This window comes from Pinus tabuliformis, chromosome 4_1 (genome assembly GCF_031772625.1).
Source record: "Pinus tabuliformis cultivar Carrire ecotype Pingquan chromosome 4_1, CPIR1, whole genome shotgun sequence".
Lineage (NCBI taxonomy): Eukaryota > Viridiplantae > Streptophyta > Pinopsida > Pinales > Pinaceae > Pinus > Pinus tabuliformis.
Window position 1 is genome coordinate 572,395,642 of NC_142303.1, and position 72,089 is coordinate 572,467,730.

Below are 72,089 nucleotides of genomic sequence, written 5' to 3' on the forward strand. Positions count from 1 at the left end.
TAATTTATATATATATATATATGTCAACTTCATATATATATATATATAAATATAAATTAAGCTTATATATATTTTATTTAGTATTTAAAAATACAATTTCAAAAAAAATAACACAGTGTATTTTACTCCATAAAAATATTTGCAGATGAAAAAATTTGATCTCCCAATTCATATTAAATTCTATACTAATAATAAAATGATGAGTGACCATGAGAATTATATAAAACTTAGGATTATGATGGAAACTGTTATAAATTTATCATGAAATGGTGCAGGTACTTGGATATTCTACTTTCATAACAGTATAAGAATGTCCCTCACTGTAAGGTCCATAACCATCACGATTTACATGATGGTACAGAACTTAGGATTGAGATGGAAACTGTTATAAAATTATCATGAAATGGTGCAGGTACTGGGATACTCTTCTTTCACAACATTGTAAGAATATCCCTCACTGTAAGGTCCATAACCATCGCGATTTACATGATGGTACAGAACTGTGGGGGCTACAGCTGGAGCTGGAGCTGGCTCGGCAGCTTTTTTCTCCTGCTTTTTCTTTTCAGCGTCCTTTTTTTCGTCCTCTTGTTTTTTCTTCTCGGCATCTTTCTCATCCTTGGCAGGACCCTCGCTCTTTTTCTCTTCCTTCTCCTCTTCTTTGGCAGGACCCACGCTCACTAACTCTGTCCTGAACCCTATTTTCCTTAGTTTTGTTGTGAGCCACACGGGATCTGCTTCTCCCACCACGGTTATCTTTCCCTCTTTCATGTCCACAGAAATGGAGTCCGCTGAAACAGAACATGGCGGTATTAGTAAGCTTAATCCATATACCTAATATTTAGTAAATGGTGTTAAAATATTGTGGAGGAAGCAGGGATTGAAGATTCCTGCCTCCAACTCCTGCAACTGCCTTCATGGCTCTTCTCTTGCTTCTCTCATCCTCCATGGTTGATTTCAGCACTATTTTCTGCACATCCAAATTATGGTTAGTCATCAATAATACAAAATATTTCAAATCATTAACCCTACAACAAAATTTCTCATCATTTCATTTACCTATGCTGCACTTTATGGTTCTCTTGACATTCTTTCTCTGATGCTTTTGTTCTTGGTGATGTATTCTCTTGACATTTTTTTTCATGTTTTTGTGTTTTGGTGATGTATTCTCTTTTGAATTTGAAATGTAGACAATAAAACATGACTATTTTTGAATTTTAAATAAAGACAATCAAATATGATTATTTGAGAATTCTAAATAAAGACAATCAAACATGACTACTGTGATAAATCTTTTTCCTTCATGCTTTTGTGTCTTGCTGATGTATTTTCTTTTGAATTTGAAACGTAGACAAGCAAACAGGGCTATTTTTGAATTTGAAAATATAGACAATTAAACCTGACTACTGTGGTGATAAATGGAGTTTATAAAATTGAAAGAAAGAGTTAAAAAAATACTTATAATATACCTTCATTTTGATAACTGTAAGATAGTAACAATTTATATGATTATCGCCAAAAATAATACCACTGCAAATCGATTCCAAATACCAAATTTCTAGAAAGCCCAGGAGACCGGAAAAAACTCTGCATAAAACTCTGCAGATAAAACTCAGAGAACTTGAACGATCATTGAACGATATTTTTCTGTATTCCAAAATTCTTTTGATGAGAATACAATGGGTTCCACGAGCGAAATAAATAGGCAAAATATGGCCCGCGAGTTTGTGTTAGTGCAGATTCCATCAAATCCAGCGCAAAATGCAAATTCAGTTCCAGGAAAAGTCCGGGATTTGAGTGCGTGTCGTTGTACTGGCCATCGACAATGTTATCGCAGGCCTGAAACGAAAGATGCCCTTATTGGCGGACCCATGATTTCACTACTCTTACTGTAGTCCATATGAAAGACTCGTGCGCCATGCCGATACAGTGACGCCGATCAACTTGCTTCAGCGAATGGAGTATTAGTGTACTTGGATTGCTTTATAGCAAAATATGGCGTGGGGATATGCGTGGCCTCTGGATATTTGGATTTTCTGCATCCACGCCGATGACTCTGTCAAATGAAGATTGTCGGTTGTCTTTAGCGTTTAAGACATGCTGCCGCACTGACCATTGCTGGGACAATGGGAATAGTAAGAATTTTTGCGTTGTAACCACAACGCAGGTCTTCTAACGTCATGGTGAAAATAAAAAGTAAGCCAATCTTGTACTGAACAGAATCTTTTTCTGACAAAACATTTACAACTCAGGCCTTCAAACATTTTAGTGGAAACGGACTAAGCCAATTTTGTACTGAACATGATCCTGTACTCTGAAAAAACTGGAAAGATTTTCCTTTAATTTTAAGCCATTCTTTTAACAAACCGAATCTTGGGGCTCGTAAATTTATTTTCTTTGAATTGTAGAAGTGTGTAACATTACAATTGGGATCTACAAAAGAAGTTAGTGTAGATTCCCCGAATTTTGAAAGTGTAGATATAGTCTCCAGAATTCGACATCAGACATCTAATTACAGAATTAGATATCAGACATCTAATTACTTCGTTCAGGTTGATTAAATGTGAATTTGAATCTTGTTATAAATTTTGGATGAGGTTGTCTATTACTTTAGTCAATATATAAATTAGTAAAATCATATTAATAAATGTGGTTGATATAGGCCGAAAACCAACAGAATAATATGAATCCATGGATTAATAAACCAAAGAGATTGACACTATAAATCTAAGGAAATAATAAATGCAAGGGATTAGTACTATAAATACAAAGGATGAATAAACCCGAGGGGTTAATATTATAAACTGAAGGGAATGGTGTTAAACCCCAAAGGATTATGAACCCAACATATTGATATTATGAACCCAAGGTATATAAACCCTTACATAAATATTATAAACCCAAAAATAAACATAGCTGACTATGGTTGATTTTCATATTTAGACAATCGTTGTCACCATGCGACATTGTATCATGTTTTACCATGCTAGACCATGATTTATTTTCAAATGGAAACAACCTTTGTGACAATGTGACATTGGCCATGGTTTTCCATGGTTGATTTTCATATCGAGATAATCGTTTGCACAATGTAACATTGGATCTTGGTTGAGCATAATTGGTGATGCTTGACCAAGATTTATTTTCATATGGAAAAAAAAATGTCACAATGCGACGTACAAATATGGTTGACCATGGTTGATTTTCATATTGAGACAATCTTTGTCACAATGCAATATTGGACCGTTGTTTACCATGAATGGTCATGGTTGACCAGGCTTGACCATGATTGATATTATAAACCCGACAAAATAATAAACCTTGGGGATTAATACTAAAAACCCAAAGGACCGTAAACCCAAGGGAATAATAAGCCTAAGGGATTAATACTATAAATCCAAGGGATGAATAAACTGAAGGGATTAATATTATAAACCCAATGGATTATAAACCAAAGGGAATAACATTAAACCCCAAGGGATTATGAACTCAACATATTGATATTATAAACCCAAGGTATATAAACCCTTAGATAAATATTATAAACCAGAAAATAAGCATAGTTGACCATGGTCAACAATGATTGATTTTCATATTGAGACAATCCTTGTCACAATGCGATGTTGGATCATGCTTAACCATGGTAGACCATGATTCATTTTGAAATGGAAACAATATTTGTGACAATGCGACATTGGACCATGGTTCAACATGGTTGATTTTCATATTGAGACAATCATTTGCACAATGTGATGTTGGATCTTCGTTGACCATGATTGTCAATGCTTGACCATGATTCATTTTATAAAACATGGTCAACCATCGTTCAACTTCGTTGACCATGATTGACCTTGGTTGACCATCATTTCTAATGGCTAACCATGATTGATATAATGAACCGAATGGATTAATATTATAATCCCATGGGATTATAAATCCTAGGGAATAATAATAAACCATGGGAATTTGAACCTTTATATTAATAAGCCCAAGGAATTGATATTACAAAACCAAGGGAATAATACTAAAAACCAAATGGATTATAAACCAAAGCGAATAATTTTAAACCAAAGGCAATAAAAAAACCCAAGTTATATAAACCATAAAATAAATACTAGAAGCCTAAAATAAACATGGTTGGCCATAGATGACCATGGTTGATTTTCATATTGAGACAATGTCACAATGTGATGTCAGACCATGCTTGACGATTGTTGACCATGATTGATTTTCATATCAAGACAATGATTCTCACAATTAGACGTTGGACCATGCTTGAGCATGGTTGATGATGGTTGATGCAATGTCATGTTGGACCATAGTTATTGACCATGGTTGAGCATGACTAACCAAATTTATAAATGTCATTGACCATGATTGATCACGGTGTTGTTAGGACTACAACAACCTCCTATTTATTTTTATTTGTGTAAAAGAAAGAAAATAAAAATGACCCTTTATTAAAAAAATTCTTATTTTTTCCATTCTTTTTGTACATAGTTATTTATTTTCAAAAAATCTAACAAAAAATTAATAACGTAGAAAGTACAAAAAAAAAATAATAAAGTATGAAAGTCGAAGGTTGGACCTATATATTTCGTTAAAACAAAACTCATCTTCCCGACCCTCCGACTTCCAACTATAGCAAAGTCATGCTTAATACTCCAACATAATAAAACAACTTTGTTCACACCTAACCTTTTCACTCCTGACTTCGTCTTACCCTGGCCACATTGTAGGTTGAAGTCGGTGTCACCCGTGCCAATATGTTGTATGTAATATCATCCCAACTTCTGACTACCTAGCTCACTTTTTCTCTGACTACAAATCAAATATTATTTTTATTGGTTTATGTGCCAAACATCATTTTCTTTTAGTTTTTTTTTATATAAAATAAGTCGCAAATTGAAATCGTTTATGTTTCAATAAAACCTTCCCCAACCTCCGATCATCTGACCTCACCTTGATTTTTGCACAAAAACAATTGAAATGTCTCATCACTTTTATGAAAAATTAATACCTATCATGTGAATTTATTATTGCTAGTCCTGAGGGTTTAAACAATATTTATCTAGCTTTCTCCTTTGCACTTTCTATTTTGAAAATTGTTCTTCACACCTTGTTTACACTCTTGTATGAAACCTCTTTGATATTACAAAGAAAGAGTTCAAATTCATTTTAAGGCTTGTAATTTCTGGTGAACATGCACTTTGATAAATAATTTGATTAGTAAATTTGATATTTGTTATATAAAACTCAATTGTTTTGAATTGTTTGTTTAGGACACAATATGGGAAAGAAAGTTAAATCTATTTTGTCAAATCAGGTTGTTAAATAGATTAAATAAAGGCTAAAGGGAGTAGAAAATATGGAACCAGAAGATTACAATCTCAACCCATCTCTGATTTCTGATAGCACCTTCAAAACTCAGTTGACAGATATAATGAAGTGTGTAACACTCTCCTTCCACACTTATTCAAGCTTACTGTACCACCAGGGTAAATATGTGACAAAGAGTTACTATGACATGATTAAAATACACAAGTACAATTAAGGAAGTGGAACTGACGAACCAAAACGTTAAAGACATCCCCCGGGTGCTACAGGATGCCAAGGAGCTGACCAACCACACCAGGTGCCCAACCCCTAAGTTAACTTATCTTTTCACTGACTTGGAATCTCAGTCATGTTGGCATTATGATACAAGTGTTGTCCTTGATGGCAACTCACTCATAGGTTAATTCAGTTTTATGAAATGTAACCCACAGTGTAACATATCCATTAAGATGTAACAGGGCATTGGTACAGAAGACCAGGAAGATGGAACTAAAGAACCTACTAATTAGAATGAAGAATTTGAAGGTAAAGGATGGTGAAAATAAGTTTAAGATGTATACACAAGTCCACTTAGTCAAAATAGCATATACACGCAGGTCCATAGAACAAAAAGTGCATATACGTATACACGCACTCCCGCAAGAGGAAAAGTGCGTACAGGTTGGAAAATCAAGGAATTTCAAGAGTAGAGAATACCAGGGGTCAATACCATGGTAGTAGCCCACAATATTGAGTGGAGTAATGACTATTTGATCCCACCAAAGAATACCATGGGTCCTAAGTGGTTTTGGTCCGAGGTATTGAGAAATGCCAAAAATTATATAAGGAGGAGAAGATCATTAAGCAAGGGTGTGTAAGTGAAAAGGGTTTCTAAGGAATACTTCTATCTGGAGTATATTTTATGTTGTAGGAGCTATGTTGGTGATTTGATCTGAGATATTGTGCACACCTTGAATTCAATGTTAGATTGGGATCATGAGACTTGAAATGACTTATCATTGAATGATCTGCTATTGTTTGGGCCAAATCTAATTGTGTACACCTGTTTTATTCTTTAATTGTCATGATCTAGGTTTGCCTGAAGCTTGGAATAGCAGCAAAGTTATGAGTTAATATTTGCAGATCTATATGCTAGTTTGTCTCGGTAAAAGCACGTGCACACACAAGTTCTACTATTCCAAGTAGCGTATACAGAGGAAAAGCCTATTGTTTTGATTTGACTGATCTATCTGATCAGTTCTGGTGTTTTAATGCTGTCTGTCAATGAAGTCTTCTTATATCTGAATGTAAAACTGAGTGAATAAGGAGTCTGATATTTGATTGATTGATTTTATAAGTGAGAAGGGTGATCTTTTCTACTACCAGTGTAAAACTCTGTAAATTGAAAGTAGATGTTCAGTACATTGTTGGTTGGTACAGATTTGATTCAGAAGGTTTATGTTTCAGTAGTTTTGAAGGTATACGTAGGTTTGATTAAAGGAAGTAGCGTATACATGCAGGTTGGGTTTAGTAAAGTAGTGTATACATTATGATGTAAAAATTTATGAAACGTGGTCCCTGGAAGAACAGATAAGGTCGTAGCATTCTATAGGTCGGTGCCTACGTACTAGTAAAGACATTGGCTAGTACAAGAGCTAGGGGGTTGTAGCTCCCTTCTAGTAGAAGCTGGAAAACGAGAGAAGGTTGTAGCCTTCTACAGGTGGATGCCTACGTACTTGTATGAGTCAGCACCAGTACAAGATTGTAAAGAAATTTTCTTATTATTAAAAGAAGACAAAGATGACATCAGCAAGTGGTTTTCACCCACATTAGGTTGCCACTTTAAATATTGGTGTTCATGTGTGTTGCTTATGTGTGATGGTTTATTCTGTTTTTACTACACTATTTGATAAGTGACTGATGCACTGGTTATAGATCAACACATGATAAATTAACTAAATCACAAGTTCTTTGGGTATACGCTAGTTTCACTAATCATAGTAGCCTGTACACGCTAGATCACTTCACAAAAGTAGCGTATGTAAATCTATTTGGGAAATGAAAAATTATTGATCTGATAATACTAATTCACCCCCCCTTCTCAATATTATTTCCAGCAATTGGTATTAGAGCAGGTCCTTCAAAAGAAGCTTGATCGCTTGAAGGAAGATATTTCAAGATGAATAATCATGAAGGCATGGGATCCATCAGACCACCAATCTTCAATGGGAGCAACTTCATATATTGGAAAATAAGAACTAGAGCCTATCTGCAATCGCTTGGAGGTGATGTTTGGGAAATTGCGGAAGGAGGATATCAATTTCTAGCAGAAATTCCTACAGACTTTGCAGGTAAGAAGTTATATGAAACCAATGCCAAAGTTGTCAATACGTTATTGAGAAGTCTGTCAGAATAAAAATTTGTCAAAGTCATGCAGCACAAGACAACCAAATAGATATGAGACAAAATCATTCAGAGCTACAAAGGAGACTCTCAAGTAAAATGTGCTAAGCTTCAAACTCTCATAATTCAGTATGAAACTCTTAAGATGCATAGAGATGAGAGCATTGCTAGTTACTTTTTACATATAGATGAGATTGTTAATTGTATAAAGAATCTGGGTGAAGAGATAAATGGAGCTACTTTAGTTGAGAAAATTTTGAGATCTTTTTCTTCTAAATTTGAGTCAAAAGTGTCTGCCATAGAACAAAAATAGGATCTTCAAAATATTATTGTGACTCAACTCCATGGAATCCTAACTACCTTTGAAATGAGAAAAGGAGGTCCATCAGATATGAGAGAAGCTGCTTTTAAAGTGTCAGCAAAGGGAAAAGAAAAGGAAGAGCACAATGAATCAGAACACATTTCAAAAGAAGAAGATGAGGTAAATTTTGTCAAGAAGCTTCAACGGGGTTCCATAAGATTAAGAGGTAAGCTACCTTTCAAATGCTTTGCTTGTGGTAGAGTCAACCATTATGCTGCCAAATGTCCTCATAAAGATAAATATGAAAAAGCAAAGGAATATGCAAAAGGAAATAGAAAACAGGTTGTGAATAGAAAGAGTTACTATACGCATGAAGATAGTGATGGCTTATCCAATAGTGATGAAGATGAAATTGACCAAGATTATAGAATACTCATGGCTTATGAGAATGATGATTTTTTGGATGCCTTAGAAGAGCAATACTTTATTGAAGAAATCACTAAACTCAAAATATGTTTAGAAGAAAAGAATATGATCATTGATATGTTGACACACCAACTCACTAAAGAGAAAAACACAATGAAAATCTAGAATGTGAAATTGTGGGTGTAAGAAAAGAACTTGGGAAGACAAAATATCTTAATCTTAGATTTGCTAAAGGATCTGAAACTTTAAATGAAATCATCAAAGTTTAGTGTTCCCCTCTGATAAAGACAAGTCTTGGATATACTAAATAATCATCTCAATCACAGAAGCCATTAGCCTCCACCAGAAGCTATCTTTATGCAGCAAAGACCAGTGAACAATATGTCAATCGTTAGCAAAGGCCTAAAATTACTCATCAGGTAGATCATATGCAATTTAATCCAAGAATGAATATCAGTAGAAGCTTCAACCAGCAAGTAAACAATGCCAAAAGATTCTATGATTGCAGAAACTTCTTTAATGGGCAATGTTTTTCATGTCATAACTTTGGGCATAAGGCTGCTCAATGTGTTGCTTACAAAACCATCATGACTAGAGAAGCACGAAATCAAAGGAGTGTAACAGGAATCAAGAAAAGCTCCTATAATAAATTTTCTCCTCTTTAAAATGAAGTAGAATGTTCGATTTGTAACAACTTTGATCATGAAGAATCTAAATGCAAGAGCAAATTCCGGCCATCACTTAAAAAGGAGAAAACATCATTAAATCCCAAGATATGGAGAAAGAAGGAATCTCAATAAAAAAGATGTGGCATAGCTCTGTATGTAGAAGGACAAGAAAATCAATGGTACATCAACAGTGGATGCTCCAAACACACAACAAGTGATAAAGATAAACTTCATTCATATAATTCTCTAGAAAAGAAAAAGAATGTCTCATTTGGAAATGACACTCCAGCTGTCATTAAAGGTAAAGGTTCCGTCTTCTTGAAAGAAAAGGTTAAAGCTGGAAATGTCATGTATGTAGATGGTTTAAAACATAACCCGCTGAGTGTCAGTCAAATGTGTGAACAAGGAAATGAAGTCGTATTTCGATCAAACGGATGTGTGGTTTGTGATCTTGATACAGGAAAGAACATGATCAAAGTAACAAGAACTCCAATCAAGTTATACATACTCAAAGGAGGACAACAACAATTCTATCTAAGCAAAACAAATGAAAACTGGATATGGCATAGAATATTGGGACATCTAATATTTTCTCAAATAAGAAAAGCATGCAGGCTCAAGGTCGTTCATGATCTTCTAGATATCAGCATCCTAGAAAATACCATCTGCAAACCATGTCAAGTCGGTAAGCAAACCAAAGTTCACTTCAATGAAAAAGAAGGATCAAAAAGTAAGCCTCTTGAACTCATCCATACTGATTTATGTGGACCAACAAGGAAAAAGTCACCTCGTGGAGAAGAATACTTTATTTTATTCATTGATGATTTTTCCAGGATGTGTTGGATAGGCCTACTAAAGCATAAAGATGAAGCATTTGAAAAGTTTAAATCCTTCAAAGCTTTAGTTGAAAATGAATTAGATCGAAAAATTGAATGTCTCAAATGTGATCGAGGGGGGGAATTCATATCAGATGAATTCTTTGACTTTTGTGACAACATGGAATAAAGAGGCAATTCTCCATCGGAAGAAGTCCTCAACAAAATGGCATGGTGGAAATAATGAACAGAACAATTCAACAAATGGCTCAAGCAATTCTTGATGAATCTGGAACTCCTGCAACCTTCTGGGGAGAAGCTGCATTTGCTACCATGACTATTCTCAACAAAGCAAATGTTCGGGTAAATAGCAATCAAACTCCATATGAACTTTGGTATGGTAAGCCTCCTACTGTAAAACAATTTAGAGTGTTTGGAAGAAAATGTTCTATCAAAGGGACTGATGAAAAACTTGGTAAGTTTGAACCCAGAGCAGATGAAGGAATTCTTCTTGGTTATTCATCTAGAAGTAAAGGATGCAAATGTTATAACAAAATACTTCGGAAAATTCTTGAAAGCATTGATGTTGTAATTGATGAAGCATGCAGAAATTTGGAACAAATGAAATCAATAGAGGAATATGACAATGAGGAAGATGGGGAATTCTTTCCCACATCAAATCAAAATGATATAGAAGAAGAAACCAATGAAGCACCAGAAGAAGATACAACAGATAGGGAAAAGACTCCATCCAGGTATGTTCAGAAGAATCATCTAGAATCTCAAATTCTAGTAGAAAAAGGGGCTGGTGTACAAACAAGAACTCTTACAGGGACCTCAAGTTATTTAGCATTACTATTCTCCACTGAACCTCAAAATGTAAATGAAGCCTGCAAAGATGAATGTTGGGTCAAGGCCATGGATGAATAACTGGACCAAATTGAAAAGAATGATACTTGGGAATTGGTTCCTAGACCTCATGATAAAAATTTTATAGGAACAAAATGGATATTTAAGAATAAGCTGAATGAAAATGGAGAAGTTATTAGAAACAAGGAAAGACTTGTTTGTAAATGGTATGCTCAATGAGAAAGTATATATTTTAAAGAAACTTTTGCACTTGTTGCTAGACTTGAAGCCATAAGGATGTTTCTTCCTCTTTCTAGTTTTCAAAAATTCAAAGTGTATCAAATGGATGTAAAATCAACGTTTCTTAATGGAGATTTAGAAGAAGAAGTTTATATTGAACAGCCAGAAGGATTCATCCTTGGAAATGATTCAAAACTCATATGAAAGCTCAAAAAGGCTCTCTATGGTATAAAACAGGCTCCAAGGGCTTCGTATTACCGCCTTAACAAATATCTACAACAACAAGGTTTCACAAAAGGCTCTGCAGATAGAAATTTATACACAAAGGTTGAAAATGACAAACTGCTAATTATTGTTGTTTATGTTGATGATATCATATTTGGTAGCAATGAAGAATCCATGAGTCAGAATTTTGCTTCAGTAATGCACCAAGAATTTGAAATTTCCTTACTTAGTGAACTTACTTATTTTCTTAGTCTACAAGTACAACAAACAAAATATGGTATCTTTCTTTCACAAACCAAATATCTCAAGCAGATATTGAAGAAGTACGAAATGGAAGATTCTAAACCAGTATGTACTCCAATGGTAACAAGATGCAGTCTGAGTTCTAATGATGAAGCACCAACAGTAAACCAACCAACTTACAGATCTATGATTGGAAGCTTTCTTTATCTAATAGGTACTAGACCTAATATCATGCATGCAGTAGGAATTGTTGGAAGGTTCCAAGCAAATCCAAAGAATCACATCTCCAAGAAGTCAAAAGAATTTTCAGATATCTTTTAAGGAACTTAGGACTTTGGTCTATGGTATCCTAAAGATATAGATCTTACTATTCATGCTTATATAGATGTTGATTGGGCAGTAAATGTGGATGATAGAAAGAGTACTAGTGGAGGAGCATTCTATATGGGTTCATGGTTGGTGTCTTGGTTCAACGAGAAACAAAGTTTGATTGCCTTATCCACATCTGAAGCAGAATATGTGGTTGTTTCATCTTGTTGCACACAACTAATTTGGATGATTCAAACATTGCAAGAAATTCAGATCACATGTACTCCACCCATCTCCATTCTATGTGATAATACAAGTGCCATCAATATTTCTAAAAATCCAATCATGCACTCCATGACCAAGGACATACCCATTTTGTACCATTTTCTACAAGAACAAGTGCTTGAACAAAAGGTTAACTGGGAGTATGTTCCCTCCAAAGAACTGGTTGTTGATATATTCAGTAAGCCACTTCCCAGAGAAACATTTGAATATCTTAGACAAAAGCTAGGAGTAGCTACTGCATCATCCTGCTGTTAAATCCAGTTTTCAGATGAAGGTTATTATATGCGGGTTTCATGAAGTATAGTCACATATACATGTAGGTTTCTATGGCTCAAGGAGTGTATATGTTTTTCTGACAGAAAAACAGTGGGTCAGACTCTGATATGGGAGCTTTGTCTGATATTGATGATTACAGTCTGACAATATTCTTTGTTCATTGATTTTTATCTGACTAGAAAAGATGCCTTGATGAATGAATTGTTGACAATGCACAAGTAGCACATGTTTAGGGGGAGCATTAGCCTTCACACACATTCTGTGTTGTTGGCATCATGGTTGCTCAGTTCTGCTATGGATTCAGATACTTATATCATTTGTTTCATAAGTCATGTAAAGATCTAGGGTGTGATATGACTTCTTCTATCATGGTTTATATTTCAATGAGTCCTATTGGACATATGATGTAATTTGTATCCCCACTGTGCATGGGATGGATGATGTAAAAATTGTTGTATTTCTATATGTATAAACAATTGGTATATCCCCACTTGGTTGGGTGGATGAGTCAAATATGGTGTATCCCCACTTGGTTGGGTGATTGATGTATTGGTTGAAGGGAAAATACCCCTAGGGTCCTTTGGGTTAAGACTCTACCAGACTGAAAATTGCTTATTCAAAGAAACACACACACAGCCATTATCTTCACTTTAAGTAAATTCTAATGTTTAGGGTACGTACCTAAGGTCCTACGTTCGAGAAGGCCTTTAGGGTCCAAACCCTTCTTGGAGTTCCCTTCTTCTTCTTTGACCTGTAAAACAAACAAATCAAAGAACACAATAGTACATGGACAAATACTTATATGAAAACCATCTTCATGCTATAAAGTTAGTTATAAAAATCTTTAAGTAACTACTTGCATAAGAATTCAAGACAAGAATCTCATAAGCATAAAGAAAGATTGTTTTGGGAACCAAGACGTGTTTCTTTTATATAAAGGCAAGTAAAGTACATATAACGGAAAGATATCACCTGAAACACCTTCAGCAGGCTCCAAGCAAAGCTTCCTCCCGGATTCGTTCCAGCCTCAAGCCTCCAACAAGAGCTCCTTCCAAGTCTTACTCAATGATGACATAAAGGAAGAATGATCACCAATACACATGGAAACAAGGGTTTCCTATGCAAAATGGGGGAAGTGCAGAAAGCACCAAGGACTTCAGACCTGGTCTATGGGGAAAATCTCAGCATAATAATCTTGCTCTTCTTTTCTCTCTCCCTTAGGCCTTCCCTTTGATGTCTTTTTATACCATCTCCAAAGTAGTTTTTTAGTTAGGAGTTGGTTGGGAACAGTTGGGCCACGGGCACTAACAGGTGATCAGCAGGTAAAACCCGCAATCTCCGCCCGAAAATGAGGAATTATTTATTTTTTTAAGTGTTTTAATACATACACGCGGGTTGGGTATACACAGACCCGCGTGTACACGCGTTTAACTCAGGGCAATGTCACGTATAGGGGATAAAACACTGTTTTTTAAATTTTAGGACCAGGTCTGGAAGGAGGGGTTGCCCTAGGCCATGAGTGCAGCATCACAAACCATAAGAGTGATATTTGGAGCTATAACAAATGCCCCCTAATATATGAGGTCAGAAGGGGAACATGATGGCCGAAATATATTATGTAAGTACATGGAAAGGAACTCTGTCGAAAAACCGAGGAGGACTGCACCAGAATTCAGCCTGCCAAGCCACCGAAAGGAGATCAGAAAGAAACACTATCTGAGGCGGGCATACCCATGCTTAGGAAAAGTAAAGCATGTCCGCATATCAAGTACAAGCAGATCCACTAAGTATACAAGTATAAATGACTGGGAGATACATAATGGATCATCTGATCATAATAAGTAAGTACATGTCTGAATATCACATATAAGACTATCAATGATGCTGAAAGACGCAACGGATCACTGATATCAAAGACTGATCCCAAAAGGTACCAACTGAACATGATGGAATAGGATGGTACTACACTACAAACTCAGGTGCCAGCATATAGAATGTCGCCATGACTGACTGCAACATATAAGGTGGAGTGGTATCAACTAGCAGTAACAAGAGCAACTGTCAAGTGAACCAATGAATGCTGATACAACCTGAGGTCTTCACCGACTGCCGTGGTACATTTCTACACCATGGGAATAAATGATCTGAAGTCGACCATGTGAGAAATCGTTTGATTACCGGTCATTGATGTATACTGTTAACAAACGCGAGACTACTCACCGATAATGATAATGAGCGTCAAGGTACCCAGTACAATCTAACAAGTGTGAATAGATGAGCTGAAGTCGAACACCTGTAAGAATCTATCGATCAGGAGACAATGATGGTTTCCCACTCTCGATAGCGAAGGATCTGCCACTAATGACTGCAAACCCCAAGGTACTTCCAAATGGACTCTAGATCTTTGCCCCAGAGCAATGAGTCGGAGTCGATAGGGAAAGATCCGCTAGAAGGAAGGCATTAAGCCATCCTCCATCAATCTAGCGCGAGTGTAACCCGTAGGCCAATAATGTGGAAGGAATCGAACGAAAAAGATGTAGTAACCCAACCGAAGTATGTTTCCGGCGTACACAAGATGTGGCTAGCGCACGGCAGAAACCCTCTAAACCAACCAATAATAAAAGCTGACACAGAGGCGAGGTATCCACCAATAGGGTCAAATGGAAACCAAGGTACTGCACGAATCCCAATGTGTGATAATGTATGCTGATGTCGAACACAAGGGAAACCACTCAGTCAAAGACCCATGATACTGATCGATGCTGAGCACAAGGTGACCTATCAATAATGAAAATAGGGCCAGGGTGCGGCTCTAGGCCTATCCTCAGAGCAAGGTGTCGTCGTCGATAAGGACAAGACCCGCCAGCAAGAAGTCAATGGGGAACTTCTCAAACCAGCACGAGTAAAGGACCAATATAACTGATGTGATGATAGACATGACACTGAAAACCAGGGATGGCCGACTGAAAAATGAGTTAAGAGACACCGTAGAAAGGCCGACTCAAGCTAACTTCCCTTGAACAAAAGCATGACTCAATGTGACTATGTGGCAGCATATGATGAATCTGTATAAGTTCGTCATGCAGGAGGCACGAACGAACCCTCCATATGATTGGAAGAGATAACCAATCGGGGGAGAAATGACTCAATAACAAGGTTATGGCGTACCTAAGTCAAACTAAATCCCACCCATGCGGAGGAGACTTTGTTTTGAGTGCTTTGTTCAAGGGCGACATGACTGACTCTAGCTGCCAACAATAAATGGAAATAATGTCCCTGTTCCCGCTCTTTTTTGGAATATTTAATTTTTTTGTCCTTTTCTAATAAGCCGGAAAAAGAATAAAAGAATGCTATGGTACAGTGGAAAGAACGAGTGTCGGTGAAACATATGATCTAGTTCCTGGGAAAGGAACGTTCCTATGCTCAATGCAGGGAGGTGAAAACTAGTCAGTGACACTCAGAGGTATGTTCCTTCCACGGATCTGGGTATGTCAAGCTGCAGAAGTCAAAGGTATGCAAGGTTGATTTTTGCAGACATCATGGTCAAAATTTGGCTTAAACACGAGTCCAAGTGAAGCCGGCTCTAGGCCAAAAGGTGCAAATGGTCAACATGCAATGCAAAAGTACAACTCGACACTCATAGGAGCCTCTAGGGTATAAGGCCAGAACGAAGCGAAGAAGCAAAGAGGAATGAGTCTTCAACGCATAAGTCATGGCGGGACTATAGAGGACTCCCGAGCCTACTCAAAACGAAGCAGCATGGGCAACAAATGTCAGTGAGGTGCTAACTAGGATGCCCATGTAAAGGATGGCTCTACCATCGTGTCATGATTTAAAGAATCGGCGAGTGAAAATGGCTAACGGACCATAACACGATGGGGTCGACCCTATGGCAGATGCATCGGTCAAATGGAGGCTAGTATGCATAATGCAACGGAAAAATGGTGTCCCTAACCTATATGCCAGTGAGAACACGATACCTGCCATGACGGGTCAGTAGTCATGGAACCGTCTTGAACCGTCGAAAAATGTCCAAAATGTCCTGAAAAACAACCCAATCTCGACATTCCAAGCTCCCAAGTTAAAAGTGACATGAAACCAAACAAAATAAAATTTTGAAAAAATTTTGCATTTTCAAAACTTATAAAAAGAAATTTTGGACTTACCATTTTCACCGTTTGACTTGGAGAGCAAAAATTGTGGAGCAAAAGGAGCAAACTTCCCTATGACTTTTCCAATCGTTCAAACTTGCCGAAAACTTCCAGGTAAGCACTACACTTGTCTTGCAATTAATTGTGATAGTTTTTTGGAAATTTAATTGATGTTTTACTGTTGGATTTTTGCAAAAAATTCCTTTGCGGCGTACACGCGGGTTGGCTATATAGAAATTGCGTATACGACGGCCCTACACGCCACTGTATACAAAGGAACCTGCGTGTGCGCAACAAACTAATTTTATACACAAAACTAACGTATGAAAATGATTTTTTCTTCCAGGATGACTCTCACATGGCGTGAAAGAGAGCACTCAGCCATGGATAATGAAGTTATGAACAATGATGAGGCATTAGATGCCCTACGGGGATGCGGGTTGCTAATATTCTTCAAATTCCCAAATATGAAAGCCAACACGCGTTTGCTTGAGAGACTCATTGATTATTGGGATGTCGATGAGGAAGCATTTGTGATTGATCAGATGCCACTCAGGGTAGAAGTGGAAGACATATATTTTATCACGGGCCTTTCCCGAAGGGGAGAGGTAGTACATTCCCGGGGCAGGACACGGAATAGCCTCAGTGTAGATGACTATGTACAGATTTATTGCCCGGGTCACCGAAAGGTCGGGAGCCAGATCTCTATCCCACATGTGGCGAGTTTGTCACTCACGATAATCTTGTTCACTATAGCTCGAGTGAACGGATCATCCTCACTACATCAGGCATCATGGCTAAATATGAGCGTGGCAGTGGATTGTCTCACTACAGTGTTTGACTGGTGTACTCCTCTCCTTTCCAACATGAAGGAACAACTCACTTCTATCAGGAGGGGACAGACCAAGAATTTTGGGTTCGGAACCATCTTGTGCACTTTCCTCTTCGAGAAGGTTCCCGCACTCCGCCCCAGGGTAGCAGTGGCCATCAGTAGTCCACGTGATCCACGCATGGGCCGGACTAATATAATGATCATGTTCCAGACATTGGGCCTGTACGACCAGATGGATTCCCGCGGTATGGACGGCGTGGCCGAGGAGCCGAAGAGGCGGCTGCGGATACGGAACGGACCCTGAACAACGTCTAACGACACTTGGCGAGACTGAGCTGCCAAGTACCAATGGCCGAGATAGAGGACCTTCCTCCAGATATGCAGCGTCATGTGGTTGGGATGCCACGTGATTGGGTTCGCATCTTTCGGCGCGTGGCCAATGCTATAGTTACTTATTTAGCTGCTCATCCAGAGCCGAGGCATTAGATATGCCTGACATGATTATGGGCATTTGAGTCCCAATTTTGTATATTTTTGGACACACATATGTACACTCGAGGCGTTTTATGATATATATATATATATATATATATATATATATATATATATATATATATATATATATATATATATATATATATATATATATATATATATATATATATATATAGTTTGACTTTTTGATGCATGATTTTATGATGATGAATGATTGATATGCCAGTCTAATGCTTGATTAGCGATAGAATCAGCTAACCAATTTTGAGATCTTGGAATGTGCAAATAATTAATGTAAATAAATGATCTTTGCAACAACCTCACCCTTAAATATTGGCGATATAATAATGGATCTCTAACCCGATAAATGTTATTTAACTGAGACACTATCAATTGAGAATCAAGATATACTACCAACGAGTCGATCCCATAAGAGATTGCCTCGGATAATAAATTGATAACAGCTGTATACTCGGCCATATTGTTTGAAGCAGGACCGATACACACGCCTCTCGATATCATCAACTGACCAGTTGGGTAATAAAGTACCCAAGCTACGGAAGCAAGATTCCGAGTGTGCCGACTAGCACCATCGGCGAACCCAAAATAGACCAAATCATCCATCAGCACCTGCCACAGCCGACCAAAAAGCACTGATATCAGAAAATAGACACTGGCATCTTCCCCAGTGGAACATGTCAGTGTCTGTGCTTGTCTTGCAATTAATTGTGAAAGTTTTTTGGAAATTTAATTGATGTTTTACCGTTGGATTTTTGCAAAAAATTCCTTTGCGGCGTACACGCGGGTTGGCTATATAGAAATCGCATATACGACGGCCCTACACGCGACTGTATACAAAGGAACCCGCGTGTGCGCAACAAACTAATTTTATACACAAAACTAACGGATGAAAATGATTTTTTCTTCCAGGATGACTCTCACATGGAGTGAAAGAGAGCACTCAGCCGTGGATAATGAAGTTATGAACAATGATGAGGAATTAGATGCCCTACGGGGATGCGGGTTGCTAAAATTCTTCAAATTGCCAAATATGAAAGCCAACACGCGTTTGCTCGAGAGACTCATTGATTATTGGGATGTCAATGAGGAAGCATTTGTGATTGATCAGATGCCACTCAGGGTAGAAGTGGAAGACATATATTTTATCACGGGCCTTTCCCGAAGGGGAGAGGTAGTACGTTCCCGGGGCAGGACACGGAATAGCCTCAATGTAGATGACTATGTACAGATTTATTGCCCGGGTCACCGAAAGGTCGGGAGCCAGATCTCTATCCCACATGTGGCGAGTTTGTCACTCAGGATAATCTTGTTCACTATAGCTCGAGTGAACGGATCTTCCTCACTACATCAGGCATCACGGGTAAATATGAGTGTGGCAGTGGACTGTCTCACTACAGTGTTTGACTAGTGTACTCCTCTCCTTACCAACATGAAGGAACAACTCACTTCTATCAGGAGGGGATAGACCAAGAATTTTGGGTTCGGAACCATCTTGTGCACTTTCTTCTTCGAGAAGGTTCCCGCACTCCGCCCCAGGGTAGCAGTGGCCATCAGTAGTCCACGTGATCCACGCATGGGCCGGTGGGCTGACTTGATGAAACGTCTGGGGGGTGGGGAAGTCCCAAGGAATGCATTTGACGATGATTTCTTTGCTTGGTGGGAGCAGCAGATCATCGCCGTGGATGACTACCCCTATGCCGGACTGGATTTCCGAGGAGATCCTGATCTAGTGTTACCACCAAATGCAGCATGGGGCGATATTAGTAAGAACTTTTTTTTATGTTTTTATGATTTTTTTTTTTGGATTTTTCAAATATAATGATGAATTTTGAAAAATATTTTTTGATGAGATTCAAATGACTAATATAATGATCATGTTCCAGACATTGGGGCTATACGACCAGATGGATTCCCGCAGCATGGACAGCGTGGCCGAGGAGCCGAAGAGGTGGCTGCGGATACGGAACAGACCCTGAACAACGTCCAATGACACTTGGCGAGACTGAGCTGCCAAGTACCGATGGCCGAGATAGAGGACCTTCCTCGAGATATGCAGCGTCATGTGGTTGGGATGCCACGTGACTGGGTTCGCATCTTTCGGCGCGTGGCCAATGCTATAGTTACTTATTTAGCTGCTCATCCAGAGCTGAGGCATTAGATATGCCTGACATGATTATGGGCATTTGAGTCCCAATTTTGTATATTTTTGGACACACATATGTACACTCGAGGCGTTTTATGATATATATATATATATATATATATATATATATACAGTTTGACTTTTTGATGCATGATTTTATGATGATGAATGATTGATATGCGAGTCTAATGCTTGATTAGCGATAGAATCAGCTAACCAATTTTGAGATCTTGGAATGTGCAAATAATTAATGTAAATAAATGATCTTTGCAACAACCTCACCCTTAAATATTGGCGATATAATAATGGATCTCTAACCCGATAAATGTTATTTAACTGAGACACTATCAATTGAGAATCAAGATATACTACCAACGAGTCGATCCCATAAGAGATTGCCTCGAATAATAAATTTATAACAGCTGTATACTCGGCCATATTGTTTGAAGTAGGACCGATACACACACCTCTCGATATCATCAACTGACCAGTTGGGTAATAAAGTACCCAAGCTGCGGAAGCAAGATTCCGAGTGTGCCGACTAGCACCATCGGCGAACCCAAAATAGACCAAATCATCCATCAGCACCTGCCACAGCCGACCAAAAAGCACTGATATCAGAAAATAGACACTGACAGCTTCCCCAGTGAAGTCGCCAATTCTGGTTGAAGGGAAAATACCCCTAGGGTCCTTTGGGTTAAGACTCTACCAGACTGAAAATTGCTTATTCAAAGAAACACACACACAGCCATTATCTTCACTTTAAGTAAATTCTAATGTTTAGGGTACGTACCTAAGGTCCTACGTTCGAGAAGGCCTTTAGGGTCCAAACCCTTCTTGGAGTTCCCTTCTTCTTCTTTGACCTGTAAAACAAACAAATCAAAGAACACAACAGTACATGGACAAATACTTATATGAAAACCATCTTCATGCTATAAAGTTAGTTATAAAATTCTTTAAGTAACTACTTGCATAAGAATTCAAGACAAGAATCTCATAAGCATAAAGAAAGATTGTTTCGGGAACCAAGACGTGTTTCTTTTATATAAAGGCAAGTAAAGTACATATAACGGAAAGATATCACCTGAAACACCTTCAGCAGGCTCCAAGCAAAGCTTCCTCCCGGATTCGTTCCAGCCTGAAGCCTCCAACAAGAGCTCCTTCCAAGTCTTACTCAATGATGACATAAAGGATGAATGATCACCAATACACATGGAAACAAGGGTTTCCTATGCAAAATGGGGGAAGTGCAGAAAGCACCAAGGACTTCAGACCTGGTCTATGGGGAAAATCTCAGCATAATAATCTTGCTCTTATTTTCTCTCTCCCTTAGGCCTTCCCTTTGATGTCTTTTTATACCATCTCCAAAGTAGTTTTTTAGTTAGGAGTTGGTTGGGAACAATTGGGCCACGGGCACTAACAGGTGATCAGCAGGTAAAACCCGCGATCTCCACCCGAAAATGAGGAATTATTTATTTTTTTAAGTGTTTTAATACATACACGCGGGTTGGGTATACACAGACCCGCGTGTACACGCGTTTAACTCAGGGCAATGTCACGTATAGGGGATAAAACACTGTTTTTTAAATTTTAGGACCAGGTCTGGAAGGAGGGGTTGCCCTAGGCCATGAGTGCAGCATCACAAACCATAAGAGTGAGATTTGGAGCTATAACATGTATGTATGAGTCATTGGTCATAGGGAGGTCATACTCACTTAGTTGAGTTATAGAGTCATGTTATTCTTTTGAAACATATCTCTGCAGACTTGGCATGTACTCAAGGGGAGCATGGACAACATAATGTATATCAAAGGGGGAGAATAAATTGGTTCGCCCTTTGCCCTTGATGTCAAAGGGGGAGAGTATTTTGGTGTTGCTTGTTATCTCTAACAGTTTCTACAACTTGCAGTAATCAACACCAGCATGGTTGCCATCAAGTCCAAAGGGGGATATTGTTGGCATTATGATACAAGTGTTGTCCTTGATGGAAACTCACTCACAGGTCAATTCAGTTTTGATGAAAGGCAACCCACAGTGTAACAGATCCATTCAGATGTAATAGGGCATTGGTACAGAAGAACATGAAGATGGAACTAAAGTCTACTAATCAGAATGAAGAAGTTGAAGGTAAAGGATGGTGAAAAGCAGTTTAAGATGTATACGCAGGTCCACTTAGTCAAAACAACGTATACATGCAGGTCCATAGAACAAAAAGCATGTATATGTATACACACACTCCCGCAAGAGGAAAAGCGCGTACAAGTTGGAAAATCAAGGAATTTCAAGAGTAGACAATACCAGGGGTCAATACCATGGTATTAGCTCACAATATTGAGTGGAGTAATGACTATTTGATCCTGCCCAAGAATACCACAGGTCCTAAGTGGTTTTGGTCCAAGGTATTGAGAAAGGCCAAAAACTATATAAGGAGGAGAAGATCATTAGGCCAGGGTGTGCAAGTGAAAAGGGTTTCTAAGGAATACTTCTATCTAAAATATATTTTATGTTGCAGGGGCTATGTTGGTGATTTGATCTGAAATATTGTGTGCACCTTGAATTCAATGTTGGATCAAGATCATGAGACCTGAAATGAATTATCATTGAATGATATAATATTGGTTGGGCTAGATCTGATTGTGTACACCTGTTTTATTTTTTAAATGTCATGATCTGGGTTTGTCTAAAGTTTGGAATAGCAGCGAAGTTATGAGTTAATATTTGCAGATCTATACGCTGGTTCATCTCGGTAAAAGCGCATGTACATAGAGGTTCTACTCTTCCAAGTAGCATATACAGAGGAAAAGCCCATTCTTCAAATCTGACTGATCTATCTGATCAGTTATGTTTTTTTATTGTTGTTTGTCAATGAAGTCTTCTTAGTTCTGAATGTAAAAATGAATGAATAAGGATTTTGATATCTAATTGATTGGTTGTATAAATGAGAAGGGTGACCTCTGCTACTACCTATGTAAAGCTTTTTAAATTGACAGTATATGTTCAGTATATTACTGGTTGGTACAAACTTGATTCAAAAGTTTTATGTTTCAGTAGTTTTGAAGGTATATGTAGGTTTGATTGAAGGATGTAGTGTATACACATAGGTTGGGTTCAGTAAAGTAGCGTATACATTTTGATGCATGATTTTTGAGGTTGTAGCTAGTTCTGAATGATGATGCAGGTTTCTGGGTTCAGGACAGTGTTTTGGTGACAGTGATCTGATTGTTCAGATTAACTAATTTTTGGTTGATGCAGTTTGTGTTTTAAAGTTTCTGATAGGTCCAGAATGAAAATTTGATGAAACGAGGCCTTCATGTGTATTGTTATGTACCAGGAGTTCATCCAATCTGAGAATTTATAAAACGTGATCCTTGGAATAAGAGATAAGGTCGTAGCCTTCTGTAGGCCGACGCCTATGTACTAGTAAACACATTGGCTAGTACAAGAGTTAGGGGGTTGCAACACCCTTCCTGTAGAAGCTGGAAAACTAGAGAAGGTTGTAGCCTTCTGCGGGTGGTTTCTTGCATACTGGTATGAGTTTGCACTAGTATGATATTATAAAAATATTTTCTTATTATTAAAAGAAGACAAAGACAACAACAGCAGGTGGTTTTCACCCACATTGGGTTTCCACCTTAAATCTTGGTGTTCATGTGTGTTGCTTATGTGTGATGGTTTATTCTTTTTTTACTGCACTATTTGATAAGTTACTGATGCACTGGTTATATATCAACACATGATAAATTAACTAACTTACAAGTTCTTTGGGTATACACAGTTTTCGCTAATCACAGTAGCATGTACACGCTAGTTCACTTCACAGAAGTAGCGTATATAAATTGGGAAATGAAAAAATATTGATCTGATAATACTTATTCACCCCCCCATTAGTATTATTTCCAACAAGTTGCTCCCATGACAAGGCAATTGAACGGCTGAGACCCCCTATTTTCTCTCATGAGCCTACATGCCAATGATTGTAGCCTTTTTCACTCAGTTCTACGCCAACGACCCCAAGATCTGAGCCACTTTTTCAAGGCTAGGACCCAAGCCTTTGCCAAGAACTGAATGAAACTCTTAGAGATGACAAATAACATAGAGAAAAAGCCTTTAATTCAAACCTTCATTAAGGACTTAACCTGAGCCATCCTAACCATGATAGACATTTTGTCAAACACATCATGAACATGAAATGTGTAGGTCATAATTACACATCTGAACATAGGGGTCTCATACTTATCTAAAAATTTTCAAGAAGGTTTGATTTCCTCTCACATTAGTTGCATTATCATCTATTAGGTCATACATTTGTTAGTATTTTATTTACTAACCAAAACAATTTGAGAGTCATAACTAAAGTATGTCATTAAACCATGCTTATAACCAACATATAACTAGGATAATAATAATGATAGAACAACCATCAAATCCACAATAAAAATCATAACTAATCATGAAATACAAGAGGAAATGAGCTCTCATTAACATTTGCAAATCCAACCAAGTTAGCGACTTCCACGTACCACCAGACCATAGGTTGGCCTAAATCAAATCTTTCTTTCAAACAATCACCCCCATTCCATATTCCAAGTGTGAATGTGAGACTCACAACAAAACCAACCAGGGCTTTTCAGGATTTACCGTGTATCTCATCATGACCAGTCAAGAATTACTAGGCCTAAAACCCTCATCTATACAACCAGGCTTTACCGTGTATCCTACCATTACCCATCAAGGGATTCCTAGGCCTAAACAAAGAAACATACACTACAACCTTGATTGCAATCCCGCCATTACCGGTCAAGGGATTCCTAGGCCCAAACAAAGTAACATAGACTACATGCTTTATTTCAATCCCATCATTACCAGTTAAGGGATCACTAGGCCTAATAATCATGGATGCCTCCAGATTTCTCCACCAATACCTTGAGGAGTCTCCACTCTCAGGATTTACCATGTATCCACCTATTATCAGTCAAGGGATTCTTAGGCCTTTGTGAATTTTCCTGAGACCACATCACCCAGTTCCAAAACCATTCGACAATCCATCTCAACAAAATAAAATGACTCCATCACAACATGGCTATCTAGAAATGAAAAGGAAAGGCTAAAACCACTTTCACACCTGGAAAACCCCATGCCAATGATATCAATAGAACCAAATACACACATGGTTGTACCATGCATATCAAAACTAGCAAGGAAACAATACATGCAACTTGATACCCACAAGTAATCTTGTTGTAGACATTTGATCCAACTCTTCCTTTCTTGATCTTTGCTTCCATTTTCCTCCTTGTCCTTCTTTTCCCTTCCTTTCCCCAATTCTATAATGCTCCAAGAATTCTCTAAGTGTGCAAGAGTATGATAGTAGAGAGAATAGAGAGATAGATCCAAAACTGAATTCGCTAACACTGGCAAAAGCTGATAACTGATCCTTGGAATCCTTCTTATTAATGAGGCCTTTATTTTCCTTCAATTTCCTCCCCACTTGCAACCTGTGACCTTTCACCTACGTTTTCTCCTATTTTCCTTTATTCTCATAAATAAAATGCCAATTAATTCCTCTTTCCTTTCCAAAGCCTTTTCCAATTTCCACGTAGTCATAATAAATCAAATGAACTTCCACTAGGATGTTTTTCCAAAAATTTAGCTTGGAATACATGTCCCATGACATTGGTCTTAATTTTGTTTTATTAGCTTTATTACATGAACTTTTAGGGCAGGGATGTTACAAACCCCTACCCCTTAGGGGAACACCATCCTCAGTGTTCTATGACACCTACAACTAGCAAGACTGTTTAAAAGAAAAACATATTTTCCATGGAGCTTTATAACTTAGCTCGATGTAGTATTTACAATGATCAACATGCTAAAAATCAACCAAAATGACAAACATAAGAACATGACACCCATAATGCTTATTGGAGCTTTATAACACAACTTGTTGCAATATTTACAATAACAAACATACATAAATATGTACATATACCGAAAAATAATGAAGTATACATACCCCACATCTGATAAGCCATCTCCCATGTAACTTTATAAGGCCCAAAGTGCTTCCACTAAAATTGCACTTACTAAATTGCTCACTTTTGGAGCATGGGCATCTTTCTTTGTAATATGCACTGAGATTTCAGCTGGAATTATCCTTCTGGATCCACCTGCAATACAGACCAATCAATAACATGATCAACATATATTACATATCTTTTAAGCAATGAAACACGGAAAACATCATGGAATTTCAATGTCAGAGGAAATGCAAGTTTGTAGGCCACTGGTCCAATCCTCTCAAGGATCTCGAAAGGCCCACAATATTGAGGTGCGAACTTTGCACATGACCCAATCCTCAAGGAGCTCTTCCTGGCTTGATGTAGAAGTACATATATTCCTCAACCTAAAACTCCTTAAATTCATTGTATTGTTCTGCATAACTCTTCTTTCTATCCTATGTTTCCTTTAGATTCTTATTTATAACATTCATTTCCTGTTCCATCTCTTCAAACATGTCTGGTCCAATCAACACCCTATTCACTAGGTCACTCCAACTAATGGGTGTATTACAACTCCACTCATAGAGTGCCTCAAACAAACTCATCCTCACTAACTCTTGATACCCATTGTTGTAAGTAAGCTCTACCCATGGAAGATACTCTTCCCACTTCCATTACTGATGCATAACATACATTCTCAACATGTCCTCCAAAATCCTATTAACCCTCTTTGTATATCCATCTATCCGCGAATGATAACTTGTGTTGAAGGTAAAATCTATACCCAAACCTTCAAATAAATCCTTCTAAAACCTGCAAGTGAACTTAGCATCTATGTTTGACACAATCCGCTTATGAACACCATGCAACCTCACTATCTCCCTGATGAAAAATTGTGCTACATCACTAGATGAATAAGTAGACTTCACTTGAATGAAGTGTGCTACATCTGTCAACCTGTCAACCACAACCATAATAGAATCATGTTGTCTATATGTCCTCATCAAAATTGTAATGAAATCCATGTAAATGACTTCCCATTTCCACTCTAGAGTTGGAATCGTCTATAGTAGACCACATGGATGTTTACACTCTGCTTTTACTTGTTGATAATCCAAATATCTAGCCACAAAATCTACAACTTCCTTCTTTAAATTTGGAAAATAGTAGAACTTCTTCGTCATTGTCAATGTCTTATGATATCCCAGATGACCTGAATATGGCTTAACATGAGATTCTCTCAAGATAAGCTTCTTGAGTTCACTATTTTCCAACATGTAGATCTTATCCGTAAATCTAACCAAACCATCTGCTGTGAGATGATAGTCCATCTTGATCACATATACCCTGTTGTTATAACCTATGCCTAAGCTCCCTATACTTGTCATCCTACTATCCTTCCTGTAAGATATAATCTTGTAAATCTGTCCCATATGAACTCATAGCTGTTATACGATTTACCTATACTCTTTTGCTAAGATCAACTGTAACCCTGTTCTCCTTTCCCTTAATGTACTTGATCACGAAGTCAAACTCACTAATCATGGCCAACCATCTATATTTCTTGGCATTCAGATTTGGTTGGACAAATAGGTATCTCAATCCATTATGGTCGCTCATTAATACAAACCTCCTGCTAAGAAGATAGTGTCTCATAATATTTAATGCATGGATGATCGTTGCCAACTTAAGATCATGTGTCACATAATTCTTCTCGTGCTCATTTAATTTCCTTGATTCATAACATACCCCCTGTCCCTTATGAATCAAGATTCCACCAAGTCCTCTCTTGTATGCATCTGTACACACCACAAACTATTTATCCAACACTGCAATATGAGTAATGGAGCATTTGTCAACAATTGCTTCAACTGCTCAAAACTAGCTTCACATTCTTCTGTCCATTCCAATTTCTTACATTTTCCCTACAAGGATGTAATAGGATAGGCAATCTGTGAGAAGTTCCTGATGAAGCTCCTATAATAACCTACTAATCCCATGAGTGATCTAACCTCATCCACATTCCTAGGTGTTTCCCATTCCATGATATCTCTTATCTTTTCCAAATCCACTATTATCCTTTCCTTGGAAACCACATGCCCCAAGTAATACACCTTTGTCTAAAAGAAACTGCACTTACTGAGATTAGCATATAACTGATGCTCTTTCACTAATCTCAATACTGTTGCTAAGTTTTTGACATGCTATTCCTCATTCTTAGCATATATCAATATATCATCAATGAATAAAATAACACATTTGTCGAGATAAGGACGCAAAAAACTATTCATCAAGCACATGAAAGTAGATAGAGAACTATTCAAAACAAAAGGAACTACAACCTACTCATAATGCCCATACCTGGTCCGGAAAGAAGTCCTATAAATATCCTCTTCTTTGATGTGTAACTTATAGTTTCCTAATCTCAAATCAATCTTTGAGAACACAAATTCTCCCTTCAAATGATCAAACAAGTCATCAATCCTCGGCAACAGATACTTGTTCTTGATGGTTACCTTGTTTAACTACCTATGATCAATGCATAGTCTAAGAGTACCATCCTTCTTCTTCACAAACAACATTGGTGCACCCCACGACAATACACTTGGCCTAATGTATCCCTTCTCAAGCATTTCCTTCAAATGTAACTTCAATTCCACTAACTCTGGATTGCTCATCATGTATGGTTCCATTGATGTTGGTTCTATCCTTGGTACAAACTCAATGGAAAAGTCCACTTCCCTATGAGATGGTAAATTTGAAATATCTACTGGAAATACATCCTAGAGTCATTGCAAAACTGGATACTTGTTAAATACATCCACATCCTCAACTTCCTTACCTTTGTCACTAGAAATATGTACTTCAAACAATACATGTCCTTTTCTCTGACTATGCTTGGTCTGCATAGCTGTAACCATCTTCACTGATGTTGCCTTCTCCTTACCCTGCAAGACTCTTTTTTCTCCATTATCATCCAAGCAATCAATAGCCTTTCCATAGCAATCTACTTTTGTCTTTTGAAGGTACATCTAATCCATACCCAAAATCATACTATATAATAACAATGGAAGTACATTCAGATGTGCTAATGTAGGCATACCATTCAACTCAAATGCACAAGCTCTTACCTAATGATAAACTCTTTTCTTAGTTATACATGTAGGAAACTACACTAACCAACACTATGCATGCACTTCTTTATTCGAACCAAACTTATCGACCATGTAAGGATAACATAATTATAATTACATCTAGGTTCAATAAAACTAGAAACAACTTGATCACAAATCTTACTGTCTATCTTGATAATAGATGCATGACGATCTGTCTACCCTATATCCAATGTTTCATAAATATGAGGAATATTATGTCCCACATCTCTCACTATTTGTGCCTCTTAAGCACTCTAGATGTGCGACTTACCACCATGATACGATGAACAATCCTTCTTGAGATGATCCTTGCCACATATACAACACTTGAATTGTCCCTTACCTTCACCTTTATTTTGTTACCCTCCAAGTTGTGACCCGTGTCCCTATCCAACTACATTAAACTTCTTTTAAGGAACCACATTCTCTTTCTCACCTACATCCTGAGGTCTTGCTCGCTTCATTGGACACTTTCCCTTAGCTTTGTCTTTCCCTTTCCAATCTTGTTGAGACTAAGTTCTTATGCTTCGATTTCTCATAATAATGTTTCAACTTTCCAGTGGCTTCCTCCAATAGTCTAGGCTCGTCGATTTGAATCCTATCTTTCAACTTTACTATCAACCCACTATTGAATCTATGAATCTTCACTTTCTCCTCCTTAATATAAGTCACACACCTCAACAACTCTAAGAATCTGCTAGTACGTTCCTTGTAGACCCCATCTTCAACTTATAGAGCTCCTTTTCCCTGTCATCATAGTATCTATTACATAGATACTTCTTCTTGAAAAGTATTTCAAACTCCCTCCAAGTCAACTCCTCTTCCCGAATGCCTTTGACATTCTTCACATCTTCCCACCAAATGTCTATTTTACCTTTAAAACTGAAGGTAGCTATCCTAGATTTCATGCTCTCAAAATAGTCACTCAACCTGAAGAACTTATTCATCCCAAGCAACCAAGCTTCTACCTTATGTGACTTATTCATTTCTCCATCAAATGTAGGTGGCTTGGATTTCTTGAACTCATTCGGAAAATAGCCCCTGTCACTCCTCCTGTAATGAGGATAGCAATGATGCCAATGGTACCTATCTAAACCAGAACTAGAATAAGGCACATGTCCACTACCTCTCCTATCAGATGTGTCCAAGAATTTTCCATCCCTCATGGTATCATTGTTGTTTGACCTTTTCCCATCATGAGATATGCTACCATAATCTCCATTAGTCCTGTCCTCTTGTCAATGTTTAATCCTAAGTAGTCCCTATCTCTACAAGTCTGACAAAATATGAAGGATAAATAAATTGACCTCTACTTGGTTCTCTTGTTCCCTGGAAAATCTCTCTTGTGACTGAATGATTATGTCATTATTTTCTTTGCAACTTCTTATTTTTTCCTTCAAACTTCTTAAAATATATGCTATGTGAGGAGAGTACTCATCACCATGTTTCTCATTTGATATATAGGGAGAATCTTGTGGATTGTAATCCACCATTTTCTAGTCGTAGTTGATCTTCTCCGTCCTCCAAGTATATCATGTCAACTAAGCCAAAATATAAACATAACCAACATACCTCAGTATAGTTCAAGGGAGGATATCTTGTCTATAAGATAAACCATACTAGCACAACATATATATAATCATAATCATAACAATATATAAACCTCATCTCAATCATCATCCCAGTTACCATGTATGATGCCACAACTATAACACCAACTAGACACAATGCATTCATAATAGCATATAGACACTGACATGTTTAATGAACACATATATCACCGACATGCATTCACGATAAACGTATCCCTACAATAACATCATCAACTTCTATATGAAAACACAATTGCAACAATGACCATCACCATGCATACACATGAAGCATATATACAACCTGCATTCATTCATGATGACCACATTCCACCCATCCAGTCCAAGGCTAGAACCATGATCTGATACCACTTTGTAACACCCTCCTCCCACGCTTACCCAAGCTTAATGGTCCACCAGGGTAAATATGTGATAAAGTGTTACTATGATATGATTCAACTCTATAAGTATAATTAAGGAAGTGGAACCAATGAACCAAAACTTTACAGACTTTCCTTAACTGCTACAAGACCCCCACGAGCTAATTAACCACCCTAGGTGCCCAACCCCTGAGTTAACTTATCTTTTCACTAACTTGGGCTCTTAGTCTCTCCCATGAAAAGGAAAGCCAACTGTTGAGACCCCCTAGTCACTATCATGAGCCTACATCCTAGTAAATGTAGCCCTTTTCACTTAGTTCTGTGTCAAGGACCTCACGATCTGAGCCACTTTTTCAAGGCTAGTACCCAGACCTCTACCTAGAACTTAATGAAACTATCAAAGATGACAAATAACATAGAGACAAATCCTTTAAATCAAAAATCTGTGAAGGACTTAACCTGACCCATCCTAACCATGACATACATTTCATCAAACACATCATGAACAAGCAATGTATAGGTTATAATTACACATCTAAACATATGGGTCTCATACTTACCTAAGAAGCATCAAGAAGGTCTAATTCACTCTCACAATAGTTATATTATCATCTATTAGGTTATACATTCATTATCATTTCATTTACTAACCAAAACATGATGAGAGCCATAACTAAAATATCTCATTAAACCATGCTTATAACCACCATATAACCATATTAATAACAATGATATAACAACCATCAAAGACAAATAATAAAAAGAATAAATACTCATTAAATGCAAGAGGAAATGAGATTTTATTAACATATGTAAATCCAAACAAATCAAGGACTTGCCCATGCCACTTAACCATAGATTGGGATTAAACAAATATTTCTTTCAACCAACCACCCCCGCGCCATTTTCTAAGCATGAATGTGGGACTCACAACAAAAGAAACCATGGCTTCTTAGGCTTTACCATGTATCCTGTGATTACAGGTCAAGGGAATCCTATGCCTAAAACCCTCATCTATACAACCACACTTTATAGTGTATCCCACCATTATCGATCAATGGATTCCTATGCCCAAAAAAAGAAACATACATTATAGGCTTTACCACAACCCTGCCATTACTAGTCAAGGGATCACTAGGCCTAACAAGCGTGGGTGCCTATAGATTTCTTCACCAATACCTTGAGGACTTTTCCCGTCTCAACCCTTAGGATTTACCATGTATTCCCCCATTACCAATCAAGGGATTCCTAGGCCTTTGGGAATTTTCTTGAGACCACCTCACTTATTTCCAAAACCATCCAAAAATCCAGCTCAACCAAATAAAATAACCCCATCACACCATGGTTGTTTGGAAATGGAAAGGCAAGGCTGAAACCATTGTCACACCTATAAAAACCCATGCCAATGATAGAAAGAGAACCAAATACAAATACACATGTACCATGCATGCCAAAACTAGCAAGGAAATCATACATGCAACTTAATACATGTAAGTAATCCCATTGTAGTTGCTTTATCCAACTCTTTATTTCTCGATATTTACTTCCCTTTGCTTCCTTTTCTTTCCTTTCTCCAACGATAGAGTGCTCCAAGAATGCTCTATGTCTGCAAGAGAATGAGAGAGTAGAAATAATAGAGAGAGAGCTCAAAAATTGAACTAACTAACACTGACATAAGATGTTAATTGATCCTAAGCCTTTTATTAATGAGGCCTCTATTCTCTTCAATTTCCATTATTTTCCTTCAATTTCCTCCTCACGTGCAACCTGTGACATTTCACCTCCTTTTTCTCCTACTTTCCTTTATTTTCATAAATAAAATGCCAATTAATGCCTCTTTCCTTTCCAAATCCTTTACCATTTCCTTTTCCAATTTCTACTTAGCCAAACTTTATTACATGACCTTTTAACCCAGGGTTGTTACAAACCCCTCCCCCTTATGGGAACATCATACTCAATGTTCTATGATACCTAAAACTAGCAAGACTACTTAAAATCAAAACATACTACCCATGGAGCTTTATAACTTAGCTTGATGTCGTATTTACAATGATCAACCTACTAATAAGAAACTAATAGACAAACATAACAACATGACACCTATACTTCTTATTGGGGCTTTATAACACATCTCATTGTGGTATTTACAATAACAAACATACATAAATATGTACATATACCAAAACTCATTTTCCTTTACCATAAATAATGAAGGATACATATCCTGCATCTGATGAACTATCTACCATGTAGCTTTATCAGGTCCAAAGTGCTTCCACTGCACTTTAAATTTCTTAATTTATCATTTCTGGAGCATGAGCATCTTTCAATGTAATATGCACTCAGGTTTTGGCTAGAATTCTCCTTCTAGCTCAATCTATAGTACAAACCAATCAATAACATGATCAACTTCCATTACATATCTTTTAAGCAATGAAACATGGAAAACATCATGGACTTTCATTGTTGGAGGTAGTGCAAGTCTGTAGGTCACTGATCCAATCCTCTAAAGGATCTCAAAATGCTCACAATACTAAGGTGCCAACTTTGCACATGACATAATCCTCAATGAGCTCTTCTTAGGCTTGATGTAGAAGTAAATATATTCCTCAACCTTAGTCCTGATGCCCAAGTACACATGTTCCCCAATATAAAACGCGTTAAATTCCTTATGATGATATGCATAAATCTTCTATCTATCATGTGTTGCCTTTAGATTATTCTTTATAACATGCATTTCCTATTCCATCTCTGCCAACATGTCTGATCAAATCAACACCCTATTCATTGGATCACTCCAACTGGAGTATTAAAAATTGACACATAGAGTACCTTAAATAGATTAATCTGCAATGACTCCTGACACCTATTGTTGTAAGAAAACTCTACTAGTGGACGATACTCTTTCCACTTCTATTGTTGATGCATAACATACATGCTCAACATATAATCCAAAATCCTATTAAGCCTCTCTGTTTGTCCATCCTTACATCTGTCTGTGGAAGTGAAGTTATCATATCTATCTGACAAAATCATCTTCAGAACAACATGCAACTTCACTATCTCCTTGATGAAAACCTGTTCTACATCACTAGCTGAATAGGTAGACTTCACTGGAATGAAGTGTGCTACCTTTGTCACATTTCAACCAAAACCATGATAGAATCATATTGTCTAGATGTACTTGGAAAATTATAAAGAAATCCACAAAAATAGTCTCCCATTTCCACTCTACAATTGGAATCGGTTGTAGTAGACCACCTGGATGCTTACACTCTGCTTTTACCAGTTGACAATCAAAACATCTAGCCACAAACTTTGCCACTTCCTTCTTCATATTCAACCTATAGTAGAACTTCTTCAGCATTGTTAATGTTTTCTGATATTCCAAATGAATTGAAGATGGCTTAACATGAAATCCTCTCAAGATAAGCTTCTTGAGTTCATTTTTGTCCAGCACATAAATCCTGTCCGACACATAGATATTGTCCCTAAATCTAACCAAACCACCTGCTGTGAGATTATATTGCACATCGTCATCACATGTACCATGTTGTTGTAACCCATTCCTAAGCTCCCAATATCTTTCATCCCATTGTCTAGATTGTAAAATTCAATCCTATAAATCTGTCCCATGTGAAATCATAACTGTTATATGATTTACTTGTATTCTTTTGCTAAGAGCATCTGCAACCTTGTTTTCCTTTCCCTTAATATACCTAATATCGAAGTCAAATTCACTAATCATGGCTAACCATCTAGCTTTCCTATAATATATAATTAGTTGGCCGAATAGGTATCTCAATCCATTATGGTCGCTCATCAATACAAACCTCTTGCCAAGAAGATAATGTATCCACATTTTCAATGCATGGATGATCGTTGCCAACTAAAGATCATGCGCCACATAATTCTTCTAGTTCTCATTCAATTTCTTGATTCATAACATACCACTGGTCCCTTTAGTATCAAGACTCCACCAATTCCTCTCTTGCAGACATTTGTACACATGAAAAACTCTTTATTTGGGTCTGTAATCTTAAGAACTAGAGAATTGTTCAACAACTGCTTCAACTACTATGAACTAGTTGCACATTCTTCTATCCATTCAAATTTCTTACCTTTTGCTGTAAGGATGTAATAGGATATAAAATCTGTGAGAAGTTCCTAATGAATCTCTTGTAATCACTTGCTAGTCCCATGAATGATCAGACCTCATCCACATTCCTAGGAGTTGCCCATTCCATGATAACTCTTATCTTTTCCGAATCCACTGCTATGTCTTCCTTGGAAACCACATGCCCTAAGTAATGTACCTCTGTATGAAAGAAACTACACTTTCTATGCTTTGCATACAAATAATGCTCTCTTAGCCATCTCAATAGTATTGGTAAGTGTTCGGCATGCTCTTCCTCATGCTCTTCCTCATTCTTAGAATATATCAATATATCATCAATGAATACAATAACAAACATGTCCAGAGAAGGACACAACACATTATTTATCAAGCACATGAAAGTAGTTGGAGAATTAGTAAAACCAAAAAGAACTACAACAAACTCATAATTCCTGCATGTGGTATGGAAAGGAATCTTGTAAATATCGTCTTATTTGATGTGTACCTAATAATATCTTGATCTCAAATCAATCTTTGATAACATTGTTGCTCCCTTCAAATAATCAAACAAGTCATCAATCTTGAGCCATGGATACCTGTTCTTGATGGTTACCTTGTTCAACTATCTGTAATGAATGCACAGGCGACAAGTACCATTCTTCTTCTTCACAAACAACACAGGTGCACCCCACAGTGATACACTTGGCCTAATGTATCCCTTTTCAATCATTTCCTTCAACTGCACTTCAATTCCACTAACTCTAGAGTGCTCATCCTGTATGGTTCCTTTGAAATTGGCGTTTCCCATGATATCAATTGAATAGAGAATTCCACTTCCTTGTGAGGCAGAAAATCTAAAATATTAGTTGGGAATACATCCTGGAACTGTTGCAAAAGTGGATAATTCTTCAAGACATCAACATCCTCAACCTCCTTACCTTTGTCACTAGATATATGTACTACAAACAATACACATCCTAATCTGTGACTACATTTGGCCTGCATAGTTGTAACCATCCTCACTAATGTTTCCTTCTTCTTAGCCCGAAATATTATTTGTTCTACATTTTCATCCAAGCACTCAATAGCTTTGTCATAGAAATCTACTTTGATCATGTGAATGTAAAACCAATCCATACCCAAAAGAATGTTATATGATCTCAATGGAAGTACATTTAGATGTGTTGATGTAGGCATACCATTCCACCCAAATGCACAAGCTCTTACCCAATGATGAACTCTTTTCTTAGTACCTATAGCCAACTGCACTAATCAAGACTTTGCATGCACTTATTTATTCAAACCATAATTATCCACCAACTCGGGATTAACATAACTATAATTACATCCAAGGTTAATCAAAATAGAAACAACTTGATCACAAAGCTTACCATCCATCTGGATAGTAGATGTTTGATGATACGCCTACTTATCATCCAGTGTTGCATAAATCTGAGGAATACTTTGTCTAACATCCCCCAATGTCTATGTCTCTTGAGCAATGTAGATCTATGACCTACCACCCTGATACAGTGTACAATCCTTCTTGGGATGCTCCTTGCCACATATCCAATGTTGAAACTATCCCTTACTAATGCAAGCTCACTATTGAACCTGTTAATTCCCACAGTGCCCAAACTTCTCTTGGTAAAGGTGTTTCCTTCAATCCTTTTTTAAACCTCCCTATCAGGATCTAAATTTCTTGTAAAAATAATTTCTAGTGAGAATCCCAAAAGGGCCAGTCTTATATGCGAGTGGATTGTATTATATTTCCAATTGGGAGGAGTCGAAAGGCCAACCCTCTGCGAGTGTGGCTGAGAATTTCTCCCAATTATGACCTCTACAACAAGACCTCTGTGGCAAACCTTAATCCCTATGATCGTCCTACACAGCACCATCCTATTTAGTATGATTCTCGTTCCTCTTTTACATAGCCCCTGAAGCCAAGCTCCTCTCTGTTCCTAAGTACGCTTCATTGAAACTAAGTGCTATGACCAAGCCTTGTGCAATAGTCGACGTGTCCTGACATTGGAAGCCTGAGACACTAGAGAATGGAACTTATAAATGTCATCAGGGAAAACCTTCAAGTGGGACCCACTCTTCCATGTGATCCCATTCAACAAAGACCAATGCATTGCCTTAGCACTCCAAAATTATATTATCAAGTTAGGAATCAGTCAGGTGGAATCCACTCACTCTGTTCCAACCTCGTGTTTATCCTTTCTTCAATATATCAAATCCTCCTACGTATGACTTTTGGGTGGGTCCCATTCATCCTTTTCTCTATAATTCTCTGACCCACTATACTCCTTAAACCCTTTCCTTTAAATTTCCAGGTGTGACCTCCAGCTCAGATCTCAGGGTGGGGTCCACTTACTCCTTGTCCACACTTTCGATGATATATGTATATATATATATATATATATATATATATATGCATATGCTCATGTAGAGCCAGGAATCGTGTAGAGTCTAGCACTCGAAGGTTGGGCACTTTATCAAAGGCCTTCCAACTTGGTCATGCCACATCCACCCAATGCCTAGTCAGAGCAAAAACTCCCTTATCTATCTCCCAACTTTATCAAGTGTTGTATCCTGGTGCTGTCAATTAACAGGTTGTCCTTCAACACAAATATGCTAAGTACCAACCTCTAGTCTTTGTTTTTGTCAATGTACAACTCCATCAATTGTTGTTTATAATATATATATATAAGAACTTTGCCCCACTTTTTTGTTGTTGCACTTTGAACATAACACAATGCAGTTCTCTTGTAGCCCTTCTCGTCTATACTGTGCATGAAACGTTGTTATAGTCTTGCAACCATACGATTCCCTACTGATATTTTAACTCCTGCAGTCATTTAATGACTGAACCTGTGCATTTGAACATTAAGAAGATTTAACATTGACATAGTCTAGTGCTTAAATTCCACTCAAAACATAGTGTTTTCTCTTAATTATGTAGAATAATTTCAAAACAAAAAGGCCCCTTGACTCAGAATACATATTTTGCGTCTCTCTCATCCTTTTTTCCTTACTTGGCCCTTAATTCTTCTTGAATCCTCTTTCTTACACCCTCTTCTCAACTCTATCTCACTGATTCCTTTTTAATTACATTTTGTACAAAAGGATTGAAAACCAACTTTTAGCTTCATATCCTCAATTTCCTCTTAGATCCAAAAAAGACACACCTAGACCACTTAACTTAGGATTTCATGTTCTTTAAATATTCATGCAATCTGAAGAAATTATTCATCCCAAGAAACCAATCTTTTTCATCATCTAACTTCTTCATTTCTCCATCAAATTTAGGTGGATTGGCTTTCTTGAACTCATCCGGTAAATATCCCTTGTCACTCCTCCTATAAGGATGATAGCGATGATGACCATGATACGTTTCAGAACTAGAACTAGAATAAATCCCATCTTCACTACATCTCCTATCACGGGTGTCCAAGAATCTGCCATCCCTGATGGCATCATCCCTGTTTGACCTATGCCCATCATGAGATTTGCTACCATAGGCTCCAATAGTTATGTTCTTCTGTCCTTGACTGATCCTAAGTGGTCCTTGTGTCTGTAAGTCTAACAAACTCTAAAAGACAACTGCATTGGCCTTTGCTTGTTTCTCCTGTGCCTTGGAATGTCTCTATTGCGATTGAATGGTTATGTCATTATCTGCTTTGAAACTTCTTATTTTTTCCTTCAAACTTCTCAAAGTATCTACTTTGTGAGGAGATTACTCATCACCATGTTCTCATATGATCTATAGGGAGAATATCATATACTATAATCCACCATTCTACTATTCATCTCTGATATTCCTTTCCCTACAAGTATATCATGTTAGTTAATCCACCATCATACCTTAGTGTAGTTCATGGGAGGATATCTCATCTACAAGATCAACCAGATTAGCATAATAAATGTTTATTCATAATCATAACAATATATAAGCCTCATCCAATCATCATCCCAATTACCATAGATGATGCGACAACTATAACACAAACTAGACACAATGAATACATAACATCATATAGACACTGACATGTATAACAAACACATATATCACCGACATTCATTCATGAAAAACACATCCCAACAACAATGTCATAAAATTCTATATGACAAAACAACTATAACAATGACCATCATCATGGATACACATTAAGCACATATACGTCCTACATGCATGCATGAGGACCACATTCCACCCATCCAATCCAAGGGTTGAACCATGCTCTGATACCATTCTGTAACACCCTCCTCCCACACTTACCCAAGCTTACCAGTCCACCGAGGTAAATATGTGATGAAGAGTTACTATGATGTTATTCAAATGCCTAGTTATAGTTAAGGAACTAGAACCAATGATCCAGAACTTTACAAACCTCCCTCAGGTGCTATAGGATCGCGAGGAGCTAATGAACCACCCCAGGTGCCTAACCCCTGAGTTAAATTAGCTTTTCATTAACATGGCCTCTCATTTCATCCCATGACAAGGCAAGATAGCAGATGAGACCCCCCCAATCACTCTCATGAGCTTGCATCTCAACGACCATAACCCTTTTCACTCAATTTTGTGCTAGTGACCCTGATATCTGTGCCACTTTTTTAGGGATAGGACCCAGGACTCTACCCAGAACTTAATGAAACTCCCAGAGATGAAAAATGACATGGAGACAAATCCTTTAACTTAAAAACTCCATCAAGGACTTAAGCTGACCCATCCTAACCATGACATACATTTCGTCAAACATGTCATGAATAAGGAATGTACAGGTCATATTTACACATCTGAACATAGGGGTCTCATACTTATCTGAGAATCGTCAAGAAGGTTTGATTCCATATCAAATTAGCTACTTTACCATTTATTAGGTCATACATTCATTAGCATTTCAACTACTAACCAAAACAATTTGACAGCCACAACTAAATTATGTCATTAAACCATGCTTATAACCAACATATAACCATAATAATAATAATGATATAACAACCATCAAAGCTACATAATGAAAAGCATAAATACTCATGAAATACAAGAGGAAATGAACTCTTATTAACATATGAAAATCAAACCAAGTCAGGGACTTCCATGTACCACCCGACCATTGATTGGGTTGAACCAAATATTTCTTTTAGCTAATCACGCCCATACCATATTCCAAGCATGAATGTGGGACTCACAAAAAAACCAACTAGGGCTTCTCACAATTTACCGTGTATGCCTCCATTACCGATAAAGGAATTCCTAGGCCTAAAACCCTCATCTATACAACCAGGCTTTACCATGTATCCTCCCATTACCAGTCAAGGGATTCCTAGGCCCAAACAAAGAAACATACATTACAGGTTTTACTACAATCTCGCCATTACTGGTCAAGGTATCACTAGGCCTAACAAGCATGGATGCCTATGGATTTCTTCACAAATAACTTAAGGAATTTTCATGTCTCCACCTTGAGAATTTACCGTGTATCCTGCCATTACTAGTCAAGGGATTTCTAGGCCTTTGGGAATTTTCTTGAGACCACCTCACTTGATTCCAAAACAATTCGGAAATCAAGCTCAACCAAATAAAATAACCCCATCACACCATGGCTATCCAGAAATGGAAAGGTGGGGCTAAAACAACTGTCACTCCTAGCAAGACCCATGCCAATGACAACAAGAGAAGAAAATACACACATGCATGTACCATGCATGCCAAAACTAGCAAGGAAATCATACATGCAAGTCGATACCTGCAAGTAATCCCATTGTAGTCGCTTTATCCCAATCTTCCTTTCTTGATCTTTCTTCCCTTTTCTTCCTTGTCCTTCCTTTTCCTTCCTTTCTCTAATGCTAGAGTGCTCTAATAATTCTCTAAGTGTTAAAGAGTATGAGACAGTAGAGAGAACAAAGAGAGAGCTCTAAAACTAAACTAACTAACACTGAAAAAAGTTATGAACTGATCCTCATAAACCTTTTTATTAATGAGGCCTCTATTTTCTTCAATTTTCTCCTCACATCCAACTTGTGACCTTTCACCTTCCTTTTCTCCTAATTTCCTTTATTTTCATATATAAAATTCCAATTAATGCCTCTTTCCTTTCCAAATCCTTTGTCATTGCCTTTGCCAATTTCCCCTTAGCCATAATAAACCAAATGAATGCCTACTAGGATGTTTTGCCCAACATTTAGCTTGGAATACACGTCCCATGACCTTGGTCTTATTTTTCCTTTATTAACTTTATTACATGAACTTTTAACTTGGGGTGGTTACAAGATGAGAAGAAATTTATAATTTCTTTGAGAATAGAAGTTGGTTAAATTTAGAAACTTCAAATAAGGAGAAAAATGGTTTGAAAGAATTAGGGGTACGAAACTCCATTGATTTGATGCTAGAGCCAAAAATTTTCTTTATTATGACATGGTTGCATGGGTTTTGGCACATGTGCATATTCATACCTACACTATAGTAGACTGTAATAAAAAAATTATAGCCTCTTGGAAACTAGAAATACTTTCAGAAATTTATAAGTTTAATACACTTGAAGTTTTCATTACTACTCAATTTCTTGATGATTTCAACAACACAATATTCAAGAAGTGTGAAATGAATTATGATAATGTTTTTGAAGATGTTGAAATATGTAACTAGGTTCAGTCATCATAATTATACATGTAATCATAATTTATGTATTTGATGTAATAAGAAAAATAAATTTGTTAATGTTAGTTTCAAAGCATGTGTTTCATGCTCAAGAGAAATCTATTTTTAGGTCAAGCACCTATTGAGTGCTTTTAGGGCTTGTCACTAAGACTACAAGTCAATTAAGTCATTTTCATGTATGGAGGACCCATTTGGGCATGTTACATATTGTAAAGAATAATTATTTAAGTATAAATTAATGTCAAAATCCCTCCAAGACCTTGTCATAATTCTCCAAAATAAGTTTCCTTTCCAAGTGTCAAGTTGGCCTAGAGATAGTGAGAATTCAACCTATAAGTTGGACAAAAAGCCTATATATATGAGGCTAGATGAGCACTTTGAGGAAAATACAAGCACACAACAAGACTTTAATCTGAAGCACAATAATAACTAAAAGATCTAGCGAAGAAGGAAGAAGATAGAATGAATGAAAAGTTTGATTTCGTGAGGACCATTTCAGGTAAATCTCTCACACTTGCGGCCTATAATTAGGGCATCATTTGACCTACAACAAGGCATTGTTATAATCAAATCAAGGAGCCACATGAATGGCTGAGAAAACATTGATATTCAAGCCTAATTGTTTAAGAGAGATATGATTCCCAAGCGAAGAAGAAAAGAGAAAATCTTCACCATGATTCTATCACACGTGCGAGCTAGAGTTAATGAAGGAGGGGTTGAAAAACACAGTCAAAAGTGCAAGTCTAAAATTGAGGTTGAAAAGGAAGCCAACAATTGTTGGAAATCTAGTTTGACTATCATTGACTTTTTGGAAGAGGAGATCATTAGTGAGAAGTTTTACTTGGTCTTGAAGGGGTCATGATCCTCGGTCATAGGTCTTGGAATTCATTAATTGAAGTTCTATAAGAAGAGAAGAATTCTAATGGTTTTACCTCTCAGTTGGAGAGGTTTTTTCCCTAGCTAATCACCTATATCTTGTGTCCTCTTGTATTGTTTTTATTTATGGTTTGGTATTTGTTTGATGAAAAGAACACTAAAAATAATAAAGTGAAAGAAGAAGCTAATTAAGTTAAGAAAAAGACATCACAAGAAGTTATCAAAGCAAGAGAAATCACCTATCTAGCTGCCCTAGATTTCTCAACAGAAGATTGGCTACAAGAAGATAGAGAAGGGTTCAAACTTAATTCATCAAAATAATATCCTATTGTAATTTTCAAAAGACCCGTTAGTTTTTTCATCAAAATGTTTTCCCAATTTTATGGAGAGAATGACCCTCAGTATTGCAAATTGCAATGGATGGCTTTAATAACATTATACTCAATTATTCAAAGCATTCGAATCGGGCTGATATTCTTTCTCATAATTTAACAGATTCCCTAAATTTATCAGTTTCATCTCCTACAGGATATGAATAGATGTTTTTCATGCTAGCCTATATTATGTATATTATAATTACTTATGTTTTGTTTCCTTTTATGAAATGGAAATTCCTAGTTGATCAACAACTTCCTATTCAAAATTATGCCCCTATTTTGTGGGAAAGTAACTTCAAATTAATTTTTTATGAGATTTATAATTATGTGATGATCCCTTTTCATGATATTTTATTTGGAAAAAACCCTCCTAGTGTTAGTCAAGGCCTTAAGGAGGCATTAAAAAGAACAGGGGAGTAGTTTGTGGAAGAAGTATTCACATATATCAAAGTCTATGGAAGTGAAGTTGGCCCTCATATTCTTCCTAGATATATTCTAGAGAGGGCTAATTTAAGAGAGGTAGTCAATTAAATAACCTTGAATGGACAAGTTTGGGAGATGAGAAAACTTCGGAATAAAATCTGGCGAAACTTCCCATTTAACTTTGGAAAAATTTGCCTCAAGGATCGATGACATGCAATTAAAGAGGCTGAAGAACTTATACATGTTTAGATCCTAGATTAATCATTAATTAACATTATAAGGCTACGATCTACATCAAAATATTCACACGTCAGAAGCTTCTTTTTGATGAGATGTTCATTGGTATTAATAATTTTGAGAAAGATTGTGAAAGAGGAGAGTTCTTGACTAGGGGGGATAGCACTAAAATAAAAGAGTTTAGAGAAAATATTTATGAGGACTTCCTTAAATAGAAGAGTGTTCATACTAATATTCCAATTCAATAGATGAAATCTCTCGATATTTTGAAATATAATTTCAATCCAATTATTTCATACCCTATTTCCTCTTCTCAAAAAATAAAAGAGTATGAAGTTCAAAATGTTGTTAATGTTTCTTTTATAACTCTAGAGACAACTACAAGAAAAGAAAATACTATTAAAGAAATATCCAGATAGTTAGATAGACCAACATGGTACAAGGATCATAGAATTTAAAGATCGGAAATAGCATAAATCAGAGGAAGAACGGGTAACAAAAAAGTATACTTCTTCTTCCAGGAGTATCATTGTTATTAATCCTTGAGATGACACCACTCAGGTAGATACATAGTCCAAGAAAATTGATGATCAAGTCAAAGATATGGATATTGATACAAATAAAGATGATAAAATTACTAGCACCTCTCAATCAACAATGACTGATTTCTCTAAGGATAAAGAGTTAGTTGAGAAGCAAGAGAAAAATACTAATATTTCTATTCCAGAGACTTCTCATGAGACTTCTACGAGTCAAATTTCTACCAAAATTCCTATAGATACATTTTTATGTAAACATGTGACTGAGGTTGTAATTGTTCTTGAATTTTTCCATATTTTACCAAGTATTAATTTAATGCTCAAACTAAGTCAGTTGTGAGAATAACTAAGAAAATAAAGTTTGATAGTTTTGAAACCATTTCAGAATTTAGTTGGAAAGCAATAGGAAATGTTGATGAAAAAATTGAAGAATCCTCATAGGCTCTAGGAGCCTTTTTCAATTATAATCAAAACCATGTTTGTGAGCTTGCCACAACCTATAAGAATAGTCTGCTTAAGATCAAAGTCTTGGAAATTCAAGTAGAAAAAAGTAAAGCATTCAGTGAAGAAAGTTGGAAAAACCATTCTGCATCCATTTTAGGTTGGTTTGCCATTGAATGAGAAAAACTTACGGAATCAATGTAAAAATCGATAAAATGAATTGATACTCAAGCATTCTACACATACCGAGGAAATTTGGAAGGCATATGAAGACCATGATAGAATATTGAAGTAAGAATCTCATAAAAAAAATTGAAACCATGACTAGAGAAATGATGGCACAAATTGAAACTCTTAAGTCTGAATTAGTCAAAGTCATGAAGCAGAAAATATTCTGAAGGTTTTTAAGGTTTAAGCAATACAAGTTAGTGAAATGTTAAGGAAATACCAGGCTAAGTTTTATAAAAAGAGATGGATAAAATTTGCAGAATTTATCAAGATACTTTGGATCTTGAAGAGAGTTTTGAATATTTAGTGGAAGAAGTTAAGTACATTAAATAAAAATTTACATCAATTCTTGAATGAGAAAAGAAACTTGGGCCTAAGAAAATTCCTAAAGTCTCTATAATGCATAAAACAAAATGTATACTTCTTTGAATCAACAAGAGTTAGAGGCCAAACAAACCAAAGAATGGATCAAAAGGACCACTGAACATTCTCTGTAGGTATGGGAGATGGGAACATGTTTTATTGAATAATTCGATTTATCAGGATCCATACCATTAAAAGAAGCAATATCTGAGTCGATGAACCAACATCTGAAAGGCAACACTACAAATGATAAGAAAGTGATAGATGGCTTTAAAACCTGGACTCAACAAAATTTTCAGAGATTTCTACAATTTCCCTTTAAGCAAATCAAATTGATTTCTAAATTTAGATTTAAATAAAAAAGGAAGAAAATATTTGTTCAGAATCTAATATCAATGGGCCAAGTCAATATCAATCATTTTCATCTTATCCACTTCTCATCGCTTTTTCAAGTATTCTCAGATTGGGCTAGCTATATCTAGATAAATTCACAACATCTACTCAGCATGGAGAATAAAGACTTTGATTATGAGGAGGAAGTTTGAACGACCTATCGAATTTTGCTGGAGAAAATCCTTTAAACAAGGATTAAACTAATTTTTAGAAGTTTTCTTTTTATCAGAGAAAATATGGTAGATTTTGTAATTTTAGACAATTAAACAAAATTATGTTTTTTTTATTAGTATTTATATGACCTCTTACATTGGAGCAATGATCAATAATTAGATGAAGCTTAAGACTTGTATTTTTCAATCAATTTTTGAAGTGAAAGATTTTTGAAGACCAAAACTCAAAGTTGGATGTGTATTGAGCTATGAGATTTATTTCATGTCATCACTTTAATTTCTTAATGAATGTATCTTCTACTCAATTTTTAATTTTATTCATGTTTATATCTGGGTGAATATTAGGATATTATGTTAAGCACTTCCTAGGATATGTTACATTTTATTTTCTTTGTCAAAGGAAATTGTGATTTGTTCTCTGATTGCATAACTATTTGATAGTGAAGTATGATATTCAAACTATAATGGACTAAATTGCTCTAGTTTTTAGATAGGTTCTTTTCAAGCAATTTTTTATAACATTACATGCAAAAATATTTTTGAAAAATAATAAAAATAAAGAAAACATGAAAATATACCTGGATCTCTTGGTTTATAAAGATATCTCAAAAATACTTTATGTGCTTAGCTAGACCCAAATTCCATCTAAATTTAAGTCAACATATATTTTATTTTAGATATGATGTTGATTAAGTCCCCATCCTCCCAACCTCACTGCTATTTAACCTACCTTGTTAAATCCCTTAACGATACACAACAACTTGTATATTTTCTGTAGATACCTATAAATAATAACTTATGTCATATATTTCCGCTAATTATAGTTCAACTCTCTCATTTAGTTATTTTCATTTAGTTTACTTTTACCAAATGACAACTGGACCTTTATTTTGAAGAATATACATCAAAACCAAATGAAAATGGGGTCTAATTGGGAACCTGATAGGGCCAATACTCATCTTGTTGCAGGAAGAATTATTTCACATGTCAAGACATGGTTGACCATAGATCATTTCCATATTGGAACAACCTTGGTCACAAATTCATGGTCGACCATTCATGACTATGATTGGCCACGGTTGTCCATGAATGGTTATCACCATGTTTAACCATGATTGACCTTAGTTGACCGTGATTGATTTCCAATAATTTTCACAAACATGTGGCATTAATATCATAAACCATATGCATATAAAGCAAAAAGTAAATATTGTAAACCCAAAAATGAACATTAACACTAACATTAATACTATAAACCTCAATAATAATATTATAAACTGAAGGGATCAATAAATCCAAGGGATCATTAACAAAAACCTGATGGATTACAAACCCGAGAGAACAACATTAAACAAAAGGATTTATATTTAACCATAGTAATCTAATTAAATTAAATGAACAAATTGTAATATAATCTAACATAAATATGTTACAATGATATGGACTTTAGTTGTTCCTCCTCTTTATACTTAAGTCTGACATATGCATTGTTTTGAACTTTAGCATAACGTTGAAACGAAAAGGGTGGTGAAATCTGTAAACTATCTAATGATTTCACTCTTGATATAGATGTAAATGTCAAACCCCGCCTTTTTATCTCCAATATATACAGTAGCTCGTTACAAAGTCATCCCTTGTGATTTGTGTATAGTCAAGGCCCATGACATTTTTAAAGGCATCTGTTTAAGATTCCCTCTAACAATAGGTGTTATGGGCACAATGTTTGGACAATTTCTATCAAATGGAACACTTGTGTACTTTTCAAAAATAATTGTAGTGAATAGTGGAAGTTGAGGTGGCTTTGAACCAGGAATATAGAAGATATCTTCAATATATCCAAGTGCACCATTAACCAACCCAACCTCAACCTAAAAATTACATGTCAACATGACACGCTCTCCATGACATAATAACACTTCATGCTCCAAGACATCATCATCATTGTCAACTATTTATGTTCTTCCAGTGCATTCTACAACACACCTTTCAATTGGACAATTTAATGATTTTAGCATCTTATAGTTGTGCAGGTTAACCAAATTATTCGTTGCAAACAAGTGAACTGAATAATAAAATAAACTATTTTCCTCTAGACGTAAGAAACTATCAACACGTGACATGAGAAGATCCCAATCATGTAGAAAATGTTCTGCATGTTTTATATTAGTTAAAGGATTGTGAAAAGAGGCTTGTCTCAAATCATCTCCTTGTTTCCTAATTCTTTTATCCAAAGTCAAAGTAATATTAAAACTTTGCCACGAGAATTTCCTTATTTTTTTAACAACATACAAAGGTTTATCCTTAACAAGAGGCAGTTGGCTAGGATCATCCACAAGAATCATGGACCTACCACCACAAGGAGAAGCCTTTTTATCAAAAAATTCTTCTCTTAAACGTGAATCTATCTGTATGGACAACCTTGGACCTGTAAAACTCATTTCATCAATCAAAACATATCGAATGTGCCTCATCTATTCTTGAAACATTACTAGATATTGGCTATTCAATGATTTCATATATTTTATAGGAATTTTCAAAGCAGAGTGTATTTTTTTTCCATGTAAATTAAAAGACATTATACTAGTTGGACCAAGCAATAGCAATGGACTTCTATCATCCATTGTAGAAGTAGAAAGAGCATGAGAAATACAATGAATAAGAGAATACTTTCCAGTTCCATTTGTTCCTTGAAAAATCATTTTCAAAGGACGAATGTTTCCACCATCAACGAAGTGGCATAAAATAATTTCGAAAGTAGCTCGTTGTTTCTCCAATAAAGAGGAAGGTGACATAATTGCCTCCCCAATTAAGTTGCCATTAACAACACCTGTAGACTGGCCATACTTTATAAAATGAATAGTTTTTTCTAAAATATCATTTGACACCATTGTTTCTTGCCAATTATAATGAATATTATAGTCCCTTTCTACCAAGGTTGTCAAGGTCACAAATGTTAACATTGTTTGGAGGGATAATCTGAGAAAGAAATTGCAACTCTTCACAATCTCAATTAAAATTATCTTCATGAACAAGGGACTCAACATATTCTTCATTAGTTTCATTTTTCAAAGCCGCTCAATCAACATGCCACATGTGATATCATAAATTCCTCTAATTATGAATGATAATTTCACTTGAAAGTTCGTAATTTGAAGCAACGTCATGAAATGGCTTGTACAAAAGAAACCCAGTCTAGAAAAATGTTTCAAAATCTTCTGAATCCTCATTCAAAATAGCATAAAAATATGGATGCACACAAAAATTAACATGCACATCCCATGGTCTCCATGGCTCCTGCCTACAGTTGGAATCAAAACTCCATGATCTTGTTGTTTCTATCAAACACAAATGTTGCAGAAAATGGGTCGATTTTGATAAATCTAAACAAATTTTTTTTGGCATGAAATTTCATCAGAATGCACTAGCAATTTTTGGAGTAATTTATTGCCAACATTCAAGGGAAAAAAATTATGTTTACACACAATAAGAGGTAGCTTTAGCAACATATGGCAAGTTTCTTATCCTCCAATGTCATGCTCAACAAGTGTTTATGCAAAAAAACTTCTATATGTACATAATGAAGGAACGTCAGATCCACTTGCACTACCAACCCTTCTCAACATTTCATGATAACGTTCAGATATTATTTCTATGTTCGAACCATATTTTTAAATATATTTCAAAACTACATTTCGAGAAACAATTGGTTGACAATCAACATTTGCTCGACATATTATCATAAGATCAACATTGTGAACATTTAAATGGTCATCGTTGCGTGTTGATTCATATTTCTTTTTCCCTTTTTATCTCAAAACAATATAGACTCATCACAAAATTTCCATGGAGCATCATAATAGCATGAAAGGATAGACCCCTTTTTCCATAAGCACGAATCGACACTGCATTTTTTGTGTCTTTGGACTCGGTTCACCAAATTATCACAATCTTCATAAGGATTGCATGAAAAAAATTGTGAATCCTTTAAAAGGCTGGGATCATCATTTAGACATTGGAAAACCATGAAATTTTGATGATGGATGTCACATGGATTCCAGGTTGTTACATATTTGTCAAAGTAGCACTTTGTTGCATGGACATTCAAAGGGTTGGACCAATCTAGTGTTTCCATATTCGGAGCTCCTATAACCATAGGAAACCATGGAAGTGCATTGAACCTCTATGTTGGCACTCATACCTGATAAAGAAAAAGATGTAGTTAACATATATAAACCAACCAAAACAAAAAATGTAATGCTCCAAATCCATAAAAAATATGAGAAAACGAACAAAGACAAACCAAGATATTTTTGAAGAGCCAAATCACAAAATATATCGAATCTTTGGTGCATATACATACCAACTATGTGCAGGTACTGAATAAAATTTTCAATCTTTTTTACATGCTCATTTTGTGGATAACAATGTGTGTTCGAAGGCATAAGAAAATGCAAGCTAGGCCACTTAGTGTCAACCACACTTAATGTAGAAAACAAACAAACTTGGGCAACCCAACTGGATGATAATATCAGTGAGTTCAAAATGACAATTTGTCCAATATGCCTTTGTACCCCTAAGAGAAGAACCGAAATGCATTAATTTCTTAGCCAAATTATTGTCAAGAAGATCACTAAGTTGTCGACACAACCCTTGAATAGTTGTAGGTGCATTTTCATGAATATTCTTCTTAAAAAGGAAAGAAGTTGTTCCCTTGATGCGATGGTGCATAATCATATTCAATAGGAAATATCGAAACTGAGGATGGCTTCCAAATATTTGATCATAATATCTAAGCATATGTAAACCATATTAGTGCATTTCAACATTACAAATTTGTGCATGAAACCAATCAACATCACCAGTGAGAATAAAGTGGGGAATGCCATGTCTAGTAACCCTTTAGTATTATATTTGTTGATGGGATATGTATCAATATTTGGCCAATCCAAGGGTTCATCAGGTCTGGAATCTACATTTTCAATGAATCTTATTATTTGATCCACCTCCTTGCATTCATTAAGAATGTGAGAAAGAAGGGATGATGGATGAGAGTGAAAAAGATTAGCTCCTGACCTTTCAATGTCCCTATCAACTCTCCCTACTTCATTGAGATCACCATCAACATATTTCAGCTTGCTAGACACATCAGTGGGTATTTATGGAAGAGCAACAACATAATCCATATCAATTTAGACATCCTTGTAATATTTATCCATCTGAATTTTGTAAAGTAATGCATCCATTACACGTTGTCTCTACACATAAAATTTGTAATATTTGGAATCAAAACCATGTCATATCACAATCACAATCAAGCTATTCTACTCGTCATGGAAGGTTCTTTGAAATTAGAGATATATCTTTGGAAAACTAATTGTATGCCCACTATATTTATACTGACCACCATGAGCATGAGTCACTTGGAAAATTCGATTTACTTGTGTTATTAACATCTCTTCAACTTGCGTTAAAACTCTTATAACCTTAGGTTGTTCACTAGGATCAATGTTGTTAAAGCAAGATAAATGGTGAGATCCTTTCGCATTCTTACATTTTTTTATAAATGGGCCCCTTGTGCCATCTCACAACTTATATACCAAGAGAGCATTCATTACTCACTTGGCACATTTACATAATAGACAAGTTATCAATCCTACACTAAAAGGTTTTATGTACTTCAATCGTCTCACTACTAAAATGATGGCAAACACTTTCATTTTCTTTGTGAAATAGAAATCTAGGCTGAGGATGATGTGAAAAAACTTGTTGAATTGGAACATTACTTTGAAAATTTGTTTCCATAAAATGATTGGAATCCATTCTTCTAAATTGGTTGCAGCTAGGTTCATTCTACTTACATAAATTATAAATCATAATGTTAAAATAAGACATATATAAAGTGGAAAGTTAAATTTTTGAAGCGAGCAGTAAGGTGAAGAGAGAAATAATATACATTTTCTTGCCAATTGCATGGTCTGAGATGAAGTTGTGGAACCGATAAAGGTTTCCTTGGTTGTGAATTTATTTCTCCACCATTATTCACTGGAATATTGTTCTAGAAAAAAGAATAAAATAAAATATGGATTAATTAATTAAAAATTATATATTCAAATATAAAAATTTCGTGAAAATAAATTCACTTGAAGAACTTGTCTTGTGCAAAGAGAGCAAGCATGCATAGATTCTCTAGCAATAAAAATATTTTCTACGGAGTTATGTCGATAAATGCTTGTTCCCACATTTAGAACAGAATGTCGCAAATTTTCACCCATCCCAGCTAGCATACTACTATCAACAAAAAATTAGATGCTGCTAATTTTTGAATGGCATCATTGTGCCTATGTTCCATTATTTCTACAACACTCACGATTTCCACTTCTATGAAGGCTCTCTATGTAAACATAGTGTTCCCAAAGAATATTAATATCAATTATGTTTGCAAAAGATGAAAAAATAAGAGATTCACAACATTCGGGGAAACAAACATTTGAATGAAATGTTCTTTCCATGAAACACCCAAGTTTTCATACTTATAATTAAAGAGTTAATCATTCTCACAATTTATTGAAGTTTCCAAGTTAAATAGTCAAGGTTGAACTTGAAGAACGAAGAAAGTCAGTATTGGATCTAACTTTATTTCTCGACCAATATTAATTGGAACAATGTTCTATAGAAAGCAATCAAATAAAAAAAAACATACAACAATAAATATATTTCATTGAGATGTCTAAATCCTATGAAAGGAAAAAAAATAATTGAAGCACTTGTTATGTTCCGTTGTTTATAGAGGATCCATGGTTCTCGCTTGTATGAACACTCTCTTTCTAAACACATTGTTCCCAAAGAATACTATTGTTAGATATATTTGGTATAGTTGAAAAACTTGGACATCTTCAACATCTAGGAAAACGAACATTTGAAGGAAATGTTCTTCCCATGATACTACTCACATTTCCATACTTACAATTAATGACTTCATCACATTGATGATTTATTGAAGTACTTTTATTTCATGAGTATGTGGCTCTTCTATGTGCATTTATTTTATCTTTATTCTATCAATACCATTGCCATTGATATTCATTCACTCTTTCACATGAACCAAGACACCGAGGTCTTTTCAAAGTATGCTTGCATGTTCCTTCACTTCACATTGTTACATCAAATTTAAATTATATTGTAATTTTGATTTTTAATTTCCTAACAGGTTTAAATCTCTTACAACTTGCACAAGTTTAAAATTTGATGTTGGCTAACCTTTTACATCAACTAAATTTTAATAATAAATAAGTTTAAATACTAACAACCAGCCTTTCAAATTACTTATATATATATATATATATATATATATATATATATATATATATATATATATATATATATATATATATATATATATATTTCAAAGTACACATGCATATTCCTTCACTTAACATTGTTAAATCAACATTAATTATATTGTAATTTAGATTTTCAATTTCGTGATAGGTTTAAATATAATCATACATCTTGAATAAGTTTAAATGTTAATGTTGACTAAATTTTTACATCAACTAAATTTTAATACTAAATAAGTTCAAATACTAATGTAACACCCTCCTCCCACATCTACCCAAGCAACTGCCCAGTCGAGGAAAACCTGCGATGAGAGGCTACTATGATATGATTCAGCCTCTAAAGTCACATTAAGGAAGTGGAACTGAGAGAAACACACCATACATACATTCAACATCAGCATTAGGACCCTCAGGAACCAGTCTAACCTTTTTTCCAACTAGCCCCTAGGTCCCACTGAGATTTTAGAAAACTTGACCTCTGAACGCTCTCATGTTATGGGCATACCAACATCCAAGGACCTCTAGACACTCTCACAAGATTGCAAGCTAGTGTCCAGGAACTATTTTTCTCAGTTCTGTGCTAGTGTCCCCGGGATTTAAGCCACATTTTCAAGCCCAGAGCCCAGATCACTGCCCAAAATTGAATGACACCTTCATAACAGTGAGATAACATGGAAATAAGAGTACTAACACATTTACTTGAATAAGACCTTGACTAGACCCCTACTAGCCATGACATGAATTTCACCAAACATATCATGAATCTGTAATCTACATGTGTAAATAACAGATCTGAACATAGGGGTCTCATATTTATTTGAGATTTTCTATGAGGCATTGTTTCGTTATCACTTTAGCTGTATTTTCATCCATTAAGCCATAGATACATTGTTCACTCATATACAAGTAAAAGCACGGTGAGAGCCATACATAGCCACTGTCATAATACATATCCATAACTAGCATAATAACAACAGAAACTCCAAGGATACAATAGCCATTGAATCCACATATAAACTAGTATATTGCTCATGAGATAAGAAGGAGAAATAACCTCATATTAATGATCCTAAGCCAAATCTCTCTTCATCAAGTCACCCCCGTGCCATATTCGAAGCATGAATATCGAATCTCATAAAACACATCAATCAAAACCATGAAGGGCTTCCAAAGGCCAACCGCCTCAACCCATCTAACAGTGGTTCCACCTCACGGTCAGACATCACAAACCCATCATCAGATTGGTCTCTATCCAAACCTTCCAAGGCTCTAGAGCATTTGTTCCAACCAAGGCTCCAAGATTAGTTACTCAACCCACAACTTTAACTGGGCTCCAGAGACTTTGTCCAACCAAAGCTCTAGGACTAGTAACTAAACCCACCAATCATCCTTAGTATATGATAAAAAAAACATCGGACAAAGAAACCATATATGAAAATGTATATAGCCAAATATTTTTAAGCCTTTAAGTTCAAGCCATGACATCCATAGACAATTGTAGACAATTGTAGTATAGTGAGTCAATAATAACAAGGAAAAGAAATTCAATAGACAAAACAAAAATGAAGTAACAATACCATCAACTCATTCTATAAAAATCAATATTTTTCTTGTAAACATTATAAAAAACAAAATAACATTATTGAAATAAAATAACATTACTTAAAGTATGACACTAGGTAAACACTATTTAAAAAAAATTAAAAAAACACTATTTAAAAATATATATATTATTTAGAAAAAAAATTAAACATTTTTAATAAATAAACTTATTTAAAAAATAAATAAATAATTATTAAATAACATTATTTAAAAAATATATATTATTTAAAAAATAATAACGTTATTCTAGCAATTTAATGAGTAAAGAATAGTATTCCCTTTTCTTATTAAAAAAAAAAAACAAAATTTAATAAATAACTTTATTAAAATAACATTCTTGAAAATAAAATATTATTTAAAAATAACATTATTTAAAAATAAAAACAAAAAAATAATATTATTTAAAAATAAGTTTATTAAAAACAATAAAATAAGGCTGGACGAGAGATCGTTTTTTCATGTTAAACGACGAAGTAACTGTTAAATTACACCTTCAATTGAATTATCTCAAACCTTGGTGTACAATTCTCGAGATTCTCAATTTGGCATTACACCTTTAATTACATCCAAACAAATGATAAAAGTTAAATCCTAAATGACAAAAGTTTAATGTTAAATGACAAATGCCAAATGTGAAATTACACCTTGAATCAAATTCACTCGAACCTTGTTGTATGGTTCTCGGGATTCTCAAATTGCCAATAATTTCTTATTTTGTTCAATTGATTGCGGCCATACATTTGGTGGTCTCCTAAATCCACCACTGGGTTTCCGCCTCATTGTCAACTGCTTTGATCATGGCGCAGAGCTAGGTTCTTGACTTCCTCTAGGGTTTTGTTTTTCTCGTCTTCTCTAGAACGAGATTAACAACCATGGTGCTGGAATCGTGTTCATGGATCTGCTTTGTATTTGATAATAGCAAATTCAAGGCAACCCTATGCCTATTTCTAATTGTGATTCTTGTTTTAGATTTTTTTTTTCTAATTGTGATTCTTGTTTTAGATTTTTTTCAAAGTTGTTCCACTTAGACACTAAATTATAGTTGTCTTGCAAGGTTCTTGTCGCCATTATGATCATTTAGTAGGAAAATCCTCTACTATATTAAGCATAACATCTCAAGTGATCTGAATTTAAACAGGAATGCAAAAAATTACAAATATAACCATAAATACAGAGATGCAGTAAAAATAACACTTCTTTTCATTAATATCAAATAATGAAATATGCTTACTAACATAGTGGAAATGAGACTAGCTCGGGCAATGGTAGCGTATATTTGAGAAGAGATGTGGTGGCTACCTGCCTCTGAACTAAGTTATAATGAGGCTCAAGGGAATTTTTATTATTGAACAATAAGAGAAAACCCTAAACAAATAAAACGCTAACCCGAGGAGATGTAACACTAAGAGTTTATCGGCCCCATTGGCGTTAGTTGGGCAACCAACTTTCCGGGGTTGTAACTTGGTCATATTATCTCCATTTGACATGCATGATACCTCGTTGGAAAGATCTCTTCGAGGACTACAAGTGAAAATGCATTTTCAATAAAGATTCCAAAAAAAATATTTCCAAAAAAAAGTCGTTTAGGCGCTGAAAATGGCTCCGGAAGTTGAGGACCCAAAAAACTACCAAAAATAGTAAATTGTGGTACAATTAAGGAAACTGAAAAAAATAAAATGATAGAACAATGGTGGGGGTCCAAGTGGAATAGGCAGGTGGTCACCAATATCAACCTGCGGTCTCCATTGTGTTGAGTTCCTCCATGAGATGAGGAAACTTCCACTGAATTTGCTCCCTAGTGAGCCATTTTACTTGGTGCAGGAGTTGGCTAGCTTTGAAAACTCGATACAGTTGGATCTCCTGCTGGTGAGTCTTCTTGATTTGTGTGTCCATGATCCGATCAATTGCAGCTTGTTCCATGCAAGATGGATTTAACTCTGTTGGTGTGAGTTGTTCTGTAATATCGGATGTGTCCAGTAATGGTGGAATGTATGGTCGAAGGTGATCCACATTGAACACTGGGTTCACACCAAGGAATGGGGGAATGCTAAGCTCAAAAGCATTATCTCCCACAACCTTGGTGATGGTGTATGGCCATATTGAAGCAGATGAATCTTGCAGTGGGACCCAGCGAGGCGCTCCTTCTACAAATGTAGCGAAAGTTTGTCACCCACCTAGAACTTGTGTGGCACCCAATGTTGATCATGCCGTTGCTTGTACTTAGCATTGGATTTGTCCAATATGTCATGGACCTGTTGGCTGTTGTGTCGAATGTGCTCAATGAATCTATTTTCCTTGTCGGTTTTGGACTGGACATGAGTCAAATCTGCCTAAGTCGTTGCAAATGGTATGGCCACATCAATGAGACATAGTGACTAGAGTCTTAAGCCCACTTGAAAAGGGTTGTGGCCATTCGAGCTCTAGAGAGTCCAGTGGTAGCTATGTTGGACATAGGGGAGGCTCTCATCCCATGTGGGTGGATGTTTTCAGTTGTACATGTGCAGAATGTGTACGATCATTCTATTAGCAACCTCTCTCTAGCCATCAGTTTGGGGATGGGACTTTGTGGACTTAGTGAGCTTGGTGTCCAACATCGACCAGAGACTAGAACAAAATGTATTGAGGAACTTGTTGTCCCGATTTGAAATGATAAACTTTGGGATCCCAAAGTGTACCCACACTCGTTAAAAGAAGAGTTTAACAATGGCTTCTGCTGTGATATTCTTCTTGCAAGCCGCCATAATGGTCATCTTTGAGAATCTTTCGATGACCACAAAAACACAGTCGTTGGCATTCTTATTAGAAGGAAGGCATGACATGTAATCCATGGAGATGGATTCCCAAGGTCGACTAGGGGTAAGAAACAATGTATAGAGACCTTGTTTCTTGATGATCAACTTGGTAATGATGCAGGCAGTGGAGAGTCTGGTGTACTTCCTGACATCATGTCAAAGATTCAACCAATAGAAATACTTTTCTAGTACTGCCACCATTTTCTTGACCTAGAAATGCCCAACAACCCGACTGTAGTGCGCTTCCAAATCATCTTCACAAGCTCACTTGAAGAAACAAAAAGGTGTCCTAGATGGCATAACAAAGCATCCTGGAGGTGAAAATCTGGAACTTGCTAACCCTCCAATAGCATATGGTATGTGTGGCCGAATTCCGGATTGATTTTGTAGAGAAGTGGCCAATCAGAAGTCTCATGCCCACAAGAGTTGAGAAGGGTGGTTAACGCCATGATCGGTGGTCAGCTGAGGTAATCTGCAACATTATTTTTTCTTCCCTTCTTGTACTTGATATTCAAATGGAATTGTTGCAGGTATGTGGACCACTTCTGATGGCGGTCATTCTGCAACTTCCCTTGCGTCTGTATGAACTTCACGAGCCACTGGTCTATGTGGATGATTGTTTCCTTCGCAAAAATGTAGTGCTTCCATTATCGGTAGGCCTTCATATTGGAATACATCTCTTTATCATAAGTGGGATACTTCTGGAGTGTGTCTGAAAGTGTCTCACTGTGATATGATACTGGATTCCCCTATTGAGTAAGGACTACCCCAATAGCATAGTTAGAGGCATATGTCTCAATCTTAAATGGTTGTTACAAGTCTGGTAATGTGAGCACTGGTGCAAAGAAGAGGTAGTGTTTCAACTCTGCAAATGACTTTTGTTGAGATTCAGACCAAAATAATTTTTCTTTTGCTCCTCCTTTGGTGACTTGACTGAAGGACCAAGTGATATGAGAGAACGACAACACAAACTTGCGGTAGAAATTGGCAAGACCCAGAAAGCTGCAGAGCTCTATCAGACTGGTTGGGGCTGGCCAATCTTGAATGACTTGGATCTTGGCTATATCCACATGCACCCCATATTCATCAATAATGTATCCCATATACTAAACTTAAGTCATGCCAAAAGTGCATTTCTCCAAATTGGCACACAGCTTGTGTTGCCACAGTGTTTGGAGAACCTGTCGGATGTGGTGGAGGTGCTCTTCCCAACTCTAGCTAAAGATTAGGATGCCATCCAAGTATACCACTACAAATGAGTTGGTGAATGGCCGAAAGATGTCATCCATAAACCTCATGAAGGTTGGAGGAGCATTCGTTAACCCGAAATGCATAACCAACCATTCGAAAAGGCCCTCCTTGGCTTTGAAGATAGTCTTCCACACATCAAAGGGTTCGATTGGTACCTTGTGATATCTAGGCTTCAAGTTGATCTTGGTGAAATATTTTCCCCCTTGAGTTGGTCCAGAAGGTCATCAATCCGTTGGATCGGGTACCTATTCTAGATAGTGATCTTGTTCAGCACCCGATAATCAATACAGAGTCTCCAAGTCCCATCCTTCTTTTGTAGCAACACGATCGGGCTCCCACAGGGCGATGAACTCGGCTGAATGTGACCTTACTACAGTAGGTCCTGAATTTGCCTCTTGATTTCATCATTCTCCAGAACGGAGCACCGATAGATTGGTCAGTTGGGTAACAGAGCACCTGGGGTCAGATCGATGGATTACTTGACTTGACAGTGCAAAGGCACCCTTGCAGAGGAGGTGAAGATGTCCTCGTACTCCTCCACGACCTTGTCCATCTGTTGTTTTTGTGCGGAGGGGCCCTGTCTAGAGGTCATGACCACCATCTGCTTCTTCCCTTGAGAGCGGATCATTAGGAAGATAAATTTCCCGATTTTTGAAATGAGCTTACTGCATTGTTTCACAGTAACCAGAGAGATGGCGGTAGGTGGTGCTACCTCCAGTATCCTACACAACTTACTTCCCAATGTAATAATAACAATGCGAGGCCTTGACTCATACACAACATGTCACTTCCACAAGTACGGTTGGCGTAATAATACATCAAAAACATCAAGGGGAGCAACGTCACATAATACCTCATCTGTGAAGAGCTTGATGTTGTATGGAAGGCGACATTGTTGGCTCACGCACAGATCCCATCCTTGGTGAAGCCACCTGATGGTGTACGGTTGTGGGTGTGCTATGGTCGATAATCCCAACTGCTTCACAACCTCTGCTACCATGAGGTTCTTTTGGCTCCCATTGTCGATAATGAACTGTAGCAAGGAACCCTTTACCCACATCCGAAGTGGAAGAGATGCTCCTCCTTCTTTGGATCTTTAGGTTTCTCCTTCTGGATATTTGTGGTGGTGACAGTGGCATTGGGATCCACATCAATAATTTTCTTCCCTTTGTCATTCCCCTGGTCGGGTTTTGACTCAGAGTCGGAACATGCATCTGATTCTGAAGCCTTCATCTCAGCCACTAGTGACTGCTTGGCTCAACACTCATTTGTGTTATGTGTTGAGGTCTTATGGAACTCACACCACTTTCTCGTGTCCTTCTTTAGCTTCGCAGTGTTTTCCTTTTATTGTGGCCTTGGCGAGTTGTCCTAGGTTGTCCCACCTTGGCTTTGTCCTTTGTTCTGCGGTTTGGGGGCACCTTTCTCTTGCTTTGGATTAGTAGATCCAAAGTCTCGCTTCTTCTGTTTAAACTTCTGCTCGATCTTGACGACATATCAGTACATCGTGATAAGGGAGAAGATGTCAAGGAACTCCATCTCATCCTATATGTATCTATGTAGGCATCTATGGTACTTGAGTCCAAATGTTTCTCAGAATAATTGATACCCAAATTTGTGTGAAGGGTATAAAAAACATTGTTAAACTCCATCAAATCTTGGTCCCTACCCTGTCGTAGCGTGGTCCACTTTATGTATTTTTCCTCATAGCTCCCAACAGGGTAGCACTACTACTTGATGGCATCCCGGAATGAATTCCAAGTGGGAGCGACTAAAAATAGTGAGGTCGTACTTTCATCCTTTTGCTTACAATAGGTTTCCAACGAATCCTTAACGTGGGGGCTAGCTTTGAGAAGAGAAAAAGTAATCTTTTCTCAGCTGGAAAAATCATGAACATAAAAATATCTTTCTAATAGATTCAACCATTTATCTACAGTGTCTAGATCTATTTTTCCGTCCTATATGGGAAGGTTAAAGTTTACTTGTACCTTAAAAAGTGTGGAGCCTCTAGAGTGGATGTTGGATGTGGATGTGCCACCGATGGGCAACCGTTGAAGGATCTGGGCAAAGTTATCCATCATCACGTTCCTTTGTTTCTCAAGGGCCTCCTCGAGCAATATTTTGATAGTATCTCCTGCTCCCTCATCTTTCTTTTCTTCCCCCATGGGAGGCTGTTGGGATTTATGAGGCTGGTCTTGCAAAGGTTTAACTAGTTCGAGCCCTAACTCCTTGTTTCTTGACTTCGTTGGGTACATGCAAAGAAAAACAAAGAAAGAGCAGACCCCTATGATACCACCGATCTGAATTTAAACAGGAACACAACAAATTGCAGATATAACCATAAATACATAAATGCACATAAATATCCCTTCCTTTCATTAATATCAGATAATGAAATATGCTTACAAACAAAATGAAAATGAGACTAGCTCGAGCGATGGTAGCTTATCTCTGAGAAGAGATGTGGAGGCTACATACCTCTGAACTAAGTTATAAAGAGGCTCAAGGGCATTTTTATTATTGAACAATAAGGGAAAACCCTAAACAACTAAAATCCTGACCCGAGGAGATGTAACACCAAGAGTTTATGGGCCCTGTTGGGGTTAGGTTCGCAGCCAACTTCCTGGGGTCATAACTTGGTCATATTATCTCTGTTTGATGTGTATGATACCTTGTTTGAAACATCTCTCTGAGGAATATAACCAAAAATACATTTTCAATAAAAATTCCTCGGGGAATATTTCCAAAAAAATATGTCGTTTAGGGCCTCAAAATGGCTCCAGAAGTTCAGGACCCAAAAAATTTCCAAAAATAGTAATTTGTGCTACAATTAAGGAAACTGAAAAAAGAAATAGTAGAAAAATGGTGGGCGTCCAAGTGGAATAGGTGGGTGGCCACCAATATCCACCTAGATCATCAAGACCACAGAAATCTCTCCTCAGAATGTTACCATTGAAAACTCTACATGGCTCTTTGCCCCTATAATGTTATTGTTGATTTAAAGGGGTTTGCATTAGGCTACGAGGTTTTCCGTTGCTTTTATTTTAGGCATTCCTAACAGATGTTAGGGATTAAGTGGAGCTCGGTTCTCGACCTCTCCTCTGGTTTGTTTTTTCCCGTCTGTTGGAGAATCAAGTTAACAACTATGTTGTTAGAATCATGTTGATGCCTCTAGTCTGTCCGTGACAATAGATAAGGCAAGGTAATCCTATGTTATCTCTAACTTTGATTCTCATATTATATTTCTCTTACATTTATTAAACTTAGCACTAAATTAAGCCTATCTTGTAGAATTCTTGTCGTTGTCATGACTATTTAGGAGGATATTCCTCTAGCATGTCAAATATAACTCCTTAAGGCTAGAGTAATGTCTTCTCGAAAAGTTACAGTAGAAAACTTTGGATGGTTCTTCGACCCTAAAGTATGTTGGTTGATTACAAGGGGTTCGCATTATGCTATGAGGTTAAAATTTGTTTTGCATTATGCATTATGCATTCCTTGTAGGTGTTAGGGTTTAAATGGAGCTCGGTTGCCGACCTCCGCTAGGGTTTGGGTCTTCTATCTGAAATCTTTTGTTGGAAATGAGGCAATAGGTGCTTCGTTCTCCCTCCTGTTCTTAGAATTGATAGCTCAAGCTCCTCTTTAGGGTTTATCATTTTGCCGTTAAGATTGTAGACCTTCTATGGGGGACCTTTAGCCACTTTTTCCATGACTTACACTATGTATTTTTTTAAAAGAAAAGATTACCCAACACAATTTTCTTCTCCAACTAATTCAACATTATATTGTCTTTTCTAGACACAAATGGTCATTCTGGCCCTAATTTATAGTTGATTATATTCGTCAAGATGGATAGGAACAATTCATTGTTTAACCTTTAATTGTTTAAACACCACTTTTTTGTTTTATGTTTAATTGTTTAAACATCATTGTTTAATAATCAACTTATAGCTGATTATTTTGGTTTATTTGTTTAATGTTCATTTAACTATTGAATAAATGTGAACAACCCTGTGGTGGCCTCACACATTTGAAAAGTCCTGCAGTCCGGTGCCTGCGTATCTCACATCAATGTGGTTTAATGTTTTAAATTATTGTGTTTAATGTTAAAAAAAAAAGCATGTCATAATTCGAAAAACTATATAGCTATATAAAATAAATAACAAAAAAATCAATGTTAAAACATAGAGGTATGTATTGTCTTACTTAGTACGATACAAAGCACCCTGAGCTAACACACTACAATGAAAGCAACACAAACACAGAGTGCTCTGAGCCAACACGACAACCAAACCCGAACTATTGAGAAAGATGCGAAGAAAACATACATGGACTCAACCCAGCAAAACCATGCAACTAATCTTTTCAAGACCAACATGATGAAACCGATTCAATACCCACTATAGCCATGTTAGGGGCAACAAGAGTGACCATACACTGTTAATCGTTTTGATTTCTTTTTCCATTTCCTCTATTGCTATGTTACCAGTGCCAAGAGGGATCGACTGACTATTGTAAAATAACGTAAGTCTCTTTTCACTCCCTCTAATCATAGTGATAGATTTGCTTTTCAGATGACAAATATTTGTTGCACAATCGATCCAAGCTTTTATATATATATAATTAATTAATTCCTCAAACCCTCCTCCATCCTAGATTGAAATAAGTACCTGTATTCATGAAATAATCAAATAAAATAAAATAAAATAATAAAATAGTTAAAAATCAATCATCAATATATATGTATGTGGGGGTTCATGTTGAAGTTCCGGTTTTTTGAGAAATAAGTGAAATTTCAATTTCAATGTTTCGTTAAAGTTTGGATGAGATTGTTTATTAATTTTTTATAAAAAAGGTAAAAGGAAATTTTATATATATTTGAAGGACAAATTAGATTATAAATTTTAATTTTTTTAAATGAGAAAAAAAACATCATTAACTAATTAAAAACGTGGCAGATGAATTTAGAAAATGTAAAGATAGAGACGTGACCAGCTTCACTTTTTTGACGAGCTTATCCAAATTTCGAGCGTTTAGAAATTGTAAATATATACTTAAGATATTGTAACATTGAAGTGTTAAATTAGAAATGAAGGTTACGGAATTGACAATCTTTTTGTGTAGGCGTATCTCCTTGAATTTTGGAAGTGTAGATTTAGTTTTGAGAAATGTAAAATTAAATTTTCGACCTCTGGTTGTGTTAATATATTTTTATTAAACCATTTTTAATAATATAATTGTGTTAGTATATTTTTTATTTAAATATAATTAATAATATATATATTTTAAAATTTTAACATTTAAATTATAAAGTTTTTATATATTTATATGTAAATTTATTTGAGAATATCAATTTTATAATTTTAATAATTATTAATAATTATTATCTGGATGGTGGGGATTCAATCTCCATACAATATTCTAAAGAATTATAGTATACACAAATCAAATGTTAAGATTTATTTCGATAGTTATGTCTTTTTTACCCTTTTAATCAAATTAATTAATTAAAAAAAATGTCATACTAAAAAGTATCATATGAAATGAGTTATATGATTTTTTGGGCATGTGGTATTGATAAGTAATTGTATCATCACATGGTATTGTAACAAAAAATATATACATATTAAGAATATCCATGATAAAGGAGTGAAACACCAAGGTTAAGAAAATATTCACATTTTTTTTTAAATGTATATATATTTAGCTTATTTATTAATTCTTTATGTCATTAATAATAATAATTATTATTTTAAATGAATTTATAATTTTGTTAATTCTTATGATTTTTTTTTGTGTTTTCATCTTGAGATGTATTCAACAAAGTAAATGTTTATGAATTGATGCCTATAGGCATTTACTATCATTTTCTTTTATATGGCTATATTAGAATGCATTTAAAATACAAATTTGGGAAAAAAAATATGATCTTGATTTAAATAAAAAAAGTAAAACAAAATTAAATTTAAAATCATATAAATAACATTCAAAAGCTCAAAATTTTTCTATAATATTTAATAATAAATACAAAAATAATATAGATAAACTCAAAGATCGTCTTAAAAGTTCTTGGAACTTCAACTCTGTCTTCGAGGGAGTCAAGTTGTTGGGGCTAGTGTCAAAATTGTTGGAGGAAACCAACAGCTACCCTTTGCTGTAATCACCTCAAAACGATTGGAGGTATCTCTTGCTGCAGTTGACCTCCCCCAAAAGATGTGTGGCTCTCGCAGTGTGGGCATTCTTCAGTTAGGTGCTAGGGATTGGTCGATTCGCCTGCTCATTGTGCATCAAAGGAAGCTAGGTGTTGGGATCAGTGGACTGGGGTTGAGGTGAATATGTTCATACAATGGGTAAAGTGAGGAGAGGGATAGGACCGTGAGGACAGGGGGTGGAACATAGAAGGGAAGCTACGACATTAGAGGGAGAAGGTGGCCAGGAAGCAGAGCTAGATGAGGTGGTGGCCCACAACCCAGATCAGTTTTAGGGTCGTGTATTTCTTCCTCGCCCCTTTGATACCTTGGAATCACAACTACGATAAGTTACCACACTCCTAGAACAATTAGGTCAGAACCATCATGACACAATGAAATCATAAATTTCATGAACAATTTGTAGCACAATCAATGGAATATGCAAGATTGGTTGGCTTCACTCCGACAAGGCCAAAGATGACTAGATGAGCATATGGAACAAATGGAAGTGTGTCTTGCACATGTAGAATTTCATATTCATGGGGAAGTTAGGCTTCAAGATCCTCTAGATAACGATCATGATTCTCCTCTTTCTCATTGATGAACGTTGGTTGTGTCTTTATCTTAGGGGTATTTTAGGAATACTATTCTTTCCTCTTCTCGGTTGTAAGAAAATTTTGGCATTTTCTAATTAGATTTTGTGTTTTTATTTTGGATAACAAATTCAACAGGAGTGAGGCCAGAAGAAAAATGAATTTTTGTCAAGCACGGTGTCATATTTTCAGGAATTAATAGAAGCTTTTAATTGACAGAAAAATATTAATAAACTCAAAGATATACTCTTGATGATGATAGTGACAATTATTAACATCCATTAAGACCTATATGGTCCATCTGACCTTAAGACAATGAGAGATAAATCAAAATTCTTTAACATTTTATTTCTATTCTCAAAAGAAGTAAGAAAAAAGTTCCTACCTCACCCTGGTTTTATTGAGTTAAAAGGTCAAGAAGGTTCATAGTGTGACATATATTTTGAAAATTAAATCAAATGTAACTATAACATGGAATATCTAAGAGAAAATTATTTTCATATTCAACTTTCTTAGGATCATCCCATGATATTTTGGGAGTTGACCAACTCGAGCTTCACTATGTACCTCATGAAAATTTCGCAATCCTCATTTTCTTCTTCTTCCTTTTTTTTTGTAAATTGAATTCTATTAATTCCAAAAAAGCATATCACATCAAAAAATTAGATACATCAAAGTAAATATCCTACATTCTTGGTTTCAAATACGAAGATGATTCATGGGTTTTTATTTTTCCCCTTTCTCCTACCAACATCAATCCACCTTATAAAGAAAACTGCCACAACTGATGACAATGTTGTTTCCTCATTTTTTGAGAAACTACCATAGCAACTAGTTTAGTTGAATTCGATAGTTCTTTCTGACTATCTAAATTATTAGCCTCATGGTTACGCTTTTCCCCACAAACTACAGGCATAATTTATAGCTAAATTTCTCTCTTTCTTTTATTCCGAAGGATTTTCCTTTATTCAGGGTTTTGTTGGTGCTACTGGGGGATGACCTGGATCCATAGAGGCTGAGTTTTCAGAAGATGTATTTTGTTCATGGGAGTTGTTCTTCCTTTTTCCTGCATAGCTATTAGAACCTATTGTTTCCTCCAGGTCTCTCCATCCACGATTACTCCTTTTTCGCTCCTGGTTGAAAAATGCCCCTTCTAAAGAGGGACATGCATTATGAAGGTGACTAGGTTGTTGGAAAATTATACACTTGAAAGTAGTGTTTTCATAGTCCAATGGTTGGGTATACTCCTTACCCTCCCACTTGAGGATGATTTTATATGGTAAACCTTCACAGAGGTCCACTTCCACACATATGCAGTTGAAACTTACAAAACCTTTTGCCAATCTTTCACTATCTACTTTGATGATGCATCCTATAGTGTCACCAATATCTTCTATGATATCTGGCCAGATCCATTGAAGAGGAAAATTTTTGAGCCTAACTCAAGCAGGTACAAGTAGGGACTTCATTGTAAGAGAATTAAACTTTAAAAACCACAACTGGATGGAAAGACCAATCCTAGCACAAAACCACAGTCCCTAGTCAAAAACATTTTTCCATTCTTTAAGATACTTAAATAAAACCACAAAAATCCTTCAGAGAAAAATAAAAATTCTATATTTTGGGACCAGTTCTACCGAACCCAATCCCAAAGGGTATATTTTGAAGGCTAAAATCCATTAAAATGACATATAATGACTTTCATTTTAAAATTTCTTGTCCTTATCTTAATAATGGTATCATTCAGCTCTAGCGTTGGGGTATCCAAAGAATGTTCAACCACAAAAGCATATCGTAAGAGCTCTATGGGTGTCTGAGAACCAGGATCTATCTTTAGGGAATCCTTTACATACATGGGCTTTGAAGCACAAGATGCCCTACCACCCTTGGCACCTCCTTTCAAAGTTGCAACTAAAAAGATATTGGCATCCTTCTTTATAACATAATGTTATAGCTCCAAATCTCACTCTTGATGTTTGTGATGCTGCACTCATGGCCTAGGGAAACCCCTCCTTCCAGACCTAGTCCAAATACTTAAAAAACAATGTTTTACTCCCTATATGTGACATTTCCCTGAGCTAAACGCATGTGTACGTGGGTCTGTGTATACCCAACCCGCGTATATGTCTTAAAACACTTAAAAAATTAAATCTCCTTAATTTTTGGCAGAGATCACGAGTTTTACCTATTGATTACCTATTAGTGCTCGTGGCCCAATTGTTCCCAACAAATTCCCAACTAAAAAACTACTTTGGGAGAAGTATAAAAAGGCTTCAATAGGAAGGCCTAGAGGAGGAGAGGAGAGAGAAAAATCACTCTGTTGAGATTATCCCTAATCAGGTTTGAAGATCCTTGTGCTTCGAGCACTTCCCCCATTACAGGAAACCCTTGTTTCCTTGAGTTATGATTTCTTTCCATTAGTTGATATATCCTTGAGTGAGTCATGGAAGGACCTTGTTGAAGGCTTGGGATTGGACAAATCTGGAGGACGGTTCCGCTTGGAGCCTGCAAAAGGAAGACTAAGGTGAAATCATTCCTTACTATATTTTAGCTATCTATAATAAAAGAAACACTTGTCTTGTTCCTGATATTAATCTTCTTCATGCTTATGACATTAATGTTATGATTTACATATGAATGGTTGTTTCAATTGTATAACTAACTACCTTTCAATATGCTATGAAGTTGATTTCCTTATGATTCTTGGTCCATATACTGCTATGCTTCCTTGAATTGATTGTTTTGCAGGTTGAAGGATCAAAAGGAACTCCAAGAGGGTTTGGACCTTGGCTGTATCTACCCAAACAAAGGACCCCCAGGTGCACCTCTCTTCGAGTAGTTTGCTTATATTATATCATGGTTGTATGGTGTTAACACCCAGGTTGTTCCCTATGACTCCCAAGGGAATACGGCCGGGGTAACCACTAACCAATCTTTGGATTTCAACTTCTAGCCAAGCTGTAATCAGAGAGGGCTCTCTCTTTATGATTTGTCTCTGTTATGATAGTATTTTAGGCTAGCTATTATGCTCAGGTTTTTGTTTATGTTTTGGTTGAAGGATGTCTTTCAATGCCTAATATGTAATGTTCAGACAGTTGTATTTCATTGGGCAATGGAGTCTAGAGCTATGAAATGTTGAAAGGATTCAGTGGGAATGTTCAGACTGCAGGGCCTATTGGGTATCTCAACAAACAAAATTTAAAGTTTAAGTGATGATGTATGATGATGCATGTTTAGCTAATGAAAAGCAATCAAGAATTCTCCATTAAACTAATGCTGTGAAAGTGAAATATATTGTTCAGGAGCAAACTTGAATTCCTGAAACAAGGGTCACTGTGAAAGGTATATTCTGAAAGTGTAGCAATTAAGAATTACACTTATCAAGATTATAACTGAGGAAAAACATTCATTAACAACATAGATTGAACTCAAGGTATTCCATGAATAAATCCTGAAGGCTATTCTTTTTCTTTGCTGCTAGATACTTAGAACTTAGAAACATTTATGGGTTGCAACAGACTGAAAACACAAAATGAAGAGAGTTACAGAAAACTTATTGTATATGAGATGCACAGGGATCCTGCAAACTTCAACAAACACCATGAACACATTCAACAACTCAGAACTTCAGAAATTCCATTACTTTTGTTATTAAACTCTGCAAAGATTACAGCATAGGAACTTCTTCAAAAGAAATCAACAACAACCCCTGCAAGCTTATGCGAGGGGCAAATATATACCATCGGTAATACAAAATATCTAAGGCATTGAGTCATCTGAGAAATAAATATTTCACTAACTTTGTTCAGAACAGCAGATAAAAAGTTATTGCTGCCTTTAATACATCATAAATGTTCATTTATATCAGTCAGAAGATATTTTGGCCTTTGGAGGCCACTGAGTCGGTTGGAATGATCTGCTTTAAATGCTGGAAAATGCGCTGATGTGGCTGCTCTGCTGTAACTTTTCGGTCCTGTCATCTGTAGTTGTCCATCTTGATTTGCTGGCTGAAAGTTCTGCTGAGTTGGCTCAGCTTTTATCTTTTCATGCATGCTGATTTTACTAGCTTTTCCTGTGCATGCCAATTTATTTTTTGATGAAAAACTTGAAGAATGGCTTCCTGGTCTATAGGATCATCTGTATTGCCTTTGTCCACCATTCCTGTGTGGGTAGTTGATGCCTGAGAATTGCCTCCATAGTCTCATCTGCCTCTGTGTATTTATAGAAGTTAGGAGGCACTTCAAATAGGTGATTTATTTCATTCATTATAAAGAATAAATTCTCTACTCTGCTGTAGAGACTTTGTCCTGTAGCTGGCCCTGTTTCTTCTGAGGTGTTGGGCCTTTCAGTGATCTGACTTGTGGCAAATGTATTGACCCTCTTGGCATACTGCTCATGGGTAAGCAGTTTCCCTGCACTGTTCAGTAAGCCAGGGAGACCTCTGTTCTGTAATACCACAAATTTGTCCATAAATCTGTTTACCTCGGTCTGCATGTCTTGGGTCCTTCTCTCCAATGTCTGCACTAAGTTTCTTAGTGTAAGGACCCTTTTTACCAACATAATAGTCTCAGTCCTGTTCGGAATTCCCATAGTTGCTAACTGAGAACTTGTTCTATTGTTGAGCACATTGACCATCCTGGTGGCAATTTCAGGCATATTGCCTAGAGCTGCCCTTGATCTCTGAATTTCCTTTTGTGCTTTTGTAATGAGCTCCAACTGCTCATGGATTGTGTCAATATACTGCCATTGGTCAGTAATAGATTGGCCAATATTGGCCCATAGCACTGTCTTGATCTCGGCCACCACTTTATCCAGTTGGAGCTCCTTTTCTAGCTCCTTTATCCTGTCTTTGAGGGCTTTTATTTCCCTGCCCTTTTCTGCCACGGTCTGCTTGGATTTGTCATATATTTCATTTACCTTGGCTAATTTATCTCTGGCCTCATTTAGTTCTGTCATTTGTGCTTCCAAGGCCTGAATCTCATTTCTCAGCTTTTGCATGTCCAGGCTTTGGGCCTGCTCTGTTGTTGCTGGTGGTGCTGAGGTGGATGGTGCTGTCTGTCCTGTTTGTTGAGGAGGAGGAACAGTAGGAACAGTAGTTGGAGCAGTTTCCTCAAGATTTATTATTTCAGGAGGAGGCTGGGAGGTCTAACCTTCTTCTTTTTGCTTCAAAGCTGCCTGTAATGCTGCCTGAGCAGCCTCTGATTCTCCCAGCTTTTCTTGAGTCTGGATTAGCTGCTTATATAGAGACACCAGCAAGGCTGAGGCATCTTGATCATGCCTCTACTGGACAATTTCATCTGTTTGAGGGTGAATTGTGGCTGGAATTTTGATCTTTCTCCTCAAAGATGCCATGTCTGCATCCCTCAACTTCAATATCTCTTGTATGCCCTTGATATCCTTGGGATCATGCCCAATTTCTATGATTATATCTTCTAAGGACCTAATTCTGTTGTCCTTAGCTTGAGAGGATGCCCTTTCCAGCTCAAGTTGGGTAGCTGTATTATTAAGGCTATTCTCTAGCCTATAATTATCCAATGCTTTGTCTGCCAAGGAAGCATACACCATCTCACCCGTTTGTTTATGTAATTCAATTTTGTCCATAGGGTGGATGTCCTTGGCAAGGACCTCAAGATTGGTCCTCATATAATCTGCAGGAGACTGGGGCTGTGCTATAGCTGGCAAAAAATGACTCATGATCATTTTGCCTTCACTAACATCATACGCAGACATCAGTCTTTGCTGGTTAGTGGGAGCCATTTTCAACAAATGATTGTATAGTTGTATCTTTATTGGCTCATTCCTCCTCTTCATGTCTATGAACTGCTGTTTGATTCCTCCTTCAACTTCTCTTTGGTGGATTGAGGAGCTGACTTCTCCTCCTATTGTTCTATCTTGTCCCTGCTGGAAGGAGCTAGCAGATGCTTCTCTACTAGGTGGGTCCATGCCCAGAGACTGCCCTATTGGCATTTCCTCCTCAGAGAAAGGATTCAATCTCTGTCTTTTCTCACCATGACTTATTGATGTGGTCAAGGGAGTCTCTCTGTCCCTTTTCCTGCTAGTATCCTCCTTTTGTGGAGTTTGGAGGATTGATGCTTCAGCTGATGTTTCTTGCCTAGGAGGCACCGTGTTTTGTGCCTGCTGTTCAGTGAAAATTGGGGCCTCAACTGCCCCTTCTTGCTGTGGGGGCTGCTCTTTGTCATGCTGCCCTTCTTCTTGCTGTAATTCCTGTTGTTGTTGTTGTTCTACCTGCTGCTGTTGTTGCTGCACCTTCTCATGAGGTGGCTGTTCGGTCTCCATTTCCTTTTCCTGGCCTTTGCTAGATATATCTTCAGTGGCTTTGGGTGCTTGCTGATTTGCAGTCGAGGAGGATGCAACTG

The 72,089-nt window shown here is 36.5% G+C and overlaps 1 protein-coding gene across 3 annotated transcripts; it reads right to left on the bottom strand.

Annotated features, from left to right (window-relative positions):
* Positions 1 to 146: 146 nt before the first annotated feature.
* On the bottom strand, positions 147 to 1,936 carry LOC149177200 (uncharacterized). 3 transcript variants are annotated; one of them, XM_089420055.1, is made up of 3 exons: positions 1,526 to 1,936; positions 892 to 967; positions 147 to 788 (listed from the first exon to the last, which is right to left on the bottom strand). In XM_089420055.1, exons 2-3 carry the CDS (start codon positions 944 to 946, stop codon positions 397 to 399), a joined length of 447 nt encoding a protein of 148 aa, XP_089276181.1. In that variant the 5' UTR covers positions 947 to 967; positions 1,526 to 1,936; the 3' UTR covers positions 147 to 396. The 3 variants fall into 3 exon arrangements, with proteins under 3 accessions (XP_089276181.1, XP_089276180.1, XP_089276182.1); XM_089420054.1 differs by having other exon boundaries at positions 1,467 to 1,936; XM_089420056.1 differs by lacking the exon at positions 1,526 to 1,936 and adding an exon at positions 1,057 to 1,256.
* Positions 1,937 to 72,089: the final 70,153 nt, after the last annotated feature.

Excerpts from the sequence above, each read along its gene's own strand:
- LOC149177200 (XM_089420054.1), bottom strand. Across the intron at positions 789-891 it reads GGCAGTTGCAGGAGTTGGAG|CGGACTCCATTTCTGTGGAC; the intron begins GCAGGAATCTTC and ends GTTCTGTTTCAG.